The sequence below is a fragment of the Gopherus evgoodei genome, unplaced genomic scaffold (genome assembly GCF_007399415.2).
Source record: "Gopherus evgoodei ecotype Sinaloan lineage unplaced genomic scaffold, rGopEvg1_v1.p scaffold_34_arrow_ctg1, whole genome shotgun sequence".
NCBI classification, from domain to species: Eukaryota; Metazoa; Chordata; order Testudines; family Testudinidae; genus Gopherus; species Gopherus evgoodei.
The window spans coordinates 59,758-120,705 of record NW_022060016.1 but is presented as its reverse complement, the minus strand read 5'-3'; the positions used below and the strand labels follow the sequence as shown (position 1 = coordinate 120,705).

General features: G+C 49.5%; 2 protein-coding genes across 6 annotated transcripts; one reads left to right on the top strand and one right to left on the bottom strand.

Moving 5' to 3' along the window:
* Positions 1-753: 753 nt before the first annotated feature.
* Positions 754-6,472, bottom strand: LOC115641481 (thyroid transcription factor 1-like). The gene is made up of 2 exons (XM_030544694.1): positions 5,764-6,472; positions 754-1,941 (listed from the first exon to the last, which is right to left on the bottom strand). The coding sequence occupies exons 1-2, from the start codon at positions 6,011-6,013 to the stop codon at positions 1,394-1,396; spliced, it is 798 nt and encodes a 265-aa protein (XP_030400554.1). The 5' UTR covers positions 6,014-6,472; the 3' UTR covers positions 754-1,393.
* Positions 6,473-10,209: 3,737 nt separating this feature from the next.
* Positions 10,210-27,361, top strand: LOC115641328 (histone H3.3). Of its 5 annotated transcripts, none has more exons than XM_030544385.1 (6): positions 10,210-10,357; positions 13,365-13,389; positions 13,915-13,968; positions 24,543-24,698; positions 25,656-25,809; positions 26,671-27,361. In XM_030544385.1, exons 4-6 carry the CDS (start codon positions 24,571-24,573, stop codon positions 26,797-26,799), a joined length of 411 nt encoding a protein of 136 aa, XP_030400245.1. In that variant the 5' UTR covers positions 10,210-10,357; positions 13,365-13,389; positions 13,915-13,968; positions 24,543-24,570; the 3' UTR covers positions 26,800-27,361. The 5 variants fall into 5 exon arrangements, 1 of the variants encoding a protein (XP_030400245.1); XR_003998056.1 differs by lacking the exons at positions 24,543-24,698; positions 25,656-25,809; positions 26,671-27,361 and adding exons at positions 14,884-14,984; positions 16,462-16,581; positions 17,822-18,607 and having other exon boundaries at positions 10,222-10,357; XR_003998054.1 differs by lacking the exons at positions 24,543-24,698; positions 25,656-25,809; positions 26,671-27,361 and adding exons at positions 14,910-14,984; positions 16,462-16,581; positions 17,822-18,607 and having other exon boundaries at positions 10,232-10,357.
* The last annotated feature ends 33,587 nt before the right edge of the window (positions 27,362-60,948 follow it).

The window sequence follows — 60,948 nt, the reverse complement described above, 5'->3', positions numbered from 1 at the left end:
CATATTAGAATTGTAATATCTAGTTCTGATGCAGTGCATTCCATCTGCAGATCTCCAAGCTACAGCCTGTTAAAAAAACACAACAAAAAAAACATTCATTTTCCCAATAAAAAATGGCTTTTAGACCAGAATGAACACTTGAATGGGGAGGTTTCATTTAGGCCAACATTTTCTAGGGTTTTGGTTTTTTTTCATAGATTCCGCGGCTAACAGGGACCGTTGTGATCATCTAGTCTGACTTGTAAAACACAGTCCTGAGAACTTTCTCAAGATAATTCCCAGAGCAGATTGTTTGTTTAGAAAAACATCTCAGCTTGATTTAAAAAATGTCAGGTGATGGAGCATCCACCCTGGCCCTTGGGTAAGTTGTTCCAATGATTAATTACTATCACTGTTAAAAATTTGCCTTATTTCCAGTCTGAATTTCTCTGACTTCATCTTCCAGCCACTGAAGCACGTTATACTGAACCTCTCTCTGCTAGATTAAATATTTGTTCCTCATGTAGATACTTTCAGACTTTAATCAAATCACCCCTTAACCTTCTCTCTAAGTAAATAGATTGAGTTTGTTTTGTCAAAAAAAACCCCCAAACCCTGAACATTTTTTAGTAAACGTTGTCAGATTAGGGTTCAAATGTTTGGGTTTTTAAAAATTTTTTAAACACAAATTTTTATCTAAAGTGTTTTTCAAATTAGCTTTTTTCAGAATGAAAAAATTCCAGAAAAATTTGGCAAAGATTAAAAAAAGAAAACTTTTTTTTTTTCAAAATGAACAGTGAAAAAGAAATGGCACTTCTAAGACCAATGCAATACCCAGCATTTTACAAAGGAGGTAAGTGTCACTAGCTTCAGCTGTCCCTCCTTAATGCTGCCTTGCAGTCGCCAAACCAAAACACCTGTGCTAAAAAGAAATGCCTCGGGTTTGTGTTCCTTGGACCCTGGAGAGAGCAGAGTGGAGTAATGGGATGTGTGTTGTGAGCAGCTCTGTTGGGGTCTCTGTTCTCAGCCTTTGCAATCAGGCACCGTTAGCTAAGTATGCTCTGCCAGTTCAGAAGGCTCCCTCAAAGGCAGATGCAGCTCTGGCCTAGCCCACTCCAAAGTGCCACCCACCCCGTAGGCAGGTAAGTTTGGGGAATTAATGGTGAAGGCTAGAGACTTGAGTTCAGTTCCCGCCTCCACTGCTGCGCGTGTGACCTTGGACAAGTATTTCTGCCCTCAGATCCCCAGCTGTGAAATGGGGTGCATCAGGCCGCCTTAGAACTGGGTTTTGGTGGGAACTTTTTTTCAGTGGAAAAATGGAGATTTGGATTGTGCCAAATTTTCTGTGAACTCATGTTGAATTTGTGGAATGATCTCAGTTCGGGAAAATAAACCCCTCCTCCCCCAAATGAAGCTACCACGACTTGCTAAACATGAGGCTTCTGTTGCTGGCCTTGGGCTGACAGTCTACAGTAGTGTTGGGGCTCACGGCCAGGCCTTGGCCTCTGAGACCACCTTGCCCAAGTCCAGGGAGGTTGTAATGGGCCTCCGGAGGGGATTTATTCCCCAGCTCAGGATCTGCAAAGCCATAGTCAGCATGGGAGGTGATGGGGCTGCTGGCACAGGTCTTGTGGAGCACTGAGATTGGGCTATGCGGCTGCTCCAGGTCCCGCTGCTTGGCTTGCCTCTTCATCTTGTAGCGGTGGTTCTGGAACCAGATCTTCACCTGGTTGGGGGTCAGGTGGGTGACCTTGGCCAGATGCTCCCGCTCAGGAGCAGTCAGGTATTTCTGGAGCTCAAACCTCTTCTCCAGCTCGTAAACCTGAGCCTGAGAGAACAGCACCCTCCTCTTCCGCCTGGACGTGTTCTGGAGGAAGAGGGTAGATTTGGCCACCTCCCCGATATATCCCAGGCAACCGGTGCTGGGCATGTTAAATCCAGACGGTCCCATGTACCTAGAGACTGGGAAAGGAACGAGAAAGTTGGGGTCACTTTGCCGCCGATCCTGTCAATGGGCCCCTGCTCCCAGGCAGATCCCCAGTGAAGTCGATGCCCTCCCTGTAGGACTGGATGGGGCAATGTGTGTCATCAAGTCTGCTCTCCTGGGTTCCATCCGTGTGGATCCAGAGCTAGGATTGGGCCCTTGGTTTTAAATGTTCATGTAAAAACAGCTGGTGGCAACATCACTGTCAAATATTAATCAGAACTATTTAGCAGAATAATTAACCACTCCCAGTAGCTAAGGAGTAAGGACAGTGAGAAGCATCCTGCAGTTGGTTTCAATCAGGCCTTAATTTGTGCCAGGGATGAGCTCCAGCGCCTCTAAGCTCAACAGTTCATTGCGCCGGCACCTCTGGGCTTGGTGTGTCAATTACGAAAGTAAAACAGTGGCACTTCTTTCATTAGAAATTAAATGCTGATTTCAGTGGAGGTTTCTGCTTAAAAATCTACTGCCCAAGTGGTACTTGGCAATTGCATAAGGTAAGGCTCTTTATCCCAAGATCTCAGAGCACTTTACAAAGGTGGCTTGGTGCCATAGCCCCATTTTACAGAGGGGGAAACCGAGGCAAGGAGTGGCAAGTAGGGGATAAGTAGCATTAACTGATGAAGTGAAACTAGCTGACATTATTACTTTCAATCTTGGGATTTTTAAAGTCGAAAAGAACTGCTGGTATCACTAGTCAAACATTCTGAATTTGAAAAAAAAAAGCTTTGATGGTAACATTTAAAATATTAGAGTTTTAAGTTTGTTTTTTAATAATTAGTTTAAATCTGTGGAATAGAAAGGATTTTAGAGCACTCAGAAAACCAGCCATTGAACAGCAAAGCTAGTTTAAACCTTTAACTATAGAAGGGTCACTGCAACAACTTTGGTATCATTAGGGTTTTATTTTAAAGCAAAATGTGCCCACCAAGCAAATAGTCAATGTTATGCTGGCATATGTAACTGGGAGAGGTGACTGGAAACGTAATTACAAGGCTGCATTTGGGGGAAGTAAGGAAATACACAAGCAAAGGTGCTGAGTGATTATTTGACACAGTTTGTTCTCTTGGAGATGACAATAGATTCACGCTAGATTCCCAGGTCAGAAGAGGCTACTGCAATCATCCAGTCTGACTTCCTGTTTTACTCGGGCCAGAGATAAATAATACATAAATCCTCCAAATAATTCCTGTTTGAACGGAGCCTGTCTCAGAGAGAAACAGGCTTTTATGCTCTCCATCCAGTTTCCTCGGCCCACCACCAGAAGGAATGCTCTGAACTGCTGGCAATTATTTCCAGGTAGCCAATTCAATTCCCTTTTTGAATGTTCCAGATCTGACAAACAGATCTTAAGTATCAGTTTTAAATATAGAGCCATGATGGGTTTCTGTTGGGAGGGGGGAATGAGTAACTGATTGTTCTTAGGTAAACAGCAATAGGTATTAGCTATTAGGTAAACTCTGAGTTGCTTAGCCAGCGTCAAGGAGATTGGGGGCAGATTCCCAGCCCCATTGCACCATTGACTGGGATTTACACCCGCTGAGGGTCTGACAGTCGCCCTTATTGGTTTCCTGGGTATAAAATACATCTTTGTTCTGTTGATCTCTTTGAAGTTTGCTCCAGAGTCACATGGCTATGAAGGAGATTGGAATCTGACCCAAAAATTCATTTCTCAGCCTGAATCAGCAAGAGACACACGCAAACACATACGCCAAAATATCTCACTAGTGCCCTAGGAAATCTGCACCACTCAGCTAGGGAATAACTTGGTCACTTTCCTCTTTAGAACAGCAGCTAGATTATAAACCACGGGAGAAATTAACCTTGATACGTGCCTTTTAAGCAACAGGATTTTAAAAGCATGAGAATCCAAACTGTGCATCAGCTGATCTTAAATTATGGCTTCTTTTCTGAAGGGAACACATAATTCTATGGCATGAGTTATACATGATCACAAAGATCCCTTCTGGCCTTGGAATCTCTGAATTGTATAAACCCTAGTGATATTTAGCAGAGTAGCATGTGATCTGAATCAGTTTCCTGGGGATCAGATAAATGGGGAAACATTCGGACAGCAACATTTCAAAATATTCTAGCTGGGTGGAGTACAAGCTCTTTGCTGCTGCTGCTTTCTTTATTTCTCAACATCAGTTTCCATTAGAGTTTAATATGATCACTGAATATCAGTTTAATAATTTACAGGTTGTCTTAATTGTGTTTTGATCTTTGATTGCTACATATTCCTGGCGGTTTGCTTTATATGTATATGTTAACATGCCACTTTAATAATTAATAATTATTGAGTCATAGATTCCAAGGCCAGAATGAACCACTGTGATCTAGTCTGATCTCAGGCCAGAGAACTTCCCCCAAATGATTCCCAGGGCGGATCTTTTAGACAAACATCCCATTTTGATTTAAAAATTGTCAGTGATGGAGAATCTGCCATGACCCTTGGTCAGTTGTTCCAATGGTTAATTACTCTTCTCGTTAAAATTAATATAACGCATTTCATCAGTAGATTTCTGCTAATTAAAATGCTATTATTTTAGCTAGTTTTCCTCTTGAAAGAGGACCTGTTTAAAATCTCGCCTTCAAATAACCAAGTGAGATCTTCAGTTTTATAATGTAAAGTTAGTGTGCATATTAATTTCCATTAAGATTTTTCAGAAACTCAGTAACATCATTAAACGTTCCTATAAATTATACACAAATCACGATCAAAGTGGATTGAATTGGAGAAATCTCACTTAACAGCTGATTGTTTGGAGTCTTCTTTTTAAAAAAACTACTGGGATCAAGTTATTTGCAATCTAACCATTAGAGAATGGTCTTTGGAATTTTAGATACAATCCTGCAAACGATCCAGTACCCAGCATAACACTTACTGCTCAGTAAATCTATTAACGCCAGTGTCCAGTCCTCCAACAGCTGTAAATCAAAGCTCCAACAGCTGTAAATCAAAGTCAAGACAGCTGTGTTGATTTACGCTAGCTGAGGATCTTGGCCGAGAAGCTTGATTCTCTGCTCATACTGGTGTAAATCATGAGGCACTCCATTTAAACCTTTGGTGTAAATGAGCGGCTTATTGGCTTCAGTGTGGCAACTCCTGTTAGTAGTTAGCCTGACTGTATAGGGCTGAAGTTTGTTTATTGGGGTAGCAGCACAGCTGGGGTGTTCTTAAAAATTGGAGGGCCAAATCCTGACACTCCTACTCAGGGCAAAACTCCCATTGACCTGAAGGGGCATTTAGCTAAATGTAGTCAATCCGAGGTCCTTTATTTCCTCATTCATACTTTCACATGCTGCTTGAGGATTTACAGTTAGGTGTATTTGAGATATCTGTCTCTTTCGCTGTCTCACTATCCATCCCTCTACATACTCCATCTGTCCTAATGCACACACGCTATCTCATCTACCTATTCCCAAATACCTTATCGATCTATCAATCTCATCTGAATTATAAAATCAATGTGCGTTTTTTGGAGGCAGGTGAATCAAAAGTCCTATTCTTTATTTTAAACCAGAGGCGTTTACCTTGCCTTCTAGATCAAGCAAAATCAATGCTACAATGGGGCTATTGATTTAAATTGCATGGTATGGCCCCGTAACAAGGTTCAGTGCAGATTAAGGCTAACAAATAAGACAGCTCTGAGCTCCAGAACCAAACTGTGTTCACCTCAACTCCGATGAGTGGCTCCATTGAAGCCAGCTCTCTGGGGAAGGTGAGCTGATATTGACCTGGTATTTCTAATGGGCCACAGGCTGTAGCATCTATCATCTGTGTTTCTTTCACTTACTTGGTGGATATGGTCCGTCCTGCATCTGCCCGTACCAATCTCCATTGGTGACCCCATTGCGGTAATTGTCCTGGTGGTAGGCTGGTAGGTCAGCAGGGCCTGGGAACGTCCCAGCGCAGTAACCTCGCATGGAGCTTTGAGAAACGCAGTGCGTGACGGAGAAGCCAGAAGAACCCAGTGCAGGCTGAAGACGAGGCTGGTGAGCGACCTGCATGAACTGCCCAAAACCTTCCATGCATGAGGTTTCCATGGCTAAAAAAACCTCTTCGGCTCCTCTGTGGAACTTGGCTTGGTAACTGAGTTAAACTGGCTGGTCCCCAGAGCTCATGTGAAACCTGCCGGTCCTGAGACCTCAGAAGTGACTTTTTCTTTCGTGTTTTTTTTTTTTTTTGCTTTGGTGACTGTCATAAACCTCAGACTTTTGCTGGAGGTTTCAGGGTAAACCCAGCTTCTCACCTTTCATCTTGTGCACACACCTTATCAGGGCTTATGGGCAGCAGACGCCACAAGGAGAGGAGGGGAAGGGAGGAGGAGCCTTCCTCTTCAGAGCCTCAGACAATAAGGGTGAATATGCCATGAGCCTAAGTTAATTGCAACTCTGATCTGTTTAAAACTATGTGCAAGGCAGTGGGTGGGGGAGTGATGAAAAGCAAGGCTCAAGGCAAGAGGAATCAGAGAAATCCTCATTTAGGATCCTGGCGCCAGATCCTCAGCCAGTATAAATTGTCTGTCTTCCATAGAAGCGAAGTGAGTGGTGCTGGGGATCCGGCTCACTGATTGCAATGGAGGGACCCCAGTTTGCACCAGCTGTGGATCTGGCCCCATTAGGGTGACTAGATGTCCTGATTTTTATAGCGACAGTCCTGATATTTGAGGCTTTTTCTTTTACAGGCGCCTTTCAACCCCCACTCCCTGTCCCAATTTCTTCACACTTGCTGTCTGGTCACTCTAAGCCCCTCTAAGTCACTTGATGTAGGCCTGCTGGGGATCTGGCCCAACTGACAGAAAACGTGAGAAGGGGAAGATCATGTGATCAATGCTCTCCCTCTTTGATGAGAAGTGGGGGGATGGAGATCACTCGTTCAGTGCAGAGGCATTTGTCATTGCATTTGTCTCCTTGAAAATGCTGCACCTTCAGGCTGGTCTATGCTGAAAACTTGCGTCAGCCTTGCTATGTTGCTCAGGGGTGTGGAAAACCCATGAGAGTGGGACCTATGCCAGCCTAACTCCCGGGAGCCAGCGCAGTTCTTCTGTCGACCTAGCTACTGCCTCTCTGGGAGGCGGATTAAGGTCCCTCACTGTAGCGAGGGTCTACACTGAAGTGCTGCAGCAGCGCAGCTGTAGTGGTTTAACTGTAAACAAGGCCTTAGATGGGTTTTGTGATTTTTTTTTTTCAGTATAAGGTAAAAATAATTAAAAAAAACAAGGACTAAAGGTTTGCTGAGTTTCCACAGGAAGGGAAGACTTTAATTGTCCACAACTCAGGACTGAATTGGTCTTGTACACTCTGTGCATAAGAGAGCTTGTGGGTGTGAATCTGTTTTGTGATGTGTGTGCGTGAGAGAGGCAGTATGTGAATCTGTTTTGTAGTGCACGCAATGGTAAAGTGTGAGTCTGTGTGTCTAAATCTATTTTGTAGGGTTTATGTACCTATGGAGTGTGTGTTTCTGTGTCAATTGTACCAGAAGCCTCATGCAAAATGTGGGTCAATTAATAACATGGGAAAATAAACACTCTTTGGAACATCACGGAGTAAATGATTGAAGTGAGAACACTTTTTCCCTGGATGTGGGTGAAACACCCCGTGATCGTCCTTTGACATACTCCATAAAAAGTGGCTGTGAACGATAACAAATGATTGACTAGCTGACTTGTTTGGTAACATCATCCCTTGGGTTGCACCCCGCTCTGGGATGATGTCATTGCATGGGAAGACGATCCTAAATTCTTGTTTGATCTCATCAGAGTGGTCTGTAGGGGGCAGCCCCCCCTCCCCGATGGGGTTTGTATTTTTAACAATATGCAAATGGCAGGATTAATTAGTAGTTATAGACCTTTCATTTGCTAAAGAGCCTGTGTTGGATGGGTGTTCAGGTTATCAGAGCTCAGATGATGCAACTGATGACAACTGTTTGTGCACTGTTGTTGCTAGGACAAAAATTCTGCTTGTGTATTTAGGCCCTGGCTCAGAATAGCACTTTAGCACTTGCTTAAAGTCAAGCTTTGGCTTAATGAGGATGCTAATTGGATTCACACACTACTTTGTCACTAGATTTAGCAACTTTTTGGTTTGCCTAGCAAGAAAATATGCGTCAAACAAAGTGACCAGTGACAAATCTAGCGACTTTCACTGCCAATCCCAGTGACATTCAGAGAAAAGTCACCAATCTGTATTGTCACAAAATCGTTCACAAGCAGCTCTTCTTATTCTTTTGCACACCAAGACAATGTCATTATGTCTCAATTGAGCATGTCCTCGGAAGGAATCACATTCCAGGGCTTCTCGGTCTGAGATCCCTGTAATCTGCTGGCGAGGAAAAGAAGTTTGTGGAGGCTAATTAAATACTTTGCTAAAACCAGGTGCACTTTGGAGAGAGCAGCATATGAGCCAGCTTGTTTTTAGCCAAATGTTCTTTCTCGCCCCTCCATAGTAGACAGCGCAGCCTGTGATGGAGGGAAAACTGGCTAATGAAGTGGGCAGGGTGGGGGAGGCAGGTTAGCCAGCGATGAGAGCCGCACAGATGGGGTGGGATGAGACAGGGCCATGTGCCCGAGTGTGGCAGGGGGCACCATGCCTCCTGGGAGGAAGCCCTTACTACAGGATCAAAGGTGGAGCCAACTTGATTTTCGGCACCCCCTTATTCCTTCCCCTGTCTTGGCCTGGCCTTAGCTGCCCAGCTGTTTTCAGAAATCAAACCCTGGAAGCAGGGGAAAGGGGTCCAGCTAGCAGATTTTTGCTTTTAAATCTACTTTCTTGGCTCCTTGCAATGCCAAATTCAGGTCAGCAATTGTCCTCTTCCTCAGGCTCTGGACCCTCCCTTTCACTAATGTGTTGGCTCAAATCCAGGCCGGCAATCTTGCTCATTGTAAGTATTTGTATGAGCTTTTGAGTTACCAGATATCCAGAGAGGTGGCAAATTGGGATTAGGGACGAATGCCCTGCTCTGCCACAGCCTCCCTGTGTGACTGTGGGTAAGTTTCTTAGCCCAGATCTTCAAAAGTATTTAAGTGCCTGACTCTCATGGGCTATATAAGTACCCTCTGACAGGAATGGCATTGGCACTAGTGTCTGGTAAGCTGTATCTGTCCACAGAGCATTTGTATAGCACCCAAAAGCATGCTGGGAGCTCAAACTTGGTCCCTGCCCCAGACAACCTACAATCAAATTGAAGATGCGACACAGAGAGAAGCCTCATTTTGTGGTTAAGGTACTGGGCTGGAACTCTGGTGATCAAAGTTCAATCAGAGGCTCTGCTATGAACTTGGCATGCCTGAGACTAATGTCAGTCGTTGGGTTTAGCAGGCAGGTGGTGTTGGTGGCCTGTGATAAGCAGGTCAGACCAGCTGATCTGGCGGTCCCTTCCGGCCTTGTGACAAAGGTGACTTTATGCTACATTTCCATCCACCTTGATCCTGCGGCCAGTAATGTGGAGCAGCCTGAGGGCTGTTCTCAAATCCACTGGCTTGTCATGGCCAGCTAGGGCTCATACTAGTCTCCTTGATATGCCCTCTCCTCCCAGTGAAGGTAGGAGGGGGTGGGAGAGAGAGTTGTGCCTTCTCTAACCAGCTGAGGATTCCTTTGCCCTCACAGTGGACAGAGGGGGTTGTGGGGTCAAGGCAGGACAGTCCAGCCAAACACAGGACTGGTTGGAGGTCTGTGTGTGCCAGGCCCTGGCCCAGAACTTCTGCGTTGATAGCCGTGTGGGGAAAAGAGCAGGTGGCGTGGGGAATTCATTTAGGAAACCTTGAGTTTAAGGATCTGTAAGTCCTGGAAAGCTTTTCCCCCCTTTCAGAGAAATGCCCTAGCCTCTGGATTGGATCGGCTCCTCTCTGCAACGCTTTCGTTATGGGACTGGACCTCTGTCCGTATGTTCAGGGCAAAGTCCCAGCTCTGGGGAGCGGAGGGGAGAAACTTCTTTCCTAAACTAATTGCCCGTTAGTGGAAACACCAACGAATCTCTCCGCCTCCCCTTTGTAAATTACACCTGTCAGCAGAAAGTGACAAGGAGAGCCTGGGGCGAGACCACTGCCGGGAAGGAGAAAGGGGGAGTCTTATGTGTCATTGCCGGACCGCTGCAATCAGCTCTAGACCCGTTTCCCACGAAACACGACCCTAGTGGTATGGAACCCAATTTTGGGGGGAGGAGGGAACAGCTAAGGGGACTAGGTTTACTATGCGGAGGAACAAAGGTGCTGTAAATGGTCTCCTCCCCTTTGCTTCCTGCCAATGGACTCGTCGGAACGTTGGCGTTAAAACCGGCTGCGTTGCAGCGTTCTAAATTGGAACGCCCGAGGTTTCAACGTTCCAGGCTAGGGTGTCCCGAGCTCCTGCAGAAGCAGCAGTCATGGCTGTCCAAGTCCGCGTGGTTTATTGGTAAGCCGGGGTGGGGATGCATGCGTGGCCCCAGCACCTGGCCCGTCTGCCCCTTGGGAGAGCAAGGACACGCGTGCGTCGCTGTTCGTTAATACAGCGGCTCCGGCGTGCTAGGGGCGGCTTGCCAGGCAGGAGAAAAGAGTGATCATTTCCCCCCCCGCCCCTTTGTTCTCTTGCTGGCTTCAACGGATGGGCCTCCCTGGCGGGGCACCGAGGAATCAGCTCTCGTGCTGGTGTTAGATGCCTTAAAGCGGGGGTGCGGGGGGAGGCAAGGCTCAAATTATAAGAGTGGCCTCGCCCAGACAAAAATCGAGGCAGGACAAATGATGCGGGACATGTGGATGGAAACTGTATAAAATGTTTGGCTGCTGTCGGGTGACCTGATGTCCCGATATTTGGAGCTTTTTCTTATATAGGCTCCGATTTACCGCACTTGCTGTCTGGTCACCCTAGGCCGCTGTTACACTGCAAGTTTTGTTGGCCGGTTGCCTTCTCTGAAGGCTCGACTCTCTTGCCCGCAGAAGTTGGTCCCATAAAATGTATTGCCTCCCCCACCGGGACTTTCTGGCACAGCTCTCCGCTGTGTTAATTTTTGCCTGCAGTGACACAGATGCACGCAATCCGCCAGCCCTGTGTTGATGTGGGGCAGGGTATTTTAGAGAATGCGCCACAGGCTGGGGCGGGGAACATGCTGGTCTAGCAAAGTATCCATTAAAAGCAGCGAGACTGGATAACTCTTATTTCCCTTGCCCCAGTTGCTTAGTGGTCCTGACCCAAAGCCCCCTGAAGTCAGTGGGAGGTTCTCCGTTGATGTCAAGGCCTTCGGGTAAATCCTTGTAGTTGCTGGCCAGAAGGCCACAGGACAAAAGCGGGGGGGGGGGGGGTGACACTGTGCTGCCCTCTCAGGAATGGTCTGGCTGGATGCCGTTTCACCCCCCTTGAGAACAGTTGACTGGGTTGGAGGGTAACTGGGCCGCTGACTTGGCTGTTTGGCGCTTAAACTGAGAGTTCTTTAAAAGACAACTGCACGGGTGTTGTAGAGGATTAAGCTACTTCTATCCCACAGGGTGAATGAAGCTGCTTACAGCCTAGCACATGCTGGCTGAATGGTAGGTGGACTAATGCCACCTCTGGGCAGTCAGGTGAGTCCTTGTTTATATTTGGCACTTCTGTTGCCACTTTGCAGCAGAACACGCCACCTCTGCCCACATTCAGTCAGCCAGAGCTTGAGCTTGGTATTGCCACCCCGAAATAGACCGGCATTTCTCTTGCTTAGTGCAAGACACCTTAATCCTGACCTGCTGCAGCCTTTGCTAAGCAAATCCTCTGCCAGGCTGCCTCTGTGCTGCTCAGCAGTCCCTCCTTCTGCTAGAGTAACCCATGGCCTCCCATATACACAACTCTCATGCCCATCAAGCATGACCCACAGCCCTCCATGCACCTATGGGTCTGGCCTCCCCAGGCACGGCTCCAACACCTCCTTCTACTCAGACCTGAACTGCTTCACTTCTTGTTCCATAGACTTAAACTTTCTAACTCCCCTCTTGCTGCTTCACCTGTCTTCCAGAATGTGCGTAGTCATGGTAGCTGTGTATCCTCTGGTTATCTTGGTGTAATGAAATCTCCAGAGCGATGCTAAGTCTTGTGTGCTGTGGGAGTGGAGGAGTTATTCCACGTCCATGGGGCAGCAGTGAGAAGTGACTGCTGAAGCTGGGGTGGAGCTAAGGGGGGAAAAAAAGAGGGTGGAAATCCCACCTTCTTGCCAATAAAATGGTTTTATCCTGCACAGTTAGTTGCTGTGACTCTAGAGTTTAGTCAACTCTGGCCTTGGCTACACTGGCGCTTTACAGCGATGCAACTTTCTCGCTCGGGTGTAGGAAAAAAAACACGCCCCTGAGCGCAGCAAGTTACAGCGCTGCAAAGCGCCAGTGTAAACAGTGCCTCAGCACTGGGAGCGCGGCTCCCAGCACTGCAAGCTAATCCCCACGGGGAGGTGGAGTACGTGCAGCGCTGGAAGAGCTCTCTCCCAGCGCTGGCGCCACGACCACACTCGCACTCCAAAGCACTGCTGCCGGAGCGCTCCCGCGCCAGCGCTTTGGAGTTTCAAGTGTAGCCAAGCCCTCTGTAACAGTATCTTCTAAGAGGTTTCTGTTCCTCCTCCTACATTCCCATGCCTACTAAAATGACTTCTGGAAGAGCTCTTCTCTGCTGCCTGTGCATCTAAAATAGATACAGGAAGGGCTGGTATGACATCTCTCTTTCTCAGCAGCCAGCTGCTCTCTTGCATCTCTGATAGAGGGTGATTATGGGGCCAGTTTGTCCCAGCACCAGCAAGTGCGAGTGCAAAGTTCATACGTGCCCTACTCCAAATAATAGCCATTAGCGTGGGCGGATAAAGTCAGTGGTTGGCTGTTTCTTGACGTGATCTAAATGCGATGAAAGTAACCCCATGGCAAGAAGGCTCAACTTCAGTCTTAAGGTTCTAATGAAAACAACTAGCAACAATCAGCATCTTCAGTGGGGTTTTACCCTTCCAGGGATTTGTAACTTTATCATTTTCTGTGGACCAACACTGATACTCAAAACCCAGTGAGATGCCCTCAAAAAGGGGGTCATTTTGCCATCTAGCATCTTGTCCCACAGAGAAGACAACAGGCCACCACTTCTGGAGGCAGCATGGCCTTGTGGCAGAGCACTGGACAGGGTTTTGGGATTCTCAGCTCTGCCACTAACTGGTTTGGATGACCTTGGACAAGTTCCTTTCGCTTCCGTAAAATGGAGCTACATGCTGCTCCTTTGCAAGGCACTTTGAGATTGGCTGATGGAAAGCACTATAGAAGAGCTAGGTGGTGATGGTATTTTGCAGCCTAATGTAGTTCCCCTTCTCAAATAGCAGGAGACCAGGTGGGATTTTCAAGGAAGCTCGGCTCCTGTTTGAATTTCAGCCTTTGTCCCTTATTTGGTTAGTGTTTAGCTGCTGAAATAACTCTTCTTTGTCTCCCTGCAGCGGGGCCTGAGGCTACCGTCCCAAGGTAAGCGTTCAGATTCCTTGGTTCCGTTCCAGTTATAACTTTGGCGGTGGTGGGTGAACTGGACTGATGTGCTCCAGGACCCCATTCCTGTTCCCAGCACTTGGTCCAAGTCACTAGCCTTCTGCAAAGAGAGGAAGTTCTCCTCCAGAGAAAGTTGGGCTGTAGCACTTCATTGGATCTGCTCCTGAAGCATCCCCAACCCTTTTGTCCCAGCCTGACCGTGAGCTTTTCCTTCCCTTTTGGTCCCCAATCGGCAGCCTGGGCTGTCTGAACCTGTGCATGATGAGGTACAAATGGAGTTGCATTGGTGAGAAAACTGATGTGAAGGGAAGCAGGCAGTTGGGCTAGAAAGGGCTCCTGTACCCACAGCAGGCCATGTGGGGCTTGGCTCACTAGCTGGCATTGTTGCCAGCTGTTTTAGGTGTGTGAAGTAACAGTGGAGCCAAGATTCAGCTGGGGCGAGTCCTGATGAAGACCTATCAGGCATTAACTCTGGGTTCTGCCTTTCCTCTCTCTCCTTTCTAGTATCAACAGCTCAAGAAGGAACTTGAAAAACAGTTCCCAGGCAAGCTGGAGATCGTGAGTATCCTGGGACTGTCCAGGGCACTTAGCTTTTGTCTCTGTCTGACTCCCAATCAGTGAATATGCATTGCCGAGGAATAGCCATGTCCTCTAAAGCTCTGGTTCTGTACTGTCAAAACTCCTGTTGCCCTCAGTGGGACTGTGCGATGCAGGAGGCTCTAAAGAAGTCCCTCCTCATGTGGTGAGACCTGACTGAGAACTGTCGGACTAAAAGCACATCATGTCCAGCATAAATCTGGAATATAGTTGTCCGATCCATGGTTCATCTAGTCTAGTGTCTTGTCTCTGAAAGTGGCCAGGACCACATGCTTCAGGGGAAGCTGTTAGACCTCTCAGGTGAGCAAACGGGCACAAACATAACCATGGGGAAAGCTTTGACCGGACCCCGGGCTGCTGCTGGTTGGCTTATAAAGCGTGCACCGTGTGGTAGAAGTAAGGGAAGCCTTGATCAAGGAAGCATGGAGAGTGGCATTAGGATGGAAGGAGAACAGTCCTTGCAGGACTGAAGATGTTTGGACAATCTAGTATTGTGTCCTGATTTCCTTATGCGCCTCAATCTATATATACTCTTCTAGATTATAAACAGTTTGGGATAGGGATTCTTTGATATGTTTGTACAGCACCGGGCAATATTGGATCCTGGCTTCTAGAATACAAATTAACTTAATAGATTCCAAGACCAGAGAAGGGACCATTATGATCATCTAGTCTGACCTCTTGTATGACCCCCAGGCCAGAGAATCCCACCCTATCATTTCTGTATCAAGTTCATAACATCTGTTTGCAGATGTATTCTCCTCTCTGGTCAGACCTGTAGGGAGCACTCCTGTTGGTCTAACTCGGAACTAACATGAAGGGGAGAGCTTGCTGCTTAAAATAACCCTGGCACCCTTGGGGCTTGTCATTCTCAAGGTGACTGACTCCTCTTCTCTGCTTAGAGTGGCGAAGGGACCCCTCAGGTCACAGGATGGTTTGAAGTGACAATTGCAGGCAAACTGGTGCATTCAAAAATGGTGAGTGGTCTCTTCCTCCCTTCTCATCTAGTTCCTAACCAAACTGCTCAGCTGATTGTCACCAAGGCGGGTGATGTACATGAGACAGGAAGACTTCATAGAGATGAGTTGTGAGCACAAGGCTGGGAGCCTTGTCTGGGCTCTGACATCTGTAGTCAGAGGCCAGTATCGAAGCTGGAGCAGTAGTCCTGTACCAGCCTGTTCAATGATCCCCTTAGAATGTGCATGCTGAACAGGGATCAGTTTGGTGCGGGCTTCTAAGGAGCAGTCGCTGTGGGTCAGGGGTTGGTACTCCTTCCTTCAGTGTTGCTGGAAATGAAACCTAAAACAGACATTGGCCACTGACTTCTACTAGCCCACTCGCTGGGCATGCAAGTGTTAACCCGCTGCCCTGTTCAACTTCTCTTGACTCCCTAAACGTCCTCTGCAGTTGCAGTAGGATACAGGCTGTGGTTTTATTCTCTTCTTCCCTGCCCTTCCCCTCCAACAGCTGCCACTTTCCACCTCAAAGAGAGCTGCATTTCAGTGATGGATGAAACCTGCACCCTTGATCTCCAGGGTGGCAAACTGAAATGGCTTATTAGCAGCCACTGCTGCCAGCCTTCACAGGAGGAAAATACAGCTCCTTGGAAAACTTCATTGATGCTAAAATAGCTGTTGGCTCTTGCAGCTGCTGGTGCTGCAGGTCCTGGGGGCTGGGGAGATTAGAGCAGCCGGTCCTACATTAAAAGTACTTCTACTGTCAACTGTCTCTTTGAGGTGGCAGAACTGTTGAGTTCTGTGTCCATCAGGCTCCTGCAGCATCCCTGAGAACTTGGACTGTCCTGTATGTGGCACCTTCTAGAAGGGGTTGTGTTTGCCCATATTTCTTGGCGGGGGAAGGGGCTGTAAGCTTCACCCACTCTTTTTTTTTTTTTTTTTTAAGATAATATTTTGTCTGAGATCTTTGAGCCAGGAAGGTCCAGCAGCAGAAACAAGCTTTCTGTGCTCGCTGCTGTAGCCAAGGAGGAGCCACGCGTGAGATTTTTCCAAGGCTGCCTTTCAAACAATGCATTGTCCCTCCAGTCCTGGTGCTGCTGTCCTGTCACAGGTTCTTGGCAGTGATATGAGTGCCTAAGTAGAAGGTGTCTTGCGAGGAATGCTCTTAAATAGTGGAACTCTCCGGGGGCATAACTCTGGACACCATCAGTGGCTGTGTCACCCTGGAGAACTGAAGAAGCCTTAAAACAGCCAGACTGGGTCAGACCAAAGGTCCATCCAGCCCAGTTTCCTGTCGGCCGACAGTGGCCAATGCCAGGTGCCCCAGAGGGAATGAACAGAACAGGGAATCGCCAAGTGATCCATCCCCTGTCACCCATCCCCAGCTTCTGGCAAACATGCTCTGACTTTTTAGCCTTATGGGGTATGCCTGGCCGGGGGGTGCGGAGGGGGAGAGTGGATTCAGCTGCCCCCTTGCTAACTGGCTGCTCTCTGGCAGAACGGGGATGGATTTGTGGATAATGGCACCAAGCTTGCCAAGATTGTGGCAGCCATTAAAGAGGCGTTGGCTTTGGGATAGGAACAGCAGAATGCATCGGCGGCTCTGTACATAGCACAGGTAAGGTGGTGGGTCTGGCTATCCCAGTAGCGCTGGCTCAACCCTTCCTCCTTGGATAAACGGAGCCTTGCTGCATGTGGCTTTTTAGAAGGAGACCTTTAACCTAGGTTTTATCCCCCTTGGCACGGGTATTATAAATATGATGGGGCACCCGAAAGAGCAAGGACTTGCCATGTTATGGTTGGTCAGAACTTCATCTTCCTCCCCTAACCGCAGTATGCTGAGTCCTGGAGCAGCTGTTGTGTTTCACCCCAGAAGTGGCTGCATTCCAGCCTATATACATAGACAAGAAACACAAGGGAAGGCTCCATGTTAAAATGTTGTAATGCTCCAAATCCTAAAGCTCCCAGCCACTCTGGTTATGCTGGCTACCACCAACAGGGCAGAGCGTTAATGGGAGGCAAAAAGAATCAGACTCCTCATGGAATTAACTTGGCAAAAGGGGTCAGAAAAGGCGCGTGGTTCTGGTGGGCTGAGGTGCTGTGAGTTCAGGTGGTACTGAAAGCAGACTTGCCTGCTTGTAAATCCAGAACCAAGGCTAGCATCCTGGTCTGCTAGATCCCAAAATGCACCCCTCAACCCTGCCCCCACACTCATACTTGAGGACTGTTCCTTAATTCTAGGAGGTCTCTTGTCCTCTGTGTGGGCTGTTGTGTTGGGTTTGTCTAGAGTGCTTTTATTTAAACACTAGAGGGCACTGTTACACTCACACTGTATTGCAGCATGCAGGGTTAACAGCAGTAGCTGCTGCTTCAGGTGCATCAGACTGGAAAGGTCCTTTCTGAGCCTTCAGTCATCTGCTGTCAGATGGCTCCAGCACAGAATTCTGTACCTAAATTTATCAGTCTCCATCTTCAAACTAGCTCGCGCTTACTGCTCAGTTTGGGAGGCTGTTCCAGACCCTCATGCCTCTGATGGTTAGGAACTTTCTCATTTCTAGCCTAAATGTATTCACAATCAACTTGTAGCCGTTTGTTCTTGTGCCAGTAATGTCCTTGAGGTTCAGTAGCTCTTCTGGTGTTTTTCCCCACCACATCCTGACCTATTTAGAGAGAGCAATCAGATTTTTCCCCTCTCAGCCTTCACTTGGCTAGGCTAAACAAGCCAAGCTCTTTCCATCTCCTCTCGTAGGATGGGCTCTCCAACTCCTGATCATCCTCGTAGCCCTTCTTTGCACTCAGTCCAGTTTTTTATTTTTAAAATTCTAGTTTAACTGTATACGTTCCTTCTCTTCCTCTAGCTTGATGAGCATTTGCTTCGTTCAGTTTGGCCGAGCGCTTGATGACAGGAGTTGCCGAAATGTCCCCTGACGTGTGGCCGTTCCCAGAAGTTTTTGCGCAGGATTCCGGTCTGAACAAAGGCAGATGAGGATCAAGCTCTGTGCTTTGGCATGCTTTATATCTGTACGCAATGCCCGTCTAGAGTTGAAACGGCCCCTCTAACGTGCCCTGTTATATCACTGTGCCATTAAGGAGCCTCTAACTTTGAGTAACTGAGTGAGTTTCACTGTTCAACCTCACAGAGAAATCTGTCTTAGCTGATATCGCACCAAGAAGCTCTTTGCCTGGGGTTGCTGGGATGAAGGCTTCCAGTAAGGGATGGTCACCATCTGGGAATCCCATTAGTGTGGGAAGAGGAATTACAGCTCATTGTCGGGTATGGGGGGAACTGAGTGGGAAATGAGAAAATGTTTCAACAAATGACGCAACAGTCTGTTTAAATTAAAACTCGGGATTTATAAAAATCCCAGCATTTTCTTAAACTGTTGAAACAGTTTTCCCCTCTTCTGCAGAACCTTGATGCAGTCCTGACAAATTGCATTGAGATGTCCCAGCTGGGCAATGGCTTTTGCTCACAAAATGTAACCTCTAAATCTTGGTATTTCTGAATCGTGATAATGCACTTCCTCCTTCAAGAATCACTTAGTGTTGCAAAACTTTCTGGTTTTTTTAACTTTGTTGTATGATTAACTTTTGTTGCACTTCAGAAAGGTGTCTGTCAAATAAAATAATGAAAGTCATAAACTGGTTGTGTAGTGGCTTCTTTCTAGTGCTTGCTGACTGACCAAACACACAGCAAAAGCAGAATCTGTTCCCTTGCAATATGAGGTATAATTCTTCTATACCAGTACTCCAAAAGAAGCTGCAAGTGGTCTAATGCTTCAATGCAGTGTGACTATCATGAAAGCAGCATTCCAGGTCCTATATCCAAACCTATTGAGCGTCTTCCATCCACACACTCCACTCCAGCAAGCCTGATGTGGCCTTTCATCTTTCAAGACTTCTCTGCAACCTCAGTAGTCGGGCTCATAGCAAGATGTCCCAGCTAAGCAGTGGATACTTCTAAAGCAGGCAGGACCTTTCTTTTTGTGACCTCAAACTTCTCCTCCTGCCACATCTTCCAGGGTCTTGTTACAGTGGCTTTGAGCCACAGTCCCCCAAACTTTGAAACAGGAAAACTGGTGGCATTTGCCGGCCAATTCTGTATTGTGACTTTTTTCTGCTCTCTGCTTCAGGCTATGGTAGCGTAAGGTGCTGCAAATTAAGATTGTGGAGCAGGGGAGAGCTGGGATGGAGAGTGGGAGAAGTACTAGCAGAGATGGCTGTAAATGGGGACTGAAGTACATGAGCAGTGTGCACAATGCCTACCCTATGCCAATATGTTCTTAGTCTCATTTTCATTAATGCTAAAATAAACCTCCATTAATCTTTTAAAGCAGCTTGGCCTAAGTTACCCCTGTAATTTGTACCTATTATGAAACAACTCTTGTAAGTAACTAGTAAAGGAGTAAATCCTCTGAGACCAGGCTAGTAAGAGGTCTCTGGTGCATAGGGTGAGACTTATTTAAAGCTCTGACCTTCTATTGCCATGACAACTTGATGCCTTCTCCTTACCTCTCCAAATGCTGCTTTTTGTAATAATTTTACCCTTTAATCAAACAAGCCTGTTTTTGTTCTTCCACAATTGACCTGATTTAATGTGGAGCCTAGGAACCCATGACCCTCTCTGTAGTGCTTAGGGATTAGCTCAGAGCCCCCAGATTTCTAGTAGAATGGAGCTAGCTGTAAATAAGTTCTCTCACATCACCAATGTCTCCTATATGAAAATAGTTTAAGATAATGCACCTTGGGGGTAGTCTTAATTCAGATGTATTGTCAATCAAATGCTCCGTTTTAAAAGGAAAACCAGTGGTTTTGTGTTTCAGGCCTAAAACAACAGAGGTTCTAGTCACAATGCAAGTCTGGCATAACTGGAACATCACCTCTGTCTCTCATTCCTCATCTGTAATATCTACCTTCCCAGGAGCAGCTGAGGTCAAATTTCAGTAGTGTTTGTAATGTTCCAAGAGTCAGAGGGGATGATATGGAAGGACAAATCAATTTTATTAAAAATTGATTAAACTACATTTAGTACTTTGTCTAAATATACATTTAGTACAGATTTTTAGCAACTCTGGTGAGGGTGAAGACATACAACTGTGCCCTCTGGTGCCCACAATGATAAATGCAAGTAGTATAAATTAGCGATTTCCTGGTAGTGGTTTTCTGAATATCCTTGCAGGACAAAGCTAGGAATTCATGGTTTATTTCTATTGGGGTAGTGCCCTGGGGAGCCCAGGCAGCATCAGATGCCCAACTGTGCTGGGCTACTGTAGAAACACTCAGGGAGAGATGGACTCTGCATTTAGGGCTCCTATCTTTGAAGAATGAGGTATCAGAATGAGTTTTGAGTTGTCTAGTAACAGTGGGCCTTAGTCCAGTTTGAGCAAAACTGGATCATACAACCACTCCCATCCGTCCTCTGCTGTAATTGAGTTTGTACTGGTGATTTCTTAGAAATTATTACAAGAAGGTCGCACGCTTTGTTGCTCATGTAGGCTGAGCTTTGTGGGTTATCCAAGTGCAAATGGAGGCCTAGCTGGATGTGCTGCCCAAGAACAGGGCCCCGTTACAGTGGGCATTTCACATTCACACAGTAGGAGATATTTGTACCTCAAAGAGCTTACTTATGTTTCACACCATCTACAGTTGAACATCTTTTGAAAGTGATCCATTGTTCTTCATAACCACTGAGGTCAGGACAAGAAGTAATTGGCTTAATTTGTAGCAAGGGAGAGTCGCATTGGATACTAGGGCAAACTTTCTAATGCAAAGTATAGTTAGGCACTAGAGCTGGTGACCCAGGGAGGTTGTGGAGTCACCATCACTGGAGGGTTTTTAAGAACAGGTTGGACAAATCCCTGTCAGGGATGGTCTAGGTATAATTCAGTCTACTTCATTGCAGGTGGGCGGGCTAGATATGACCTCTTGAGGTCCCTTACAACCCTACATTCCTCTGATCATACTTCTAAGGCTCCCATCTTGCAAACACCTTTTGCACATGCTTCACTAAAGCAACTAGTAGTTGAAGTTGAGAGGACTGCTCATGGCAGCAAAGTTAAACATGTCTGCATGATTGGGCCTTAAGACTGAAGATTTCCCCATGAGCCAAAGTCAATTCTTGTGTTTCCTACAAGTTGCCCCTCTGGGTGTCAAAGTTTACGGACCTTCAGCTATGCAGTATTTTTTGGATAGTTAACTTGTTGCTTAAGAATGGTACCAGCTTGACAACCTTGCATCCTAAAGCACTGTTTATGCCCTAGAACCAGTACAGCCCAGGCAGTGGCAGGGTGAACAACCTCACCACAGCCCTGGAGGGACAAGTACTAAGGGTTAGAGGAGAAGTCAGTCTTCACAGCCCATTCTCCCTTTGCTCCTTGTTACTGAGCCTCAGTGAGGGGACGGTCACAATGCGGACACTTCTCCAGCTAGCAGTCAATGAAACTATCAACTCAGAGAGAGACGAGCATATGGGAAAAGTGAAGTCCTATCTAAAAACATGTCCAAGGGTACCATATACAGGAGGTCTCTTACCTGAGATAATAGGGTGGCAGTGACTAGTTAATTATCTTCTCTAAAGCACCTAGCTGTCTAGGTACTCAGATAATGTGATTTTGGCATCAGCACCAGTTGATGTGACTTGTGATAGGGAAAGCTGGCATAACATTGACAGTGGCTTGGTGTAGGTAAAACTGTAAAATTTGCACCAGCCTTACTTGATGTAACTGGTGATAGGCTATTGACGTTACATGGGTGTCAACCTCACTGGTCATGGCTCATGCAGGGGGTAGATGTGACTTATGTGAGGGTTTTATAGTGACGTATTGGCTAGTTGGCATGATTTGGCATGGGTCATACGTAGGGTGACCAGACAGCAAATGTGAAAAATTGGGAGGGAGTGGGGGGTAATAGGAGTCTATATAAGAAAAGGACCCACAAATCGGTACTGTCCCTATAAAATTGGGACATATGGTCACCTTATACGAGGAGGTTCATATGGCTAGTGCAAAGGGCTTGATATAATATGTGCACGAGAAGGCGTTGCCAAAGCTTCTGCAAGGGCCTTGACATGTTATATATTAGAAAGGTTGGTGTGAATATGTGGGGGGGAGGGGTTGGCATGTTACATGTAGGGAAGGTTGGCATGACACACATGGGGGAGGCACTTGGTATGACGTGCCAGGGGTTTCACATGTTACATGTAGGCAAGATGCATGCTGGGGGGGCGCTTGGCATGACTTGTAACATAAGTTTACTGTGTTACATGTAGGCAAGGTTGGCATGATGCATTCCAGAGCTTTGGCGTGTTACATGTAGGCACAGTTTGGTGTGATCCATGTGGCGGGGGGAGCAATTGGCGTGACTTTGTGCCAGAGATTTTACATGTTAAACACAGGCAAGGTTGGCATGACACACGCCAAGGGTTTGGCATGACACTTGCCAAGGGTTTAGCCTGACTAGAGGGAGGTCTTAATGTAACTCATGCAAGGGGCATTAAATGCAGTAGGGTGTGTGGTTAAAGGAAGGCTCCTCACTGCCAGCCCTGTGCCTGGGGTGGGAGCAGGGCCAGCCTGGGTGGCGCTCACAAGATGGCGCCCACAGAGCCTGGTTCACCTCAGCTGACCTCCCCTCCCCTCCCCTCTGCCCCATTGCATGACGGTTAAATAGCCCAGCCGGGGAACCCGCCATTTTCTGCTGGGGCTGGCGGGAAAGGCGGGAAGGGAGTGAGAGCAGCGCGAGCGCGGCGCGGGACTCCCAACGGCTCCAACGGTCGCTGCAGTGAGGGGCGCGAGCCAGACACACAGGTAACAAGGAGGCGCGAGACACCCCTGTACCCGGGCTTCCCCCTCGTTCGAAAAAAGGGGGGTGAGTAGAAACCGAGATCGTCTGAGGAGCCCCTTCTACCACGTAAGTCCCGCCTTCCGTCTGTATCCTGCAGCTCATTGGTCGGGCGGTGCGAGAGCATGGTGGCCGCGCTGATTGGCTGGAGGCCCCTGAGGCAGCCCCGAGGTCGATTGGTCATGAGCCGCGTCAATCATCGAGGAGGCTTCGCGGCTCTACCCCTCTCTCTTGTCAGGTTACATACCTGCTGGCTGGCGATGCTGGCCAATCGGGAGAAAGCTTCAGTTAGCCTGGGGAAGGTCACCTGACTCTAGTTAGCCAATGAAGCCCAGCCGTGGCGCAAAGGCTTCTGGAAGATGTAGTCTTTTTTTTAAACACTTTATGTGGCTAAAGAGGGCAAACTGGGGTGGGGACTGGGAGCTAGGACTCCTGGGTTCTCTTTAAAGCAGACTCTGGTGGCTCTATAAGGTCTGCCATATTGGCCATGGAGGCGGGATGCCATGGTGCAATTTGGCGTGGGGTTGCTATTGTCCTTGGCGCCATTGCCATGGCGCCTGGTTGCCACAATGGTAGGGGCTTCGGCCTGGTGGCCATCGAGATGGCGCTGGTGTAGAACTGGCACCTCGGCGGGGTCTCACGTGGCACCGAGCCAGCTCTGAGGCCAGATCTCTCCTTTTCAGGGATATCGCTCGTTTCGGTCCCAGAGCAGCCTCCGCTCCATGAAGGGCTGATGGCCCCTCCTTGCTTTTTGTAACCTTTCCCCCACACTGCATGTTCGCTGCCAGCCAGGATGACCCTGCACACAACGATCCCTTTTCCAGACTCACTCAGGCCATTCCCAGCTGGCTCCCTCTGCTGCCTTCACTTCCCCAGCCCGACATGTCTCCCTGCCCCGTTTCTGAGCGATGGGGGCAGCAGGTTCCTTCCTCCCTGCAACTGGTGCCACTGATCGGCGGGGAGCCTCAGGGGGGAAATCAGTGACTTTTTCTTACTGTTGGGAAATGTCACCTGTGGGTCTGTGCAAAAACTGGCAACTGCAGATGAAGGAGAGGAAAAGAACCCAAGAATCCTGACTGTAAATCCCTCCCACCTTAATGCACTAGCCCCTGGTTGTTTGCCAGACCTGGGACTAGAACCCAGGAGCAGTCCTGGCTCCCAGACCCACTTCCTAATGTAATCACTGGATCCTGCTGCCTTCCCATGCTGGGAATAGAACCCAGGAGTCCTGGCTCCTAGTTCTAACCCTTAGACCCCATCCTCCTCCAGAGCTGGGAAGACACTTCTCCTCCTCTTCCATGCTGGGCAAATCAGATTACTGACTGAAATGATCATTTTATATTACAGCAGAAACAAAACACAGGTTTGTCTGTGACACTCTAGTTATAAACGAAGTAATTTGGAGTGAGCAATTGTGGAATTAGCAAAAGCTTTTCAGGGATTTTCTGGTACTATTTCTCCCCCCCGCCCCCTCCCAATATAGTGCCAGAAATGTTCCTAAACATTTATATGGCGACCTCTAGGGTTACCATAGCATCTCAGAATCTCAGTCATCAATATATTCCTCCTCCCAACACCCTGGGAAGACAGGGCCATGTGACTAGCTCCATTTTACGTAGGGAACCACATTGGCTTAGTGACTTGTAGGTCACACAGGGAGTGATGCGACGCGACACCAGGTCAAGCTGTCCTTGAAAAGGTTAAACTGATTTTTTCCCCTTCCCCTCTTTTTCTTTTTAGCAGATTTCTTCTGCACTGAAGACCATCCAGAATGGCCCGTACCAAGCAGACCGCTCGTAAGTCCACTGGTGGGAAAGCCCCCCGGAAGCAACTGGCCACCAAAGCAGCCAGGAAAAGTGCACCCTCCACTGGGGGAGTGAAGAAACCTCATCGTTACAGGTACTTGGAGTCACGCTTTCTCTTCTGGGGTGCATGAGAGACGTCAAGGGGAGTTCTGCAGTTTGCCATTGTAAGGAAAAAAAAAAGGGGTATATATCATAGCCTTAATTCTTATGTACAATGTGCGAGGGAGGATGGGCTAGTAGTCAGGGATTCAGACTCCTGAGCTGGAGTTCTTTCTGCCAGTTATGCCACTGATCTGCTGGTGTGACCTTGGGGAAGTTGCTTCCCTTCTCTGTGCCTTGGTTTCCCCCCATCCTTTGCCAGGCTGATCTGCTTAGCATGTAAGCTCTTCAGAGGAGGGACAGCCTCTCACGATGGGTATGTATGGGTCTGAGCCCAAAGAGGTCTCGACTGAGATCAGGGTTCTGAGTGGCTACTGTAATTACAAATAATAAATAATTATTTATAGTGAATAGTTTTATAAAATATTATCCTCTCGGCTGGCTTATTGAAACAGAAGGGACAAACACATGCATACAAAGGCGCTTGTAGCGAGCTCAGCAACCCATGTTTGATAGGGCACCTGCGCAAAGGTTGAGATTTCATCGTTGTTTCAGTCCTTGTTTGGAAGGAGCTGCTAAAGTTCTTAAAAAGCTTGAGACGTACCTGTGGTCTAATATTAGGGGCTGTCAACTTTGTTGATCCCCTTTCAATACTGCGTTTTGTTTTTTAAAGGAAAGTTTGTGAAATTAACACCAGTGAAATAGGCCAGCTTAACAACCAGGGAGTCCTCTTTGTCCCCAGAGACTGTGGCAGGACAAGGTGTGTGTGTGTGTGTGAGAGAGAGAGAGAGAGAGACAGACACACACACACACTCCTCTTGGGTACGCCTGAGACACTTACAGAGAAGGGAGTTCTGTCTGCAGTCCTTGGCACTCTGATGTCTGAGTGTAGCTGGGAGCATGGGAGTTAAATTCTGAGCCCTTTAGGTTATGTCTTTGCAATCTCTTCCAGGCCTGGCACTGTGGCCCTTCGAGAGATCCGGCGGTACCAAAAATCTACTGAGCTGCTGATTCGCAAACTCCCGTTCCAGCGTCTGGTCCGTGAAATCGCTCAGGACTTCAAGACGGATCTGCGGTTCCAGAGTGCGGCCATCGGAGCCCTGCAGGTAGGCAACTTTGTCCCTCTTCCCTGCTGGGCAGACAGAATGAAACCTATCTAACTTGCCCCCAGACAGTTGGGAAGTACCTTCCAAAGAGTGAGCCCAACCTGCTTTGCAGTCATCAAATCTATAGAAATTAAAGATGGAGGCACGTGCTCATCTTGAGAGTGAGCTGCAGAACATACCTCTGCTGCTCAGAGCCTCTGGCTTCAGAATGTAGAATCTGAATTCCCCGTTGATGTCCACAGATTACCGCTTTCGCCCTGAGAGGCGACTGCATCCCAGTGGTGTGTGTGTACAGGCAGAGGAGAGAGACTAACATCAATGGCTGCTGCAGTGCTCAGCTGCTCTGTCAATAAGTGCCCCCTAAAGTGCTTAGAGTTCCATGGGGATGAAAGGTGCTGCGGAAATGTAACTGCTTATTATGACTATGCTCTTCATCCACTCACTCGTGGCAGGGGAAAGCATCCACGTTTCAAAGCCACTGGTGTGGGGGTGTTGAGCACATAGTGTTAGAAAGAGCTGCCACGTTTGACACTATGCTGGTCACTAGTGTAGATGGGTGGGGCGCAAATTTGGGGGCACTGAATTGTTTTCCTTACCTGCCAAATGGGGTTCAACTGACAATTGGGAAGCCCTTGAGGCACACGCAGTTGGGTAGGTGCTAAGCATGTAGGGCCAGTTTTTCAAGAGCACTCAGGCCCCCCCCCTCCCCTCTTTAGACATCAGAATAAACGACCAAATAGACAGCAGGGAGCAGCAGGAAGAATCTGGCCCTCAGTACGATGGGAGCATTTTGATGCTTCCTAAAGAGACTGTTGCGAAACAAATCGAGCTGTTACTTCTGTTGTGGTTTTTCCTTGGTAGGAAGCCAGTGAGGCTTATCTCGTGGGTCTCTTTGAAGACACCAACTTGTGTGCAATCCACGCCAAAAGAGTCACCATTATGCCAAAAGACATCCAGCTGGCACGTCGTATCCGCGGCGAGCGGGCTTAACTCATTGGCAGCCGATATCCGCTCACACAGTGTATTAGAGTAGACTCTAGGTTTGTTTGTTTTTTTCCTACTCCTGTTTGTAGTGGCTAGGACACCGGGAGATGTTATAAGCTATCTTAGTAGGATGTAAGCGATCAGGAGAGTTGAATCGGATTGTTCATAATGTACAAGCAAAAAACAAATTGAGAAATTTACAAGACTTTGATTTTTTTTGTTTTGTTTTTGTAAACTTTTTTTCAGAATTGCAAAAAAAAAAATAAAACAAGGGGGAAACATTTTTGAAATATCTGGTTTTATATACAAAACTTAAGTAGATTTAGGAATAACATAAGGAGCTTTTGGTCTTCGGTTTGTAAAAAGATATCTGCAAAAGATCACGCTACACTATATATTTTTCATTATTTGATTTCTTTTTTTCCTTTGTATTTAGAATGGGCATGATATTTAAACTTGTTTTCTTATTTCCATCTGTCTTGTGAAATGTGACTTGGACCTTTGTAAGTATCAGGTTTCTTCACCTTGTGGTGGGAACAAAAAAAAGAAATAAATGTTGAACAATAACCTTTTTGCTTCCTTAATCTTGTATTTGCTGTCGCACTAGGATTGATGTGTATGTCGTGCCCTTCAGTAAATCAAAGCAACTTACCTTGTGCTGACACGATATCCAAAGTTCTGTAAATCCTTTAAGGATCTCCAAGTCCTTCTGGGAGCATTAGTCTGTTGTAAGTGACTGGCCCAAAATCACAGCAAGCCAGTGGCAGAACCAAAAATAACACCCAGGAGTCTGGAATCCCGGGTCCCTGCTCCAGCTAAGAGACAGCCTATCCAGTTGATGTGACACCATATCCTGCAATTTGGCTTCAGGATACAGAGGAAAGAACCCCCACCCACCCTCCCTTTTCCCGTCGTAGTGTTTACTTCATGCAGTGGGATATAGAAGGCAGGGCCTCAGGACTCCTGCATTCTTGGGCTGACTTGTCATGACCTTTGGCACAGCAAAACTATCTGTTTATCTCCTCACTGGTAACTCTGTGCCGCTTAGCTAATGTTTCTGAAATGCTTTGGGCTCCTTGCTTTGAAGGGTGCCATCTAACCGGTAAGTGCAGGGGTTATTGAACGCTGATAGATAAGCCCTCATTTTAACAGCCCTTGGAGAAGATGGTGATTTAGAATTGCAGTGTACGTTTAAACGCCTCCACTATTTCAGCGGTCATGTTTCATGTAGGCCTGGCTGTCCTTTGCTCTGGGTGTTGGATGGGGGGTGGATTACCTATGTTCATAGGAGACTCCCTCCTGTCCGCATAGGTAATGTCTACGCTGAAGTTTTACAGCTCTTCTGCTGTTGCATTTCAAGTACTGACGATCTCTTAATTTCACTGCATGCTATTCCTGCCCCGGAGAACTCTGATGGCACGCAACGAGGCCCTACTTAAACTCACCGAGTCAAATTCTGCCCTTCGTTGTACATGACAGTGACTTCAGCCGTACGACAATGGTATAGCCTAGATCAGAATTGGGGCCACTGCATGTTTCCAGCTCATTTCTGCTGTTGAAGTGTCTGGAATTTCCCATCTGTCCTTCCTTGAAATGCCCTTAGCCACCCAACTGGATATTTCGTACTTGTTTTCCAAGAGGGTTTGTTCTGCTTGGAGCAGTGTCTCTTTGCCTTTAACACATACTGCCCTTCTGAAAAGAGCAGCGTGCCTCTTGCGATAAGCGCAGAGGGAAAGGCTTTTTGTGGGTTGAGTTGGTGGGGTTTTTTTGCACTGACCTACTTTTTGCGTAGGCATTCTGTCCTCCGTAGGATTTGCTTTGGTGTCTTAGTGTCTGACTCCATAAGGCACCATTAAAAAAGCACTTTACTCCCACACGCAGTTTTGGATTGCTGCTGCCAGTCAGTGCCCACTTGCTTAATGTCTCGGAAAACTCAACCGCAAAATTACCGTGGTGGGTGGGTCTGTATCTGAAAGCATCATAAGCTGAATAGGAAACCTATCAAGGGTAAAACACTGCCAGGAAAAAGTTGGAACATCCATAGCTTTATTTATGGTTTTCAAGTATCTCTTCTCTTACAAATGCTAATAAGTTTACGCCTGGCGGTGGGCCTGGGAGGCAGATCTGTATTACAGTCCCTGGTTTTAAAGAGGGGTACAGAGAGATGGGCGTCAGTGGCAGAGCGAGAGAGAGAACCCAGGAGTCCGGACCTGCTGTCCGCTGCCTGGAAGTGGCAAGCCAAGCACAATCCAGTTCCTTGGCAAAGTGGATGTCAAATACTTGCATTCTGCTGTAAGTGCTTTTCATTCACTTTGCGGTAGGGTAAATAACTGCAAGGTAGCATCCATTCAGGCCCAAGATTTCTGCTTCAGCTCTGACCTGTGTCTTGTGCATTTCCAGCCTCACTGCTCCCACTTGCTCCCTTTCAGCTGGGGCGTGGAGGGAACCTTCCATCCCTTGGTACATCTGGTCTGTCAAATCACCACGGTGCAGGTGCTAAGGGGCTGAGCTCGGATTACCCTGCAGCGCTGACTTGATTGCACTTGACAAGTTTGCATTAAATTTAGAGACAGTGGCAGAGCGAAAGCCCTGTTTTAGCCACCTTAAGTGGGATTACAGTGGTGGTGTGTCAGGGCTGCTTTATTTTCTCTGGGGTAGCAGAGGCAGATGGGCCTTTGAGGATGTGCAGTCCCCTTTGCTTAAAAAGGACAAGTGTGTCGAGTTTGCTGTGGTGGTTTTTTTTTTTTTTCTTGTTTGCAAAGCTTTTAATATCTCTATATCTTACAGGGAGGCAATGCGGGCCAGTGGTTAGAGCAGAGGGCTGGGACTCAGGATGCTAGCGGTTCTATTACCTGCTCTGCGGATATTGACTACTGATTAGAGCAGGAGATGGGGAGGCAGGACTCCTGGGTCCCAGTCCCTGCTCTGGGAGGGGCGTGTGAGGTACAGGTTAAGCAGGGAATCACAGTGGATTTTCTGATTTATAGTCCTGAGCTGGCCCCTGACTCATTCTGTGTCCTTCAGCAATTTGCATCCCCTCCCTAGGGCCCTTTGTAAGATGAGGATAAAAGTGCCTACCCTAGAGAGGGGGTAGGCCCAGCTTGGTTAGAGCACTTTGCGAGCCCAGGTGACAATGCTATTCAACAGCCAGGTATTTATTATTAATAAACAGCCTTGTCCAAAAGAAATGCACAGCACTGTTAGGAAATCAGCACTTATCCCTCAGCCTCCTGCCAGACCATCTAACCAGGTCCTTTCCACTCTGCCTTAGGATCTGGGCTGAGCGGGAAGCCCCTGACAAAGAACGTGCTCTTTAGGCGGAGCCGGCAGCGGGTCAGGACTCTGAGATCAGAACACAAAAGTTAATGAACCTAGACCCCCTCCTCCGAAAGCCTGGGCCTGGATCTAAAGGAAATTCCCAGTCACAGTTAGTCAGATAGGGCCCACAGCTGGGAAGTTCTCATTCTAGCCATCAGAGGGCTGTAGTACACAGACACCCCAGCAGGGGGCAGTGAATGTCAGGTGAGATTTCCTTTCTAACATACCCAGGCACATTCAACCCCCTGGGTCTGCTTACTGTGAACTGCTAAAACACCTGGCAGGATATTTGACTTGTCCCACTGTTGTTAGCTTTGTATAATCAGTATCCTCCTTCCCAGCCCAGTGAGGACCTAGGGCTTTGTGTGTGCAGTGATCTGTCTTGTCAAATTCAGCCAGGCCAGTGAGCAGAGTAATGTGTTAAGGCCCAAACAGCCCTCCTGGATAAATATTGTTAAAGGAACTAATTATATTCTTCCCTTAAAAGGGAGGAATGTGGAGCACCAGCCCCCTATAACAAATATGTCCCCCTGCTGAATGGGATGGGAGAGCACTGGCTGGTCTGATGTGCTTAGGACAGACGGGGGTGAGTTAAGGAGGCAGCTGGAGGCCTGGCTAGGCCGACAGCAGACTCTTGGGAGCTAGCAGGAGAACAGACCAGGAGACTCGGAACTGAGAGACTCAAGTTCTAATCCTGAGCCCTGCCCCTGGCCTGCTGGAGCAACTGTGGGATTAGAACCACCTCAGTTCCCTAGTCATTTAATGTCTCAGAAATATCAGCACCTCCAGGGCACTTCCCAGATTATGAAACCAGACACGCCACTGATGGTTTAGTCTGACCTGCTGTGTACCATCGGTCGTAAGCCTTCCCAGCATGAATTCTGGTTTCAGATCCAATTGCTATGGTTGGATTAGAGCCCATCTTTTACAAAAAGATCCAATCTTGTTTTAAATGTTTCCGGTAACGGGGAGTCCACTGTGACCCGTGCTAGGTTCTTCCAGGCAGTAATCCCCCGACTGTTAAAAATGTAGCGCCTTGACTCCAGCTTCAGTTTCCAGCCACTGGCTCTTGCTAGACCTTTGTCTGCTAGATTGCAGACCCTCTGGTATCAAAATCTTGTTCCCTCTTTAGGTACTTACACCCTGGGATCAAATTACTCCTTCACCTTCTCTTTGATAAGTTAGCCTCCAGAAGCTCAACCTGTTTATCACTATCAGGCATGCGTTCCACTCCTTTAACGACGCTTGTGGCTCTTCTCTGGACCCTCCAATTTATCAACCTCTTTCCTGAATTGTGAGCACCGGAACTGGACACAGGATTCCCGCAGCGGTCACACCAGGGCCAAATGTAGAGGTAAATTAACCTCTCTGCTCCTATTCGAGATTTCCTTGTTCTGTGAGGGGATCCCAACCCTTACCATGCTGCTACATGCGATTGGGGAGGGGTCCCTGTATGCAGAAGAGGGTCATGGCCTGGACAAAGCTGAGAGGCACTGATTCAGATTGCAAGCTCTTTGGGGGCAGGGACTGTCTCTCACTCTGTCTATGCCACACCTGGAGCAATGGGGCCTTGCTCTGATGTTTTTAGGTGCTACCAATATTCAGATGCTATTAATTTCTGCAAAAGAATTGCAAATTTATGGACATCACTTGCGTCCGTTGGGAACAGATTTTGTTTCTCCCTCTCCCCCCACACACACCCAAAGGAGTTTCAGATTCCGAAATGTACAGAACAAATCATGTGTGTTTGCACCAAGAGAGGATCGTTTCGAAGAAGGAGAGTTAAAGACACACTGGGTTCTGGAGACCCTTGATAGAAATTTCACTGCTGGCAAATGAAACCAGTGTCTTGAATCTCTGGAACATAATCTGACAGGCATAATTTCTAGTCCCCTTGTAAAGAGGCCTAGTGATCGGAGGAGGGCAGTGGTGTGTTAGCTAAGAAGTGTATCCTCGACTCTAAACCAAACTGTTCACTGTCAACTGTTTGCTGTTGGAACCAGGTTTAAATATCTCCGGTGGGAAAGGAGCTTTGGAAGATCTCACGTCCTTGGGTTGGAAATTCTTCAAGCGACCAACCCTAAAGTGGATCCTTTGCCTTCCCTTTCCGGGTGATGTCCTGAGAGTTACCAGGCTCTTTGGACTGAATGACGGTAATGGGAGCTGCTCTGTGTCCTGTTCTGTCCAAATGGCTTGTTAAAAAAGACGGCAAAGTTGCTCAACACCAGTCTGTAGGGGGAAGGGTGATCTAGTGGTTAGACCCGAGACTGGGGAAGCCAGCCACTATTCCGAGCTTGGGGGGGGTGTCTAGTGGTTAGAGCCAGGACTTGGGAAGCCAGCCACTATTTCAAGCTCTGGGGGAGAGTGGGGTCTAGTGGTTAGCAAGAGCGAAGGCCCCTGGACTCCTGACTGTGGGGAAGGAGTGTTATCTAGTGGTTAGACCAGCACTGGTAGTCAGGACTCCTGGGCGCTATTCTTGGCTCCCCGTGTGACCTTCATCTCTGTAGGCCTCGGTTCTGCTGTCTGTAAAATGGAGATAAATAATCTCTCTTTTTTTTTCCTCGGTCCTGGCTCTTTTGCCTGTAGCTCTTCCGGTCAGGGCCTGCCTCTCGCTCTCTGTCGGTACAGCGCCTGTCATGACGGCCCCACTCTTGGTTGGAGATGCTAGGTGCTGCCATAATGCAGATGAGAAACACACTTGATGTTTGCAGCAGACTACACTGGTGGCTAAAAGTGAATGCAGGCAGGGCTTCAGGAAGCTAACGGGCTGGGAAACATTGGCCTATCCAAGAAGGACATGGCTTTCTCCCTAGGGACTCTTCACCTTTAATTTGGCTGCGATTTGTTTGTGTTCCTTCTCTCTGCCTTCCTCCCCCTCCCCTCCCACACTCTGCAAATGATTCTGAAGTGGCTGGAGGTGCACTGCGCCATTTGAGGTTAGGAAGTCAGTCTTTTAATTAGGGCTGCTCTGCCATGTGGCTACTGCTCAGGTCTGGCCTTTGACCCCAGGGCAGAATTTGAATTAACGTCTTAAAGGTTTGGAAATAGCTGCGCGTGGCGCGGCTTCTCACTGGGCTTGAAAAAGCACTTCTTGATTTCTTCCGCCCCTCTCCCCATCCTCATCCTCTCTCGGTCAAATAGGACAGGTCTAGGCTGTAAATATGCCTGGAGGAAGATGCTACTGACTGTGCAAAAAGAACTAATTTGCTTCTCTTGCTTGGCTTTAAATTCAGCCTGTGCTAGGTGAACGCAAAGAGTCACCGTGTGGCTACGTACAGAGGACGTGCGGCTCCTAAAGAACTGATTGGATGGAATCAGAATGACTTGGCTGTGTGTCATATCCCCTCTATGGAGAGCAGTTAATGGGGATTCTCCTTTAGCTCAAGAGGCAAGGGCCTGAGCTTTCTAAGTAGAAGCATTGGGGTTCCAGCCCTGTTCCCAGCAGCCAGGGCTGTGCTGATTTGTTTTGCTGGCACTATGAATCACATCCCACTGCTGGAATGCAGCCACTCCCGGGGTAGGTTGCAGCAGCTGCTGGCTAGGACAGGAAGTGAAGACCACTCTCCAGCTGAGGGCAGAGGAATTTCCAATGCCATGAGAGAGGGAGTCTGGAGCTAACACCTTTCCTGCAGCATGAGGGCGAGAGGGCCTGGCTTTCTGGTGCACCACTGGGGATCTGAGCACTGACTGCAAAGGGAGAGCACCCCCTGCTGACTCCTCCACCCCTCTCCCGGCAGCACAGCACTCCCCAGCGCCATGCTGGGGTCTGGGGTGGTTGGCACTGACTCCTAGGGAAGAGCACCCCTTATTGAATCCCCCCCAGCAAGCCCTGCAGCACCCGTGGATTTCCTTTGCACTTTCCTGTGTGTAGCTTGGCCAAGCTGTATATGCTACAATTTAGGGGTTGGGGGAGTTTCTCTTGAACTGGGCTGTTGGTGCAAGGGAGCCAGTTGTCCTGAGCTGCTCAGGCCCCTGTTCATTCCTGGCCGTACCTCTGCATGGGGACGTAATTGACAGGAGACCAAATAGAAGTGCCACTAGCAAAGCTGGGCCCAGTGCTCCAAGGAAGCAGGGGCTGTGTCCCTGCAAAATAATCCTCTTAGCCAAGCAAAGGCTGCCTTTGTTGGGTCGGGTGCAAAGCCAGAGCTGGGTGCTGGGCTGCAGACCTTGGCCCAAAGCCTGGCTCTGATGCCGGGCTGCCTTCTCTCCTGGTGTATCCATTCTCCTCTGCCTCAAACGCCCGCCCGCTTAGGCCTCTGGCCAGTGGCAGGCCTGTCTCCTGTGTCTCTGGGGACCGGCCGGCATCATGGGGCTGTCACATACCTGAGCACGGGCTCTGCCAAATGGGGCTTGTTTATATAACGGCTGTAAGAGACCCACTTCTGGAACCTTCTAACAACGGATCCAGCCGTCCGGAAGCGCGAGCAGACTCGTGTGTGAGAGAGCAGCCTCTGCGTGTTACCGTGGAGAGAGATCTTGAATGAACACACCGAGCAGCCAGTGTTAGATACTGAGGTGTCTGTGCTGGCCTGAGAGCAGCCTGCCCACCAGCAGGCATGCTCAGCTATGGCCACGCTGAAATCAGACCCTCTTGCTTCAGCCCCACTCGTCCCCCACTCCAGAGCAATGCTGGCCGTGTGGATAAGGCACTGGCCTGGGCCTCAGGAGATTTTCATTTGATTTCTGCCTGATCCTGGTTGGGGTCAGGGCAGCGCCCAGCCTGACAGGTCCCTGATCCTGGTTGGGGTTTGGGCGGTGCGCGGCGCGACGGGGCCCTGATCTCGGTCGGGGTCTGGGCGGCGCCCGGCGCGACGAGGCCCTGATCTCAGTTGGGGTCTGGGTGGCGCCCGGCGCGACGGGGCCCTGATCTCAGTCGGGGTCTGGGTGGCGCCCCCAATGTGACGGGGCCCTGATCTCGGTCGGGGTCTGGGTGGTGACCCCGGTGTGACGGGGCCCTGATCTCTTTCGGGATATGGGCGGCGCCCCCGGCGCGATGGGGCCGTGATCTCGGTCGCGGTCTGGGCGGTGCCCCCGGCGCGATGGGGCCCTGATCTCTTTCGGGGTATGGGCGGCGCCCATACCACTCAGCCCTTGATCTTAGTTGGGGCCCCTAGTTGCTGCTGTGTTAATGATACACTGGGTAGCAGCCCAGCTGGCTCGCCCTGCCCTGGCAAATCCTTCCTTCTCTTGAAGCAGGTGGGACTAAAGGAGCCGAATGTTTGTGCTGTAGCAAAGTGGAGGCGCCCAAGGGGACCAGTAAGGACTAATGCCCGGAATGACTGTGGAAGCGGCATAGGGATCCTGCCTCTTGGACCGCCACACTGCTGGGGCACTCTGTCATCGGCGCTGCAAGGCTGCCTGGGAAGGGAGGGCTTATGGAAAAGCTGCCAGGCTGCAGGTCCCTCTGGCTCAGTCCCTACGAGCGTCCAGCCAACACCTCCCATCTTCGGGACCTGATCACCTCGTGACCCACAATTCCTTAGTGCCCCCACAGCAGGGGACTGATTCTGAGGTGACCCTGAGTTCGAGTGGAACCAGAGCCAATTCGCGTGGGACTTGCTGCAGATATTACGAAACAGCATCGAGCCGAGCCGCACCTGCGGTCGTTCGCAGTGTCAGGCAGGCACGCCCCAGCCTTTGCATTTGCACCAGGAGATCTCGGCAAATCTGGCCTCTTTTGTCTTTCTAAGCTCCTGCAGTGGTGAGTCCCCCAGGGGAGCGTTTCCCCAAAGGATGGTGGGGCAGGGAGGGGGATCTAAAGGTGATGTGGAGTATTAGGATGGCGGCTGGCTTGGATGCCTGGGTCTACTGGGAGAGGTCTAGGGGGGCAGGACACGGGTGTGTGTAACTCTGGTGCATATGGGCTTCCATCACACTGAAAGGATTAGGGCTCACCAGCTCCAAATCCCTGCGTCTAAGAAACAAACTAATCATCAAGATTTCAACACTCTCCACCCAGCTGCTCCCCCGAGGCCTGGCAACAGCCTCCGCCTGGGGTGGGCGGTGGGTGAAGGGAGTTGGAGGCAGGCGGAGATGCCCGTGGTAATATTTTTCGAACAGAGAGATGGTGGTGGAGCAGAATTTGGACTTTGGCACCTTTTTCCGCTCCGTCACCCTCGCTGCCCGTGGCAGAGAGCAGGCCGGACACATCCGCTCTGTGTACGTGAGGGCTGCTCTGTCTAGCCATCGCTTGGTCTCAATGCAGTGAGGGCCTGAGCTTGCCATGGCCGGTGACCCATAATGCAGGTGTCTTCCCATCCCTGCCGGGAATGACCAGGAGGGACCCGCTGCCTTTGGGAAAGTGTAGCACATTACCCAGGGCATTAGCAGCCGCTTGGCATTCCTCGGGGGATTTGCCAGCCTTGCTCACAAGGCCTGCTTTGTGTGCTGCACTCATGTTGAAGCACTCTCCTGGCTGACACGTGGGCCCTGGGGCCCCTGTGTGAGGGCAGCCCCCTGGCACCCAGCAGCAGGATCATGCCACTAAAAACCAGACTCGGATCCAAGCTGGGAAGGTCAGAGTCCAGACACCCCCAGGCCTCGGGGGGAGTGGGGGGACAGGATGAGGATTAAATATGGAGCGGGGTGCCAGCTCAAACCAAGGCCCCCAGAACCAGGATCATATCCTTGGCCCCACGGGGTTGTTCCCACTTCCCTAACAGCGCCCTCTGTCTAGGAACATAGGAACTACCAGAGTGGACCAGACCCATGGGCCCATCCTGTCTCCCGCAGTGCCCAGATGCAGGAAGCCCTGCGCTCGGCCGTGAGGAGAGAAACTGCCCCTAGGGACGGTTGCCTCTTGACCCTGATGGCACAAAGAGGTTTATGGGCCCCGCACTGGCTTGTTCAGGCAGAGCTGGAGTCGTCTGAGCCAGCAAACCAAGTACCCAGCGGGGTGCACGAACCCCCATGCTCCAGGGCGTCAACCTAGCTTGACCCATCGTGGGTCAGGAAGATTCAAGCAGCTGATGGGATCCTGTTTCGATCCAGCCTTGCAATTGTGAAGCTGCAGAGTAAGCGAGGGTGTGACGCGAGGGAAGCGCGTGCTCACTCCTCCACAGCGCTTGGGTGTGGGTGCTGCTCAGCCCCCCTTGCGGTCTGATTTGGGGTGGGTGTTTGGGAGATGGGGCACCAGACTGATGGGTCAAACTGCTCCATCTCCCCTATGTCCCGGGGGCTCCGTTCTCCGAGAACCTGGTGAGCCCGTGGCATCTCTGCTGCTGACTCCAGGGGACTGCGTGGGGCCCCCGCTGAGGTTTTCCCCTTGTGAGAGGCCCACCCCCTTTATCGTCCCTGTCCTGCCTAGCCCTCAGACCCCACAGTCGCCCTCCAGCCTCGGGAGCGGCGAGGGGGCTCCTCAGCATGGGCAGACAGGTAGCATCCTTCCCCAGCACACGCAGGCCTGGCCTCAGATGCAGACAGCTGTCCCAGAGAGGATTAGCCTCCCTCATGCTGGATCCCCTGCTGGAGTGGAAATTTTGTTTCCTTTGCTCATGTCTTTTCCAAATCTCCCTATAAATTGTACCCCCCCATGCCCCAGTCATGCCCAGTGTGCGGGGGAGCATGGCACAGCGGCATCACCAAATCCCTGTGGGCCAGGTGAACCCCTTTCTCCAGTGCTGGCTTGTGGATAAAGCCCAGGACCTGTTCTATTCCCAGCCCCCTTCCCCTTCCTCTGCCTCAGTTTCCCCTCACACCCTTTGTCTGTTTAGCCTGCGTTTGTGCGACGCCTGGCAGGACGGGGCCTTGCTCTGGGGCACAGGCCTGCGATGGGGTTCCTACCCTGCACCGGTGGTGAAAGGGTGAATGTGGGCCAGTTACAACACCGGGCTGCACCTGGAGGCTGATCAGAGCTGAGGCCCAGCTGGCTGCTGCCAGAGAGACAGGCAGTCTGGAGCAGAAGGGAAAAATTCTGCAGTCTCTGCTCTTGGCAGTAAAGTGGGGAGCCTGGCGGGGGGTGGAGAGAAGGCTCCAGGGGGATGAGGAAGATACAGGACTGAAGCAAGCCCCTGTGGGACCCAGGGCCGCAGGCTGGAGAGGGGGAGCAATGGGGAACATACCTGGGGAAAGGCCAGTGATAGGAAGCGGTCTGATGGATTGGCCTTTGCCTCTCACGTGAGGGTCCCTGGGCTGGAGATGGGCGTGAAGCCCCCCATGCGAGGGGATACAGATGATTTAAAGCCCAGATGAGAAGGGCGTGAGGCCCACGGGGCTGGGCGTTTGGGGCCGAGGACCAGACGTAAGGGCACTGGATTGGCTGTGGGACTTGCTGTTACCCCTGGAAGGAGTGGAACGAAAACGTGATCCAGCCAAGGCATAAAGGACCCCCTGGTACCGAGCGACCATCTGCTGGGGGCATGAGGGAGGACAGAACTGCTCTGCCATGGCCCACCACGCCTTCGGTGAGTCCTTTCCATGGGCTGCCTGCAGCCTGCCACAGTATAAGCAGTGCTCCATAGTTTCTCACAGGGGTTGCAAAACTGGTCAGTCAGTGATAATGCAGCCTCCAACCTGGCTCCTTTCAGCTCTCCGTGCCTCAGTTTCCCCAAGTGGGGAACTACTCTGGAAGTAACCTGTGCTTTGAGATCCTCTACTGGAAAGTGTGGTGCCAGGTTTAAACTGGTGTTAATGGTGGCTTTCTCTTGTGGTCTTTAAATCCTGATTTGAGGGTTTCAGTAACTCAGCCAGAGGTGAGGCTCTGTTACAGGAGTGGGGGGTGGATTGGCCATTATTTGGGGGGAGGGTAGGTAGATCAAGATTGGGTGTCTTTCTAAAGGAAACACGTGACTGGATGATCACGATGGGTCCTTTTGGCCTGAGAGTCCCTCCGCTAGCTTCCACGTCCTGTTGTTAGTCACAGAGGGCAGAGCAGAGAATGGAACCCAGGAGTCCAGGCTCCCAACCCCCTGGCTCTAACCACCAAACCGCACTCCCCTCCCAGAGCGGGGGACAGAAGCCAGGAGTCCTGCCTCCCAGCTCCTGGGCTAGACACCTGTCTGCTCCCGTGCCCTGCACCCGAATGAACTCCGTCTCAGCCAAACAAGTGCAGAGAACACACCCCACCGCTGGAGCGAAGAGGCTGGTTAGAGAAGGCCTCTGCCCAGATACCGAGCTAGAGTCCAGGCTCCTGGCTGGCTTTGTGCTTTGTGCTGGGCCTTGCACACTGGGAGCCTGGTCCTGAGTGGGGGGGCTCCATCCGCTCCCCAGATCTGGCTCCAGCCCTGGCTCAGGTGCAAGACACTTTCCATTTCTCTGCAGGAAAACAATTCCTTTAGCTTCCCTCCCTCTCCCCACCTTGTTCCTGTCTCCCAGCTTCCACCCCGGCTCCCTGTAATCACGATCCTGGCTCTGACAGCACCGGGGAAGCAAGGCCTGCAATGCTGGCTTGCTGCCTATAAGGGGCACCACTTAATTCGACAGCCTCTTCAGGCCATAGGGCAAATTAGGGGGCTGCCCCACCCTACCGCTTCCTGCTGGTTCTCTCCGTCTGTCCACTGGAGGGCGGTAGACACAGCACTACCCCCTCATATCTGATGTGGTTGTGGGGTGTTGTCGAGTGCCACAAAACCGGCCTTTGCCTTGGAAGGGATCTAGCAGGGGTCACAGCCCAGGGTGTGAAACGCACACTGGTTTTGCACGCCTGTGCACAAGTGTCTGCATTGGTGCAAGCATTGGCAGGACTTGCGTGTCCAGAATCATGCATGTCAGTCTGGTCACGCAAACACAAGCATCTGCACAACGTTTCACACACCCACTAGATCACTTATTTGCACACACATGAAATTGCACGTGTAGACACAAGCACATGCAGAATTGTGCCCTCACAGCTGGCCCAGCACCAGCAGTCCTTGGTTGCGCCCAGAGCTACGCGTGTCTCAAAAACCGAAATAGTCCTGAGAATGTACTAAGGGTGTTTAAAGCAGGGGAGACTTTTGCTGGCTGCGGCTTTGGGGAGCTTTGTCCCTTTCACATAGGGTACTGGCGTTCTGAAATATCAGTCTTATTGTCGATCCGAGCTGGAATTTTCCCATAAAAGTTTTGTTTTCGGTTTGAAGCAGAAGGGTTCATGAGAAAAAGCTGGTTGCGAGGACTCTCTCGGTCCGATTTTTTTTGAGGGGGAAATAGAACCGCTTTGGAATGATCAAAACAGGCCAGGTTGACACTTCTGGAACAAAATATCAATCGAAAAGACTTTTCTTTAGGAAACTGGAGTTCTTTTATAGTAAACAGTTTTTAAAAAAAATTAAAGGTTGCAATTGAAATGAAATGTCTCTGTTGAATTTTTCCCCCCTGTATTATTGGTTTGTGAAAAATGTTGAGAGGTTTTTGTTTTTCTGTGTGGGACAAAATCCCCCAAACTTGCAAGACAGGAACACGCCGTGACATATCGCAGTGGTCTGGCTTGGTGAGTTTGATGTTGCTCTCTAGCACTGCGTAGAGGAGTTACTCCAGATTCCAGCAGCAAACACAGAAAAGCTTAGTGTATTTGGACACCAGAGCTGGGTTCTCCTCCCAGCACCCCAGGGTCTCAGTTCTTCCGGGGGGGAGAACGTTGCAAATTTCCAGAGTCACAGGTCGAAGCCTCCCAAAAATCTCAAGATTGGTGTCAAAATTGTGAGACTTTTTGAATGGCGCCTTTTGGTTTGTTCTTTGCGATTCTGGTTCCCTGCTTTTTCTCTGCAGTCGCAGAGGCGAGACACATTTTTATTTATTTTATTTGTTAACAGATTCCCAGATGGTCGCATGATTCCAGGAACTGGGGCTTGGAGAAAAACAAGCCTCTCTCACCTCTCTCACCCACCCCAGCTTTCCTGGGATGGTGCCTCAGGTACGTTTGTGCTCCCGTCTTGAGCTCAGGAACACCCTGACTCCCACCATGGCAGTTCAGAGAGCAGGGAAGTGGGTGTATGACTGACTAGGGGGGGCTCGGGGCGGCAGGCACTGGGGATGTTACTGTGACCCACTGCCATAGCTTCGCTACCCTGCCCACAGCCTATTGCGTGAAAGCTGGGGACAAACAATGGATGGTGCAAACATCTTCCAGAGATGAGGCAAATCCTGAATCTCTGTAGGAAACGTCGCACAGCCTGCCTCTTTGAGACCACCTTTCCACCATCAGCGGTGCTCACGATCCCAACACCGTGCCCCTCCCACACTCCCCCTACCCCCCAAAAACCCCTACCCCAAGCTGAGTTCTGACCCCTAAAGGCAGAAGAGCCAGAGCCTCCATGCAATCCACTAGGGACTTTGCAATTGCTCTTGATTGTCCACGGAAGGCGCCCAGATCCTACGGTGATGGGCAGCCATATAAAGATGGGGAATGATCCAGTGGATCACCGTGGCAACTGAGCCAAGGATGCATGAGCATCTGGAGGGGAAACTGAGGCCCAGAGAGAACTATAGTGACTGGCACAGGGAAATGAGCGGAGATCTCCAGCATCCTACACCAGTGCTTCGGCCTCTCGTCAATTGTTCTGCTGGGGCCCAGGGAGAGGTCTCTTGAAGAGGGAAAAATGTGTTGCTCTTAAAGTGTCAATTTCATCTGCTGTCGGGGTGGTGGAGGGAGGCTTCCATAAACCCCACCCCTGGCCAGGCTCTAAACACCAACCTTGTCCCTCCTGTCTCCATCCCACACTTCCAGCCACGACATGACCCAAGCAAGTCCTAACCGTCCCCGGCTGTATGGCGAGCACAGGGTGGATCCACCGCTTGTAGGAACACACCAGCAGCTCGGTTTGTAAAAAAAAAAAAAAAAAAAAAAAAAAAAAAAGCATGGGGGGGAATAAAATGGAGCCCAGGAGTCAGACTGGGATATTGCCTAGGAGCAGCTGCCGGGGAAGCGGGTCGGTGATGGGGTGTTGGCATGCCATCGCTGCTCACGGTTGGTAGCTCGGTTTACCAAGGCAGATTTGGGGGGGGGGCACAGGGGCCGACTCCCAGGATCGGGGCAAGAGTTTGGGGTGGCCATGAGCCCCAGATGTGAGGAGAGTTTGCTAAGAACAGGGTCTCCCAAATTGTTGTCAAAGCAGCGCCAGAGCCGTCTGCAGAGGCAAATACAGATTGGCAATAAGGTGCGATTGTGTTTTTTCTTGACCGTGGAGTGGGCATAACCGTCGGAAGCCAGGACTGAGGGAGCGGGTGGATTGGTCATCGTTTGTGTGGGGGCTGTAGATCAAGACTGGATGTCTTTCTGAAGGACACACAATGATCCCTTCTGGATTTAAACCTTCTGAATGGCTGCAAGGTGCAGCGCTTAGCCAGCCCTGCCTTGGCGAGGAGGGCCGGGCTGGAGGATAACAGTTTTAGCCAAATGGTTTTTCCGTGAAAAACGCCGAAAGGTTTGGGCAAAAACATGTCAATTTTGAAATTTCATTTTGAAAACTCCTCCTCCTCTTCTTCCCGAAACAAAGCGATTGGGTCGGGCCAGAACCTCCGGCGCAGGCCGGTTTGAGGCAGAGATTCGCTGGTTTTGTATTTTAAAAAATAAAAGGTCAAAATCAGAACAAAAGATTTTGGTTCAACCTGAATGGGTTTGGGTTTTTTTCCCCCACCTGCAGAATTTTGTTTCATGGGACATTTCTAATTGGTGTTCGTTTGTTCATTGCTTGTTTTTCCTTCCATTTCAGAATAGGAAAAGGTTTGCAATGGCAGAATTTGACACGCAACAGACTCTGCGTTCTTGCTCGCGAATCTGATGGCCGAGCTGAGCCCCTTGTCCCAGGAGGCAGGGAATTGGACCGAAATGCCCCAACCAGTCTCTCTGCCGTGGGTTAACATCGGCCGGCTGTGCATGGGCCTGGCAGGGGGAAGGGGCCTTAGTGAGGGATGCTGCGGGGAGCAGGTGAAATTGGCACAGCCCCATGCCCCAGAGTCGCTCAGGGCGCGTGGAGAAGGGGAAGGAACTGATTCCTGGGACTTTAACCCCCGGCTGGGGGCCATCCTCCCAGTGCCGGGGGAGGGCGCTGCAGAATTGGGCCCTGGGACCATACATGGTTAGGGGCTGCTAGGCTCTCTTTGCATCACCCTGGGGGTGGGGCTGGGCCAGGGCTGCATCCCTGACCCCGCCCTGAGCCCCCGGGGCGATGGAGGGTGATTCCAACCCGCTCAGGAGAGGATGGCAGGGAAAACCTGCCACCCCACACCCCGCCCTGTTGCTGCAGGGGTTGGCAGGCATGCAGCATGGCCAGGAGATGAGTGGAAGCAGCAATAAAATTAATAGTGGGTTTTACTGGAGTCTTGCTGGGAGACAAAGGAACAAACCCCCCCCCCCGTCCCATAAAGCGGCAGCCCAGCCCAGCTGTAAAAGCAGCAGTTCCAGGAAGGGAGCTGGCCCAGGTGCCCCACCCTGCGCCCCAGGGGCATAGAATAGAGCTGATGCATTAGCCGCTAGGCAACGCTGTCTGTAACCGAGGGCGTTAGTTTAGGGATGAAGGGCTGGCCAGATGGATAAGAAAGGCCCTGAACTGGGGCTCAGGAAATCTACGCTCAAGTCCTGGCTCCCTAAATGAGTCACGTCATCGTGCTGTGCCTCAGTTTCCCCCATTGCGTGTGAGCTGAAAGGCCCCATTCAAACAGGTATTTTTTGGGGGGCGGGGGCAGTTTCCTTTGCTTAATAACTAAAAAGACTTTAAAAGCCAAGTTCACTGTAGATTTTTAGCTCTGTCCAACGTGGTGGTGTTACCGACCGTGAGCAGGGTTCCTGTCATGCCAGGCGCCACACAGACAGTGGAAGGAGACCAGGAGGGCGAGGGGCAGAACCCAGCTCCATTCTGCAGGGAGCTCTGTCCTGGGCCACGTGAGCTTTCTACAGTTGTCACCCTCAGGGCCTGGTTTTAGGTCAAGCCGGAGAGACGTGTGCTTTAAGATCCAGAGGGCCTATGCTTCATCTTCCCTGCCCACCCCCAAAGAGGGTCAGGGATGCAGGGAGACCCACTCGGCTCCCCTCCTGTGCCAGGAACAACCCAGAAATCCTGATGCCCTGCTGTAACTGCTAGGCCCCACTCCCTTACCTGAGTCGTGGAGAGAACCCAGGAGTCCTGGCTCCCAGCCCCCCCTGCTCTAGCCCCTAGACCTCACTCCTTTTCCAGAGTCGTGGAGAGAACCCAGGAGTCCTGGCTCCCAGCCCCCCCTGCGCTAACCACTAGCCCCCACCCCCCTCCCAGAGCTGTGTAGAGAATCCTGGCTCCCAGGGATGCTCAGGTCCTGCGGGAAGCCACCAGCCTGGTGATAGCCGCTGGGCCAGTGGCACAGCTGGCCCCCAGGCCTTTGTCCCCTGTCCCCCTGCCTAATTAGGGAAGCCATCAGCAGGCCCATTGTGTGGGGATGAGGGTCATTGATAAGGAAACTCTGCCCATTGTCTGCTAATAAACCACTCTAATGAAATCAGCACCCTCTCCCTGCCAGGGCTAATTGCCCCCCTCCCCAGCCACTGGCTGCTTCCCTGCCTGCCCCACACCGCCCGCCCCCCAGGGGTTATTGTGTTGCAGAATCTAACCTCATCTCCCTTCTGTGTCTGTTGATGATACGGTGCTGCTAGGCCAAGGATCTTTCCTCCTGTGCTTTGCAGAGTGTGTGGGCATCGCCCACCTGAGATGCAGCCACCTCTGGGATGGGGCTGTTTCAATGTGTTCTAACTGCGACGTTGCCAGTAAATCTCTTTCCTGTTCCGTGCCTTGGTTTCCCCATCTATAGGGTACTGACCTGCCTTTGTGAAGCGCTTTGAGATCTAGGGCTAGGGAGGGTCTAGGTTTGGCTGTATGGAGTCCACCCTTGACTCAGAAGACCCCCCACCTCCTGGAGGCTGTGTTGCCCCACGAGCAGAGGGGACACACGCACCAGCGCGTGTTTGCATGAGGCCCAGCGTCATGTGAGGTGCCCGCCCCCACTCCCCGTGCCCTCCCGCTGGACATAACCTGGAGATTTACTGACCCCCCCCCAGCCAGGAAAGCTGGAGTATATTATTGTTAAATCACCTCCTTTGTTCTCTGTCCCTGCTGGCCACATGACGGGCACATGGCCTGGCGGGGCGAAGCTTTTCCAGGATTAGTACATTCCCGGAGCCGGGGTGCCCCCTGCCCTGCCGGCAGCGACGCCCCACGGGGCTGGGGGGACAAGCCTTTGCTTGGCTTTCCTGCTGTGCCTTGGGCCTGGCATCACAGACAGTCCCTCTCCCATGGGCATCCGCGGGCGGCAGCCCAGGCCTGCCATGGCGCTGAGCTCCCCCCTCGACCCTCCCAGGCCTGGAGCACAATCCAGCTCCTGCCAGTTCCTGGCGGGGGGGCCTTGTGTGCCCTGTGAAGGGGGGGCGGGGAGGGGAGGTGTTAATTGGCTGTGGGGGGCGGGGGAAGTGTGGAATTAGCCTCCTGGGTGTTGATTCGAGTTAATTAGCAGGGTGGAGCCGGGTGACAATAGCAGCTTGTTTGGAGAGGCCACCCTGGAGCAGGGAGCCCATTAAGGGGGTGGGAGGTGTCCCCCTCCCTCCCCCGGGCGTGATTGGAGTTTGCTGATGACTGGCCAGGTGCGGGGAGGCTTTGCTTAGTCCAGATTCAAAGCTCAGAGCTAGGGGTTGACCTTCAGTTACTGTTTATTAGGTGGTTTATGGTAGTGCCTACATGCCTCAGTCAGGGGCTGGGGCCCCATGGTGCTAGGCACTGTACATTTTTTTATGCTGTTAGATGCATTACGGTAGTACCTAGGGGCAACAGGCAGGGACCAGGGCCCCATTATGGTAGAGGCTGTGCATTATTAGGAGTATTATGGTAGTGCCTACAAGCCCCAGTCAGGGACCCCGTGGCGCTAGGTGCTATGCATTATTAGGTGTATTACGGTAGCGCCTACAAGTCCCAGTCAGGGACCCCATGGCGCTAGGTCCTGTACATTATTAGGTGTATTGTGGTAGTGCCTATGTGCCCCAATCCTGGGCTGGGGCCCCTCAGCACTTGGCGTCTATGATGCTGGTGCTTACACACCCCAGTCAGGGACTTTGGTGCTAGGTACTGTACATTATTAGATGTATTACAGTAGTGCCTACGCACCCCTGTCCTGGGCTGCGGCGCTAGGCACTGTACATTATTAGGTGTATTTTTGACAGCCCCTTGTACCGGTGTCACCATAACCCCGTCCATTGCCTGCTCGTTTGTCTCACCGTGCTGAACTAATTCAGCCCACCATGCCGGACGGCTCAAAGAGGCTGCGAGGAAGGGGCTGCAGCGCTAACCTGGTGACTCGGGAGACCTGGTTATGATTCCCTGCTGTGCCACTGACTGCTTGTTGGATCATGGGCAAGTCAGATCATTAAGGGGCACAGGGAGGTGGGTTGGGGGTCCTGGGCATGATTGGAGTTTGCTGATGACCAGCCAGGTGGGGGGAGGTGCCTCAGTTTCCCCATCTATACAGGGGGATCACAGCCCTGCCTGTCCCTGAGGATAAATACTTTTACGGATTGAGAGGCGCTTGGACACTGCAGTGATAGGGTCACAGAGAGCTGCCAGTGCTAAACCTCCCCATCAAAGGTGCTTTTCTTAAAGCCTCAACACCTGGAGTCATGTGAATCTTAAGTTCCAGTTAAAAAAATAGATTGCTAGGCTCGTGGTCACAGAGAGAATCTTAAAGGCTCCAGACCCAGGCAGCAATAAAAATAACCCTAAAATGTATTTGTAGAGCGAAATCTCATGATTTGGAGTCAAATCTCATGATTGTTATGCTAAATCTCAGAGGTTTTACAACAATCTTGTGATTTTTGTGAGGGGCCAAATCTCGTAATTTTAGCAGGACCCGACTCCTGCTTCGCTAGTGTTGCTAACACACTCTGGTTCCAAACCTGGGCGTAGCTCCCAGCCTGCTCTGCGTAAGATGAGATATTTCCCAAGGACACTTAGTAGGGAAAACGCAACCGAACACAGGCTAGTTCCAGGCGGTATCTTTAAGACCTGAACTAGGGCCCTGCCCTGTGCCAGGCGGTGCTTTAAACATCCTGCTTCGGTCAGTTTCTCCTGTTCTTCTTTTCAATTTCCTCTAAGCCAGTTGGACAAATTAAATTGTAAGTGTCTAATTGCAGAGGGTCGCTCCGTGCGTTGTGCCTTTGCGGGGAGGGATTGGCAGGGGGATTAAGGACGCTGGCAATCCATTTTCATCAGCATTTAATACTTTTGGACCTGCTGTTTTAGGGACTGGCTTGCCAGTCACCACTGCCACTCTGCGCAGTAATTGCAATTTCTGTATAGGGTCAAAACTACCATAATGTCAGGCTGAAGTGTCCCCCACTTCCACCCTGGATTTATTCTGTGCCGGAGCCGGGTTTCTTTGCTATAGGGTCTGCGGTCTCCGAGGGTACGTTGGGGGGAGAAAAGAGGCAGATCTCTAGGGCTAACTGTCAGGGGCAAAGGTGAGATATGGGGACTAGGGTGACCAGATGTCCCGATTTTATAGGCACAGTCCTGATTTTTGGGTTTTTTCATATATAGATTCCTATTACCCCCCACCCCGTCCCAATTTTTCACACTTCCTGTCTGGTCACCCTAATGGGGACAAATCTCGTAGCTGGGGTTAGAATTTAAGAAGCCCAGTGGGATTATTGGAACCACGCTAGGGTGGGGCCTGGCTGCTGCGGCTAACCAAGCCTCTGCTCCTGCCAAAAGTTTCCACCAGGTCTTTGATGGCCACAAGCGGCCCTAGTCTGGCCTCCTCTCCTTCAGCACGGTGCCCCCTGGCACTGCGACATGGGCAGCAGGGACCCTGCACGGACAGCCCTCCTAGCCGTTCCCTCTGACCCACCCCTGCAGCACAGTGCCCCCCAGTGCCATGCTGGGGCATTGGGGCCAGCACTGACTGAGGGTGGAGAGCGCCCCCTACAGAGACCCCGTCCCGCCCCTAGCACTGTACGGGGGTAGCACCTATCCTTAGGGTGAATTCCTCTCCTCTGACGCCCCCTATCCCTGCTTTCACTCGGGGCGACGCCAGATTTGGGCTGGAGGCCCAGGGGCGAGAGACGATGCGTCCGCAAAGCCATTTCCAAGGGGCCTCTTCCCATCCAATGGAGCACAGCCCAGCCCGGCTGCGTCCACCCGGCATGCAGCGTATATAACCCGACCGCTGCTCGGCCCTGTGGTACGGCACGTAATCTCCTCCCTGCTTCTATTCCAAGACAGGGGATTTTCAATTAAGAATACTTACAGCCTTCCTCTCCTCTCGCTGCTATTTCCCTAATGAGCAGTGGCTGGTGACAAATTAATAGCCCTGACAGTGTGACCCTAATCCTCCTGTGTATTATAATTAAGAGAGGGAAGGCCTTGCTTCGTTCCAGCCCGCTGTGTGTAATTAATCAACACGTGGCTGGGGCAAGGCTGGGGATTAATGAAACCCTTTAGTTTAACTTTTCTCTCTCTGGACTCATTAACGCAGCCCCCCCCACCCCTGACCCGGGGGGAATTATTAAATACAGCCCCGGGCCCAGCCGCACTTCCCCAACCCGGCTGCCTTTCTGCTAGGTGGCAAATCCCATTGCTTTGTTTTGTCTTGGCCGGGAATTAATGATAATTAAAAGTGCATTGTTGTCCCGGCTTCCCGGATTGATGACAATGGAATATTCCTTTCCCCAGGCCTCATTTTAAGTGCATTAGCTAAAGGGGATAGGCAAGCCAGAGTCCAATTAAACAATGGGCTTGGAGCTGGAAGGGAGCAAGGAGTTAAAGAGGAGGTGGGTGGTGAGGGCAGGACTCCTGGGTTCTGACTCCAGGAGGGGAGAGGGGGCTAGTGGGTTAGGACAAAGAGGGCTGGGAGCCAGGACTCCTGGGTTCTATCCCAGCTCTGGGAGGGGAGTGGGGTCTAGCAGTTAGAGCTGGGAGCCAGGACTCTTGGGTTCCTGCTGCGGGCAGGGACCAGGCTTCACCGCTTGTAGAAAGGCTTCGGTGGGGTGGTATTTGGGGGGTAGGGGGACATCATCCCCTCTCTGCCCCACACTCCAGATCTGAGCCTTCTAATTACTGATTGCAAACAGAGTATTGAGTGGGGCCATGAACCCCCACAACCAAAAGCCCCCAAATTGTCACCCCACCCCCTGCCCGGGGAACTGAAGCCCCCTGCTGAATCTCAAGCGAGAATCCAGCCTAGGTGTTGGCTCGCACAGAGCTCCCGCTTGCCTGGGGGTCCTGGGGTGGGACCTGGCCTGTGCTGGGTGGGCCCTCCTTCCCAGGCAAGAAAGCAACCCCAGACCCTGCCATCCCCGAGGCACATCCAGGTGGCTGATCCTTGCAGGGCATCATCCCTAGAGCTGGACACACCCCAGCCCCATTGACTCCAACAGAGCATAGCACATGAGTCTGTTCTGTCCTGAATCGGGGCCCTCCCAAGTAGGATCCTGGCTGGGGGGACAAACTCTCAAGGTCCCCCTGCCACCTCGGGACAAGGACAGCATCTGAAGCACAGGTACTGGCCCCAGGCATAGTTTGTAGGATGAAACTATTAATGGAATTACAGTAGCACCTAAGGGGTCCCAGGCAAGACCGGGGTCCCCATTGTGCTGCACGCCTGCACAAAGGGTAGGAGGGGAAACTGAAGCTCAGAGAGTTGCCGTGAGATGCCACAGCAGGTCCGTGGCAGAGAACCCCAGAGTTCTGAGTCCCAGAGCAGTGGGTGGCTGGGAGCCAGGACTCCTGGGTTCTCTCCCCAGCTCTGGGAGGGGAGGAGAGGGGAGTGGGGTCTAGTGGGTTAGAGCAGGGGCCTGGGAGCCAGGACTCCTGGGTTCTGTCCCAGCTCTGGGAGGGGAATGGGGTCTAGTGGTTAGAGTGGGGGGGGCTGAGAGCCAGGACTCCTGGGTTCTGTCCCAGCTCTGGGAGGGGAGTGAGGTCAGGACACAGGCCAGAGCTGGCTCTAAATGATCCCACAGGGTTGGGGCGCAACTGAGACTCAGGTTCTGATTGCCCGGGAGGTTCTCAGGGTGGCTGGCTCTGCCACCCAAGCAGCGGCCCCTCTCCCCGCCCGTGCCACCTGCTGGGCCTGTGGAGAGACCCCCTTTCGTCCCAGGGGATCACGTTTAATTGCGTCTGGCATTTTGGCAGTGGATTAGCAACTCGCTGCCACCCGGGTGGACTGTCTTCTCCAAAGTCACCTCGCTCGAGTCCACCTCCGACCCCCTTCCCTGCCACCCTCCCAGGATTAAGGGGTGAGATATAGACAAAGACAGCTGACATCACGGCCTCCCTTACTTAAATCTTCCACATGTAGGTGGCCTCTCCCTCTTCTATTCCTTTTCCCCCCTCTCTCGCTCTCTCTCTCTTCCTCCCCTCCTCAAAGCGTTCGCCTCCTGGAGCTCGGCACACCCAGGTGAGTTGCTAGGAAGAGAGCTCAGCTAGTCATTCTATTGTGTGCGACCGGGAGGTATGATTATTTGCCACTGATCCAGATTTAAGGGGAGCTGGGGGGGGTGTTAGCGCTCTTGATAAAATTATATCTAATGATTTAAAGTCTTTAGATTCGTAATGCCACTCGGCTGGCTTTAGCGTGCTTAATTCAAGAACTGTTGGAGTGGGGAAGGCCCACACTGGTCCAGTTCGTCCTCCAAATGTTTTCAGATGGTTCTTTTTTTGGAGGGGCGGAGATGCTGGGAATGCATTGGTAGATTCTGGTGGCGATGCTGGGTGTGAAATGAATGTGGAGCGGGGGATCGATCTGGGTTGGGTCAATTATTGGGATCGAGTTTTAAAATGGGATGCGAAGAACTATTGCGTGACGTGGCCAGCAGACACTTAGTTATTTGTGCCACCTCTGGAGCTGGTTTTGTGCCACTGGGCGATGGAAAAGGGGCATCTGCCTTATCATTTCAGAGAGGGACTGGACTGGTAATTAGGAAACCAACCACGAATAACACAACGTTTGGTGTTAAAATCATGCCGGGCTTGGAGATGAAGTGAGCGTGTGTGCTGGGACGCTTGTGTCTTTCAAAGCTCTTTTTGTGAGATCAGGTGACAAGGAATTCTAGGAATCTGTGTCGCCGGAGAAATTCAGTATTTGTTTCTCCCTCTGCTGCCATTCTGAATAGCGAGCAATTTCCATCATTCGAATTGATTGGCTTAAAAAAAAAACATCCTGACAGTAATGTGGAGTACTTTAGCCTGGAACAGGTTAGCCTGTGTAGACAAACCCGATGTTCCTGCCCCGGCATTCTGACCCGTTGTGAGGCAGAACCGTCCGTGTGTCGAATGAGGGAAAGTAGCAGGTGTAAAAGGACTGTCTCTGCAGGGAATATTGCTATTAACGAGAGATCTGCAATGCACATGGCTACCAGTGGCTTCTCTTGCGGCCACGGGGCACAAAGCAGCGGCCTCTCTCCTTCCTGTAGCTCCTGGATGTGCTGCCCGAGTGTTGGTTGCTGGGGCCGCCGGCAGGAGTCGCCCTGCGCCCTCCACCCACCTCCCCAGAGACATGTCGGGCATAATGCTGGGGGAGCAGGTGGCAGGTGGCTGATAGGTTCCTGACCTACCTTGCTGAGAGTGGTGGGGCTCAGGCTTCGGGCCTGGCCTGGGGCTCAGGCAGTGGGGCTCCCCTCACATCACCCCTGGCCCCCACTGATCTAGAGTATATTTTAATTTGAAACTGCCAAGCCAGTATTCTGTGAAACTTTACTTTAGAACCAATTGGTTGGGTGATAATGGATTTAAACCTTTAGATTTAAAAGTGCAGATGCACTGGAATTTCTCGCAGATGGAATTCTTTTCTGTTCTGGTCTTTATAGAGTGCACTGGGGCAGATGGGGGATGTTTGCAAGGACACAAGGCCTTGGGCAGGCATTTACGGTCATCTGCAGAGTGTGACCCGGGTCAGTGACTGAACAAGGGACAGGATGAGTGAGTCTCTGCCAAGGGTCTTAAGACATCCACCACGATGGGTTTCTGGTCCTTTTAATCCAAAAGTTCTCAACCATCAAATGGAAAAACAAACAAGTGGTTTCGAGGAAGCTGCTTGGCTCATAGTCTGGCTCCCCCGAGACAGTTGTGTTGTAAAGGTGTAAAGTCAATTCACAATTTCCTCTTGATTTTACAGTGCAATTATTTTTTTCTATTAACATTTTATTAAACACCTTAAAATCTGCCACGAAAAAACCAGCGTAACCAAACAAATGTCTCCGAATATGTCCACTTCTCGTAATAGCGGCACCACTTCCTACCTGACTTTAAACATTTCATGCTGTATAATACGAAGGGGTTAAAATGGAAATCAGTGGTTTGTATTGCACAATTTACAAACACACACGTTGCACTTATAAAAATCCCCCTGGGTAAAGGCCAGTGATTACCAGAAGCTAAAGACTAGAAGCAAAGTTAAAGACAAAGGAAGTTGGAAACTTTTGGAAATGGTGTGAAACTAGACCGAATGCTGTCATCTCGTTGTTACCTTGTGCTTTGTCCGTCTGTCTCCACCCGTTGCAGCGGCGCTCAAACTTCTGTTTTGGTGACTCTTTCACACAGCAAGCCTCTGAGCGCGACCCTCCCTTATACATGAAAAACACTTGTTTATGTATTTAACACCATTATAAATGCTGGAGCAAAGCAGGGTTTGGGGTGGAGGCTGGCAGCTCATGACCCCCCATGTAATAACCTCGTGACCCCCCTGAAGGGTCCCAACCCCCAGTTTGAGACCCCCTGATCTATTGTCTCTCTTCTTACCCTTTATTGTAAGTTTCTCGGGCAGGGACTGTCTCTTTCAACATGTGCCTGATGCTACAAGCCCCTTGGTTGTTAGTAAAACTCCAGACACAACAACTAAACTTTTGAAGGATCTGCACGCCATCCTTTAATGCTCTTTGACCTTTGCATTTTCTTAACTGCAAAGTGAAACCTTAACCTACCGCAAGCCCCCTCAGTTTGCAGATAAAATACGGGGAAGAAAGTGGGGAAATCCATGTATTCTCTCTCTCGGGTAGCGAACTATATGGAAATGAATCCAACTTTCTCCCCTGAATTTTATTTTTGCCTCTAAGCTTCTTAGGAGAGTAATTTCAGCCGAGCCATCCAAGTGCTCTTGAATGAAATTTTTGGACCTTGTCTCTAGTCTCATCAGCTTGCTCAAAAGACTGTTAATCTCCTACAATCTCTCATTTTGCTGCCTTTGCAGAGTGTCTTCATTTGGTTATATGTGTAGACAAAGAAAAGGGATTGGAGAAAGGGAAAGGAGGGGGAAGGATCCTATCTTCTTTGAGGATGCCCAGCTCTGCAGAAAAGAGCTGGTCTCTTCTGCTTGTAGCAATTTGGACCTTCATGATTAGAGAGACAATTCAAATATGAATATTGGTTCCTCTTTAGAGGCATGCAATGACTTGGTTAAAAGTTGGGCGTATAGATTGCAAAAAGACAGAACCGTAAGAAGGAATTTTTGCGCCCAAGGCAAGGGCCGGCTCCAGGCTTTTCAGCAGCAATTCGGCGGCGGGTCCTTGAGTCCTTGTCAGAGGGAAGGACCCACCACTGAATTGCCGCCGAAGAATGAATGAAGCGGCGGCAGGTCCTTCCCACTGAGGGGACTCGGGGACCCGCCACCGAATTGCCGCCGAAGAAGCGGCGGTGGTAGAGCTGCCGCCGAAGCACCACCGATCGCGGTACAGCTGAGGCCCTCCGCTTTGCACAAGCGAGGCATGTGCCTCACTCACCTCGCCCTTGTTACAGCTCTGCAAAGAGATCTTCCTTCCCTGAAAGCAACACAAACTTTTTAAACCAGAACTTTTATATTTTTAATACTCTAGATTTTTCTTTTAATTAATGCAGCTTTAAATATTAGGGGGAAGAACGCAGAAGTGAAATAATACTTCAAAGGTTGATTGCTACCTAAGCTCATTTTATGCAAACTGCGTTAGCCTGAATGTAACAAACATGAATGTTCTTTCTGCTGCTATGTTATTTTCCTCTCTTAAATGTTTTTTAATCTAAGTAACCTCAAATATTAGGTTGCTGGTCTTAACAAGAAACACAAGATTCCTTTGTATCTTTCTTTGAAACGCGAGGCTTATTTTTCATGCCTAGATTTGTGATCTATTAAAAGCAATAGATTTGGGTTATCACTTTTTGAAATATTAGGCCCTAATCCACAAAGATTTCTGCGTATGATTAAGTAACAAGAAGCGTTCCTACTAGATTTGACATTTTCCAAACGAAATATTAGCCCGCTGCTACAGTACAGTGTCTTCTCTTTTTTTTTTAAAGATCCACCTGTTGAAATTGAAAAATGAATTAGATGAATTAAAATCCAGCACAGCTGTGATGTATAGTTTCCGACTGCTGTTTTTGATCACAAGCTACCCCAGCATACACCCACTCCGATCAAAGTCAATTTCAAGCCAAAGCGAAACTTTAAAAGACAACTCCCCATTCCAGACATGGACCTTCTCCTCTGCCATGTTCTCCCTCCCGAGCCATCTGAGAAAAACAATTCCCCCTGGATATTAATCTGCAGGAGGTCTGTTGTTATAATTCCTATCATGTGAGATTCTTAAGGCAACAGCTGAGAATGGACCTAGCTCACACACAAAATTGTTTTGAACAAACACTCCCCCCCGCCCCCACTCCTGGGGCTTAGAGGAGAAAATCCCAAATCTTCAGATCTGAAAGCACAGAGAGAGAGGGAGAGGAAAAGTCTGCTGAATCCACTGCACCGCTCTAAATCTGCTCTTCGATTCAGGTTAAGCTTCTCTTTTTATTGCAGATTATACAGCTCGACTCCTCTAGTTCTTCTCAGTTATCCTTTTAACACATTTTGCTCTTTCTCGCTGCTTTTTGGGGGGTTGGCATGGAGTGGGTTTGCTAAAGATTTGCACATCCTCTTCTGGTGATCCAGCAGCAAACCGGTCTCTGTTATGTTTTCTTCTAGCGCTTCCCGGCACTGTTCAGTCTGGACCCTTTGGAAAGACATTTGCTTGGGTAAAAAGGTAAGAAGGCATTTGGTAAAGGAGAGGGTGGGTTGTTTTTTTTTCTCCCTCCAAAGCAGAATTTGCACACCTCGCTTGCCAGTTCCAGAGCTGACTTTGCTACTATGCCATTCGAGCCCTCTGCTCATTAACCTGGCTGGGGCAAGAAGTAAATAAGCAAAGAAACCCCAAAACTTTCTTTCTTGGCATTACCAAGGTAAGGACAGTTCAAAAAGAAAACTCCACAACTACCGCAAACATGCAAATCTTCCTTATTTCTTCCAGCCAACAGGGTAGATCTAAACCAAGGCATTCTTCTTTGGTTTATTCTTATTTCTTAATTTCCTTTTCTAAATTCTCAGCAGGAAATCAATGTAGAACAGCATTTTCCTTATATTTTGTTTGTATGTTGGAATCTTAAGTCAAGTGTTACAAAATATATCTATAGAGACAGATTTAAAAAAAAACAAAACCCACCTATATATTTAACAGCCACACAGCATGCTCTGGGATTGGAATTGTTTTAAATGGAGACAATTTTAAAACTGCACTTCTCGTGCTTTTGCAAAAAAATGTTAACTAACTGGAAATTAATTTTTGCTTTTTCCTGTTGCGAAGATTGTAAGCTGGCTGGGGTCAAGATAGCTTAAACTGGCACCAAATTAGAACAAATTGAAAATGAAATTGTGATTTAAAAAAAAAATCTGATTTTTTCCCTGCAGATTCAAACATCTGATTAACGGAAATGGAGTCAGATTTTTTAAAAGAATCTTAAAAAAAGTTTTTCCTATAATTATAATGACAAAGTAATAATAATAAAGTTAGTGTGAAGGAACCACGGTTTTGTACTGAGTGACAAGAGACCAAAGAATTTTTTGTAGGGTGATTTGTCATATTCGCACAGCCTGGGCTTCAACCCACAATTCGACCCATTGTGAACAGATCACACTGAACTGGGAGAAAATTTGGCCAGTCCTAACCACAGCCAAGTCGAGGGTCCATGTGTATATTGCACTCAGCCTAAGAAGTTGACAACAATATCAGTTTTGTTGCAAAATGGCTCACTGACAAATTTCACCAAAAAGTATTAAGGTTGGATACAGCTCTAGAAAGCGCTTGTATTCCCTCTCAACATGCTAATGCCAGTGCAAAATGATTCAGTGGAAAGCCTATATCTAGAGAGGATGGGGGAAAAGATTTTTCTTTTGTTTTGCTCTGATCACCACTGTAAAAGAACTACATTCAAATGTGGTAACCTCCCTTCAGAAACGAATCCAACCAGGATAATCTTGTCAGTTTCATTCCAATTCAGAAGAATTTTGAAAGCTAATGGTGTTTTAAGTCATCACCATTAGCCTTAACTTAATTGTTAAGTTACCTTCAATACATAAAACGCAAATGAAAAATGATTCATAAAAAGCTTTTCTAAACTAGATCTTTATTATTCTGTTTAAGGTCTACGTTTAAACTCTCAGGGAGATGAGATTTATCTAAATTCCTGTTAATTAACTGAGAGAAGGGGAAAGAATGATCAGAATATTGGTTGTACTACAATTGCATTGCTATGAATTGTAACACTATTCTACAGTTCAGCTCAGTTATTTCGTTTGCTTCCTGACAAAGGATGAATGCATCTTGCTTTGTTCATTTAAATAATAATAATCAAATTCCGGAGAGTATATTTCAATATGCATATTTAACAGAAACAAAACTGATGATTTAAATATAAATATATATACATTGGGATCTATCTCTAGAAAGAAAAATACGTTCATACAGTTTGGGGTCAAGTTGTGGCATTCTACAATTCATTTTCCACTACATGCGTCCGATGAAGTGGGTTTTAGCCCACAAAAGCTTATGCTACAATAAATTTTAGTTTCTAAGGTGCCACAGGTACTCCTGTTCTTTTTGCGGATACAGACTAACACAACTACTACTCTAAAACCTACAATTCTTCAGCGATTCGTGGCTTGTTTTGTGCCAGAAACAAGCTAAATGCTACCAAAACATTTCAGACACAGCACTGCTAAAAGGTCTTTTAGTCAGTTGTTCCTTTGGGTAAAATAACCTATTATCCCCTCAAAGAGGAAAACTTGATTTCGCAAATCTCGTTACGAACTAGGAAGAAAAGAAAAGATCTGAATGTAATTCATACAGGTTTTGCAAAATCATCAAAACCTCTTTCAAATGCTTTGAGATATTTAAAGTGTTTTTTCCACACTCAAAACCATGTTTTCTGTTTCCCTGCCTGATCATTCTGCAAAATCCATTCTTTTAAATTGATCTCAGTCTTTCCCAGATTATCTATCTCTAGTGGTTTTAGTTAAAGTGGATTTTGTTGACTTGTCAGTGAAATCACCAGAATTATTTGTATAAAAGATTTGAAAGAAAAAACATGGGCATTTAAACTGGTTCTGTTTGGGGGGCGGGGAGAATTTATTAACAGAATCACCTTAGATCACTGTCATTTCAGATTTGAGAGCTCCCGATGAAAAGTGCTATACAAGAACTAGATAATAATAATAATTCGTAACTCGGGGTCACATTTTCAATAGCACCCAAGTGACTTTGACTTTGGCGGCCCTTGTGAAAAACTGGACTGTAAATTCCTCTATCACTTAGATGCTTTTGCAACTTTTAGCTTACGTTTGTCAGCCAAAAGGAGAAAAAAAATGGTTTTTGAAAATACCTTCCAATGCATGTTAAGAAAATAATGGCCATAGATCAAAGCCCATCTAGCCCAGTATCCTGTCTTCCGACAATGGCCAATGCCAGGTGTCCCAGAGGGAATGAACAGAACAGGGAATCACCAAGTGATCCCAAGAGTTTTCCCCTCAATACATCAATTGGTTCTAAAAGGCTCTTTCTGGATTTCTGTCCTCTAATGGGCACTATTTTTGATTTATTTGTGGTGGGGTTTGGGTTTTTTTGGTTGGTTTTGTTTTTTTGCTCAGATTAGTTTTTCCTCTGATCAAATCTGGAAATGCAAAAATTCATCACTGCCCTGTTTACAGACTTCACTCCAGAGTCAACATGCAGCTTTAGAAGCTGGAGCTTCTTAGTAAGGTGCAAATGAGTTGCTAACTATCAGTCTATCAGTCCGTTCCCCCCCACCCCCTCCACTTGTTTACAAGCCCTCAGAAACTTGCCATGCAAGGCAGCTAATGACAGAGGATGGCAAATTGCAATCAAGGGGCTGTTTTAGGAGGAAGTTTGGTTTAACCTTCATTATTTTTTGAGATTACCCACTGTTTATTTTCATGGAGAGAATAAGGAATTAGCTGGACCCCTCTGTCCTCACCCAAAATCAGCACAGGCCAGAAATCCTGGCTCAAGGCAAAAATAGCATCCCCCAGATGAATAAAGACCCCTCTTCGTGGCATTTTGGGATTTATTTTGATGAATAGGTTTTAAGGCCAGAAGGAACCATTAAGATCTTGTGACCTATGCTTCCCCCATCTGAGAAATTCAAGCAGCAATTTCCGCTCCAGACTCCATAACTGACGGGCGTCTTTTACAAAGACACCCCAGCTTGATTCTAAGGTTGGGTGAAAATCCCCCCAGTCCCTCGGGAGGGTGTCCCAGCGTGGCCAATCTGCAGTCACGGGGCCCTGGGAAAGAGGTGGTTTCTCCGAGATCGGCTTGCCAGTTCTGTTTCTAGCTCACAGGGCTGCGGAAAACCTGTAACGGCTCCAACCCCAGAAAATTAAATAAAAAGGCCCCACATTCTGCGAGGCTTTGAAGAACTCGTGATTTCTTAAGCCAATCTTGTGTTTTGTTTGGGGGGTTTTGGAGCCTGACGCCCGATTTTTTTAATGCTTGGGCTTGGCAATGGTAGGTTAACTGCTCTTGCTGTTAAAAAGGTGTCTCTTGTTTCCAGACAACTTACAGCCATCTTATCTTTCTTTTAGTTTTATTGTGATAGCCCCTGGGGCCCCAGTCATGGGCCAGGACCCCACTGTGCTAGGCACTGTACATTTTTGTTTCCATTCGGTATATTACAGTAGCACCGTGATCCAGGCTCCATTGTGCCAGGTGCTGTACATTTTTTGTTTCTGTTAGGTGTATTACGGTAACACATAGGCACCCCAGGCATGGGCCAGGCCCCTACTGTGCCAGGTGCTGTACATTTTTATTGCTTTAGGTATATTATCGTAGCACCATGGTTCAGGCTCCATTGTGCCAGATTCTGTACAAATGAAGCCCAGGATCTCGTTTTATCTCTGTCTCCTATATGAAAGAGCCCTCTGCTCTCAGAAATCTTCCCCTGTGGGTCTTTTCAAGTCCAGCTGAGCTCTGGACTCTGGCTGATCCGAATCCACAAAATTTAGGAAGCCCGGGGAGGGGTGGGGGGAGATTCTGTTAAATGGCTCTTCTCCTATGGAAACTTCCCAGCAGCCAAACTCAAGGGAAACCTCCCCCATGGTGAAGGCAACCTCGCCAGGGCTCATTTTGTTTTATTTCATTCGGTTTGTCTGGTTGGAACCCGTTTCTCGGGGCTCAGACCCGGCCAAGGAAAGGCATCGAATCCGTTCGTGATTTATGAGCGTTTTCTGGGCCGCGTTCGTCACCAGCCCTGTTATTAACCAGAACGAGTGCAATAAAATGTGGCTTGGCCTGGCACGAGTTCTCGTGTTCCCCTGGAGGGAGTTGGAATGGTACAGACAGAGCGACGGAGGGACGACGCTGTTTCCCTCTCCTCTCCCGAATCTGTCTGGGGAAGGAACAGCTCCGACAACAGCAGCAAGTGAAGGCAAAAGGAAACAAGAAAGCAAGTGCTCATCTCCACTAGCAAAACAGCCTCCTGGTTTTCAGCCGCTGTTGGGTGCTCAGACAATCGTGAGCCGTTTGCACGAAGTGCTCGCACCTCATGCCGTGTCCGGGACTGGGTGAGGAATTAGACCAAAACCGCCATGATCAGATCTGCTCCTAGCAGATGGCTGTAAAATGCTCAAGGTTGATCCGCACGAGGGCTACCTCTTGGGGGGAAGTTAACGTGGGGTGGGCCAGGATGGGCATTTAGGCAATATTTTCGAAGGGAAGGCCAGTGGTGGTGGGGCCTCGTCTATAACCTGACACCAGCTGCCTTTCGGGGAAAGCTATTCTTAGATTGATTGCCCGAGGCTTCTTTGGCATGGAACTGATTTATTTGTATTATGCTGGCTCCTAAAGGCCCAGACCGAGATCGGGGCCCCGTTGTGCCAGGCGCTGCCCAGACCCAGGCTGAGATCAGGGCCCCGCCGTGCCAGATACTGCACAAAGAGGGCCAGACAATCCGTGCCTCAAAGAGCTGACAATCACAATAGACAAGGATTGGGAAGGGAAACTGAGGCACTAACTGGGGCAGCAACTTACACATCAGTTCACTGGCAGAACTGGGACTAGAACCAAGTTTTCAGCATCTCCATCCCCTAGGGAGCTGGTCCCACCCCACAGGGTCTTGCTCCGACATTAAATTATTCCGTCAGCAAAATCCTGGTCTTCATACTTTGTACATTTCTTCACTAGCCTGTGCCCTGGAGCCCCTGATGATCCTGGGCCCACTCCCCCAGCTGGCAGAAATCGGAACAGCTGCATCCCAGTTCTAGGCTCTCAGCTGGTATTAATGAGCGAATCTGGTCTGGTTCGCACCAGCTGAGGATCTGGCCTGATACTAGTAGCCAAAACCCCAGCCTGGCCCTGCACTTCCCCCACACTTCTTCAGCAGATCTGTGATTTACACCTGTGCAGAAGTTCCTGCCCTACTGAATGGAAACTGACCAGAGACCTTCTTTCTTACAGGGGTCGACTTAACTGGTGCGGCATGGACTGATATTCCCACATTTCCGGGGATGCCTCTTTGGGTCTCTTGCCTGCAGCCACCCCCTTCTCCTGCCCCACGCCCTGAGCTGTGTGTGTGCGTCTGCTGCCCATGCAAAGGAGCAGCACAATAGCTCCCAGTGCGGGGG

Bases quoted from the DNA above. Each gene is read 5' to 3' on its own strand.
- LOC115641481 (XM_030544694.1), bottom strand. From the start codon at position 6,013: ATGGAAACCTCATGCATGGAAGGTTTTGGGCAGTTCATGCAGGTCGCT. The intron at 1,942-5,763 runs GTAAGTGAAAGA...TTCCTTTCCCAG, and splicing joins GGACGGACCATATCCACCAA to TCTCTAGGTACATGGGACCG.
- LOC115641328 (XM_030544385.1), top strand. From the start codon at position 24,571: ATGGCCCGTACCAAGCAGACCGCTCGTAAGTCCACTGGTGGGAAAGCC. The intron at 24,699-25,655 runs GTACTTGGAGTC...AATCTCTTCCAG, and splicing joins AAGAAACCTCATCGTTACAG to GCCTGGCACTGTGGCCCTTC. The intron at 25,810-26,670 runs GTAGGCAACTTT...TTTCCTTGGTAG, and splicing joins CGGCCATCGGAGCCCTGCAG to GAAGCCAGTGAGGCTTATCT.